General features: G+C 37.4%; 4 protein-coding genes and 21 non-coding genes across 26 annotated transcripts; 23 read left to right on the top strand and 2 right to left on the bottom strand.

Moving 5' to 3' along the window:
* The first annotated feature begins 12,803 nt into the window (after positions 1 to 12,803).
* Positions 12,804 to 17,419, top strand: LOC121775154 (phragmoplastin DRP1E-like). The gene is made up of 15 exons (XM_042172156.1): positions 12,804 to 13,195; positions 13,424 to 13,487; positions 13,616 to 13,723; positions 13,973 to 14,074; positions 14,179 to 14,229; positions 14,316 to 14,377; positions 14,699 to 14,789; positions 14,888 to 14,952; positions 15,426 to 15,620; positions 15,707 to 15,826; positions 15,901 to 15,971; positions 16,080 to 16,305; positions 16,410 to 16,460; positions 16,541 to 16,975; positions 17,066 to 17,419. Exons 1-15 carry the CDS (start codon positions 13,055 to 13,057, stop codon positions 17,192 to 17,194), a joined length of 1,911 nt encoding a protein of 636 aa, XP_042028090.1. The 5' UTR covers positions 12,804 to 13,054; the 3' UTR covers positions 17,195 to 17,419.
* Positions 17,420 to 31,727: 14,308 nt separating this feature from the next.
* On the top strand, positions 31,728 to 31,801 carry TRNAI-AAU. Its single transcript has one exon. It is a non-coding gene; the product is annotated as a tRNA-Ile (tRNA).
* Positions 31,802 to 31,945: 144 nt separating this feature from the next.
* TRNAI-AAU lies at positions 31,946 to 32,019 on the top strand. Its single transcript has one exon. It is a non-coding gene; the product is annotated as a tRNA-Ile (tRNA).
* Positions 32,020 to 32,965: 946 nt separating this feature from the next.
* On the top strand, positions 32,966 to 33,039 carry TRNAI-AAU. The gene has a single exon. It is a non-coding gene; the product is annotated as a tRNA-Ile (tRNA).
* Positions 33,040 to 33,182: 143 nt separating this feature from the next.
* Positions 33,183 to 33,256, top strand: TRNAI-AAU. Its single transcript has one exon. It is a non-coding gene; the product is annotated as a tRNA-Ile (tRNA).
* A 360-nt stretch (positions 33,257 to 33,616) lies between these two features.
* TRNAI-AAU lies at positions 33,617 to 33,690 on the top strand. Its single transcript has one exon. It is a non-coding gene; the product is annotated as a tRNA-Ile (tRNA).
* Positions 33,691 to 34,267: 577 nt separating this feature from the next.
* Positions 34,268 to 34,341, top strand: TRNAI-AAU. Its single transcript has one exon. It is a non-coding gene; the product is annotated as a tRNA-Ile (tRNA).
* Positions 34,342 to 34,853: 512 nt separating this feature from the next.
* TRNAI-AAU lies at positions 34,854 to 34,927 on the top strand. Its single transcript has one exon. It is a non-coding gene; the product is annotated as a tRNA-Ile (tRNA).
* Positions 34,928 to 35,070: 143 nt separating this feature from the next.
* On the top strand, positions 35,071 to 35,144 carry TRNAI-AAU. Its single transcript has one exon. It is a non-coding gene; the product is annotated as a tRNA-Ile (tRNA).
* Positions 35,145 to 36,091: 947 nt separating this feature from the next.
* TRNAI-AAU lies at positions 36,092 to 36,165 on the top strand. Its single transcript has one exon. It is a non-coding gene; the product is annotated as a tRNA-Ile (tRNA).
* A 144-nt stretch (positions 36,166 to 36,309) lies between these two features.
* On the top strand, positions 36,310 to 36,383 carry TRNAI-AAU. Its single transcript has one exon. It is a non-coding gene; the product is annotated as a tRNA-Ile (tRNA).
* Positions 36,384 to 37,110: 727 nt separating this feature from the next.
* TRNAI-AAU lies at positions 37,111 to 37,184 on the top strand. Its single transcript has one exon. It is a non-coding gene; the product is annotated as a tRNA-Ile (tRNA).
* Positions 37,185 to 37,696: 512 nt separating this feature from the next.
* On the top strand, positions 37,697 to 37,770 carry TRNAI-AAU. Its single transcript has one exon. It is a non-coding gene; the product is annotated as a tRNA-Ile (tRNA).
* Positions 37,771 to 37,913: 143 nt separating this feature from the next.
* Positions 37,914 to 37,987, top strand: TRNAI-AAU. The gene has a single exon. It is a non-coding gene; the product is annotated as a tRNA-Ile (tRNA).
* A 143-nt stretch (positions 37,988 to 38,130) lies between these two features.
* TRNAI-AAU lies at positions 38,131 to 38,204 on the top strand. The gene has a single exon. It is a non-coding gene; the product is annotated as a tRNA-Ile (tRNA).
* Positions 38,205 to 38,498: 294 nt separating this feature from the next.
* Positions 38,499 to 38,572, top strand: TRNAI-AAU. Its single transcript has one exon. It is a non-coding gene; the product is annotated as a tRNA-Ile (tRNA).
* Positions 38,573 to 38,715: 143 nt separating this feature from the next.
* On the top strand, positions 38,716 to 38,789 carry TRNAI-AAU. Its single transcript has one exon. It is a non-coding gene; the product is annotated as a tRNA-Ile (tRNA).
* Positions 38,790 to 38,932: 143 nt separating this feature from the next.
* Positions 38,933 to 39,006, top strand: TRNAI-AAU. The gene has a single exon. It is a non-coding gene; the product is annotated as a tRNA-Ile (tRNA).
* A 143-nt stretch (positions 39,007 to 39,149) lies between these two features.
* Positions 39,150 to 39,223, top strand: TRNAI-AAU. Its single transcript has one exon. It is a non-coding gene; the product is annotated as a tRNA-Ile (tRNA).
* A 143-nt stretch (positions 39,224 to 39,366) lies between these two features.
* On the top strand, positions 39,367 to 39,440 carry TRNAI-AAU. The gene has a single exon. It is a non-coding gene; the product is annotated as a tRNA-Ile (tRNA).
* A 728-nt stretch (positions 39,441 to 40,168) lies between these two features.
* Positions 40,169 to 40,242, top strand: TRNAI-AAU. The gene has a single exon. It is a non-coding gene; the product is annotated as a tRNA-Ile (tRNA).
* Positions 40,243 to 40,607: 365 nt separating this feature from the next.
* On the top strand, positions 40,608 to 40,681 carry TRNAI-AAU. Its single transcript has one exon. It is a non-coding gene; the product is annotated as a tRNA-Ile (tRNA).
* Positions 40,682 to 42,266: 1,585 nt separating this feature from the next.
* Positions 42,267 to 46,784, top strand: LOC121774063 (UMP-CMP kinase 3-like). Of its 2 annotated transcripts, none has more exons than XM_042170980.1 (9): positions 42,267 to 42,552; positions 43,454 to 43,511; positions 43,765 to 43,819; positions 44,041 to 44,158; positions 44,527 to 44,683; positions 44,865 to 44,945; positions 45,033 to 45,140; positions 45,230 to 45,297; positions 46,534 to 46,784. In XM_042170980.1, exons 2-9 carry the CDS (start codon positions 43,482 to 43,484, stop codon positions 46,541 to 46,543), a joined length of 627 nt encoding a protein of 208 aa, XP_042026914.1. In that variant the 5' UTR covers positions 42,267 to 42,552; positions 43,454 to 43,481; the 3' UTR covers positions 46,544 to 46,784. The 2 variants fall into 2 exon arrangements, with proteins under 2 accessions (XP_042026914.1, XP_042026913.1); XM_042170979.1 differs by having other exon boundaries at positions 42,268 to 42,465.
* Positions 46,785 to 46,891: 107 nt separating this feature from the next.
* Positions 46,892 to 48,455, bottom strand: LOC121774064 (50S ribosomal protein L18-like). The gene is made up of 2 exons (XM_042170981.1): positions 48,274 to 48,455; positions 46,892 to 47,621 (listed from the first exon to the last, which is right to left on the bottom strand). The coding sequence occupies exons 1-2, from the start codon at positions 48,430 to 48,432 to the stop codon at positions 47,223 to 47,225; spliced, it is 558 nt and encodes a 185-aa protein (XP_042026915.1). The 5' UTR covers positions 48,433 to 48,455; the 3' UTR covers positions 46,892 to 47,222.
* A 1,943-nt stretch (positions 48,456 to 50,398) lies between these two features.
* LOC121774062 (very-long-chain aldehyde decarbonylase CER1-like) lies at positions 50,399 to 53,444 on the bottom strand. The gene is made up of 10 exons (XM_042170978.1): positions 53,330 to 53,444; positions 52,961 to 53,184; positions 52,651 to 52,883; positions 52,332 to 52,551; positions 51,691 to 52,066; positions 51,496 to 51,603; positions 51,212 to 51,412; positions 51,066 to 51,152; positions 50,822 to 50,995; positions 50,399 to 50,676 (listed from the first exon to the last, which is right to left on the bottom strand). The coding sequence occupies exons 1-10, from the start codon at positions 53,387 to 53,389 to the stop codon at positions 50,512 to 50,514; spliced, it is 1,848 nt and encodes a 615-aa protein (XP_042026912.1). The 5' UTR covers positions 53,390 to 53,444; the 3' UTR covers positions 50,399 to 50,511.
* Between the last annotated feature and the right edge of the window lie 16,241 nt (positions 53,445 to 69,685).

Below are 69,685 nucleotides of genomic sequence, written 5' to 3'. Positions count from 1 at the left end.
GTTGTCAAATAGTGTTCGAAGATTTTATCAATTATTAATTCATAAACAAAATACTCCTACGTGGATCAATCCAATATATAGCCATAGGAATCAAAATATGTAAGTTCATTTCTTAGAAAATAAATTTAATATTTTTCAATTCACAATCGTGCCAAAATTTACCGAGTCAAATTACTAAAAATTTAACTTTATAGTAATTGAAAATTTTAATATTTTTCAATTCACAATCGGCTGCTCAATGCCTCAATCGCATGCTATGCGTTGAACAATGATGAAAAGATTTCCTTCTCTGTGATGAATTAATTGCCTGGAAACAGCTGACTGCTGATATATTTGATTCCCTTAAAATGGATAGAATTAAAGAATACTTGGAATATTTGGCCAAATAAATTGAGAAGTTAGACTTGTGTACAAGCTTATAAGCGGACAAGATATATTAAAAAATAATAATAATAATAATAATAATAATAATAATAATAATGGAGAAAAAAGAAAAGTACTTAGTCTGATCTAATAGCATAACCCAAATTTAAGCTATTGGTACATCTCAAGATAAGGTCTACTAAAACGTTTATAATCGATATTCTACCGATAACTCTTTAGTCTTCATTCATTAGGAGTACTAAGCATACCTATTTTGCTACAAATACAAATGTAAAATTATTATCGTGATTTTTTAAATTGAAATTGAGTTAGAATTTGTGAAATTATCGAAACTCAACCCTTAATTTTAACATTATCCATAAACTTTGAACTTAACCACACAATTGAGCGTGACAATCAAGTTTCTTCACATCAAGGGCACCTTAGAAAGCGAAAAGCAAAATTTTCACATGATAAGCATATAATGTCTTGAACTAATACCTTTACATTCAAATTTTAATGTTTCGTTAGAAATATGGATATAATATAATTACGTGCGAAATCGTATGCTCCTCCGATTATTTTAAAGTTTTTACTAATTATGCAAATTAAAATGGGATTATCTAAATGTTTGGAGTCACAAAAACGAGCAAAAAAAATTATATAGTCTAATAAATAATGAATATTGAGTATAAGATTTAAGGAAAAAATAGAAGGTGAAATGTTCAAACTCATTTAATGCTACGGCAATTGGCCAGGTCTGAATTTTGAGCTCCGTCAAACCACCTTGACATTTCAAATTTTAGATCGTTAGATGATAATTAATGTAAAAAAAACTAGCTATTATTCTGTGTTTGGATATTTGGTTTTGGGTCTTTTATTTTCTGATTGGAATTAAATATTTTTTATTTGTCTATAAATTTAGTCTTCTTTGCCGTTAAAACATGGGTACTTGACTCGTACCACACACTTCGGAAGATTTGGAAAATAGTTTAGATTTTTAATTAAATATAATTGACAGCAAATCGATGGAGGATTACAGAAGTTTCTTACAAATCCGAAATTTAATTATTGTTGAGCAGATTTAACTGACATCCAAGGTTATTGAAAAATTATTCCCCATTAGATCTGAGTCCTCTAATCTATCATAGTTATAATCGCATTAATAAAAAAAATTTGTCAGTATTTTCTCCCAAAATTGTGAGTGCATTAGGCCAAAAAAATTAAAAGCGTGGTTTTTATATAATATACTTTACTTTATCAGTTTATTATATATGAAGTCATTTATAATGGCTGGACTAGGAGTTTACTTGCATTAATGATCATTAAATTTCTTAATTCTCTTATAGTAATAATGTAAGAGTGGTCAGACTAATTTGGTGAACTTTCTTAAGACAACCATGATTAATTTAGGCTATACTCTAGCTCTCTCTTATAGTGAAATTAAATTTACTTGCATTAATATCTTCACTATACAGTCGGCAATAATAATCTTGTGTTCGAAATAATTATAAGTAGTACTACTATTATATTTATTTAAATTTATTTTTCATAATTAAAATACGTAGACATGTGTCATTAATACTTTCCAAAAAGTGTCATGCTGCCTCAGGCCATCCGCAATGGGCGGACGATGGCACTCCCGATGGCGCGCATCGTCCGCGCCATTCATCGTCAGCCCCCACTGTGGGTGTGTGGCATAGGCCGCGGACGATAGTCGCGGCCTATGCTTCGGGTGCGACTTAAACCGCGGACGATGGCCATCGTCCGCGACATCGTCCGCCCCATTGTGAAGGCCGCGGACGATGGCACGCGGTTTCGTTTTTTTATAAATAGCGTTCATTTGTAACATTTCATTTCACACGATTTCATCTTCGAAACTTACATTTACATATGTACTACGAAATGGATTCAAGCCCCAATAGCCCTACGTTTAGCGGAGAGGCGCATTGGCCGGGTACAGAACCCGGCGATTATCGTTCGTTCGGCGACAACACCCATTACGATCCCGATTTCAGTACGGAATCGTATGGGTTGTCTGATATAGAACCGTCGCTGCACCGCCCAACCGCATCGGTCGATCCCGCCCCCGCAGCGACCGGTGCTGCCAAGGGGAAGGCGAAGCGGAACCGGCAGTGGGCGCAGAAGTTGCCGCCTCCCGGTGACTGCGATGAGTACGCCCCCGGCCGTACGAACTACACCGACGACGAAACTCTCACTTTGGCCTGGTGTTGGGTAGATATATCGGAAGATCCGATATTCGCCAACAACCAGAGACAGACCGCGTACTGGGAGCGCATCACGGACCTCTACAATTCGGTCAAGCCGTCGACCGCGTACAAGCGCAAGAGTGAGCAACTCCGCAAGCACTGGGATCAAATCAAGAAGCAAGTGAACTTGTACTCGGCGGAGTTCGAGAAGTGCGCGCGGTCACAAGGGAGCGGCGACAGCGTGCACGACGTGTACTCTAAAGCGATGTTGTCGTACCGGTCGATGTTCGGCGAGTTCAAGCACGAGGCCATCTGGGCGCTCTTGAGGGAGAAGCAGAAGTTCCAAGGTGGAATTCTGCACACTGGTGGGCCGAAGAGGACGAAGGTCACCGAAGCTGGTGACTACACGAGCAGCGGCAGCGGCACTAACCCGGTTGACCTCCACCGGACGTACGTGGATGAAGGGAGTTCCGGCACACCGGTGTCCTCCCGGCGTCCTCCCTGCATCAAGGCTGCGAAGGCCAAGGGGAAGGAGACCGCGACATCATCGTCGACCGCTGCAACCCCTGTTCCGGACCCGGATGAGCTCCCGACGCAGACGGCCACCGCGTTTGCGTCGTTAGCTACAGCGTCGATGGCAAGGACGATGTTGCAGACGCACAAGGCCCTCAAGAAGTGCACCGACCCCGAACAAGCCGAGTATCTCCGTGCATTACTCAATGAGTTGCGTAGGAAGTTGGGAATTGGCCCGACTTAGTTTTTTTCTTTTTTTAGTTGAATGGTGTAATTTTTTTTATTATTAAAACTTCACCGCTTGTTATTTAGTCGTTTTTTTTACTCGTTACGTGTTATTTGAAAACAGTTAAATTAATTAAACAAAACAATAAAATGATGATGTGACGCGTCATAGGGCGCGCCTTAGGGCGCCCCACTACAGGTGGAGAAGGAGGAGGATAAAAACACTGCTGATGGTCTCATGCCGATCTAAAAAAAATGAAGAGACGTCATGCTTCAAGTTAGAGGATATGTTACTTGCTAGCCCCAATATTTTCTTCATAAGGAAAAACCATAAAATAAAGTGGTGAAATTCAATATTGTTTGATTATTTATTCAGCATAAAGTAGAAGCAAAAGCCACTTTTGTTTGTTCGATAGTGAAATAAGGCAATAAAATTATACTCGTATAGCATGACTGCCATATTTTATGCTATACATATATATCGATTTTGATGGATTTCATCAAAGATTTGCCATCCACATGTAGGCGCACTCCACATGTAGGCGCACTATTCCAAACTTCGCACAGCCTAATATTAGGAGGAAATTATTCCATATAACAAATATACATATTCTGATGGAATTACGGTCAAATTGTCAAAAATATATTAGAAAATTTGTTCAAATTCTGATACATTCATAACTTTGAAAATTAGTAAAATGGTAAAGTTTAAATTAGTACTCAATAAATATTTTAATTGCCACATATTATATATATTGTTCATATCAACTAAATCATGTCGTTTTCTTTATACATGAATAGAAAACATAATTTAAATAATTGGCAGTGAATGAAAGTTCACATATATTTTTCGGCTATCATATCCAATGCAATTTAACAAAAAGAATTTTCATGAGATAACTAGGAACAAGTTCAAATTTCATTATTTTTCTGGCTGATTTTCAAAGTAGCGGGACAAATTATAATCTGACCAGACTTCATGATTTTTTTTGCAATTATTCCTATTTTTTTATAAAAAAAGTTATGCTTTAGTATGTTACCATAAAATAAAACACCCCAATATAAATTACATACAAATAAACTTTTGTTGCACTACAAGAATTGAGTTTGTGCAAACAACTAACTAATTTTCAAACGCCACAATATAAATGACTTACAATTGAACTTTTGTTGCACTACAAAAATTACGTTTGGTCAAACAAAAGACAACTAATATTCACATGTATGTCACAATGTCTTCAAAAACTTCAACCTACCCAAAAATGACAAAGTAGAGTATAACACCATCAAAAAAAGTACACATACTAATAAAACGGAGGCAAAAAAAAACAACAAAACTAGGTAGAAAGCAAAATATGGACAAAATATCACTAGGTAGAAGGCAAAATATGGATAATCATTTTTTGCAACACTTTGTAATTTTCAAAATGGAGGTACTACCCCACATGATATTGTGATTGATGAAAATATGAAAAGGGTGAGGCATGACTTAGCTAGCTTGTGCTTAAAACCTAGTCTATGTGTTTGCTTCATATTTACAACATCACATATTTTTCAATATGTTGTGTAATGTGCACACTCCATTCATCTTGGGTCTTTGACTGGATACTAAATTCCATGGGACTTGTATTTAAGACAGAGACAACACCATCCACAAATTAAAAAATGAGCCTATGTATAACTTTTGGATATGACTAGAGAAAGTAATTTATTACACCACTAAATAGTTGATGTCTTAAGCTAAAACAATTTGACTGCAAGCATTATAGCTTAGCATTGGTATTTATTCTCTTGAAATAGTAAAAGTCGAGGACAAGGAAGGATTATTAATGCCTAATATATCGGTTATCCCAAATTGAATAAATGAATATTCTTGAAAAAAAGTCAGACATAGAATGATAATAAGAAAGATTATAAAATAACAAAATTTAGTTAAATCCTTATTTGTCCCGCATTTTATAAAATTTGTATCATAAATTATGATGTTTTAAAAATTCTCAATTATCAATGATAATTTTTTTTGGAGGGAAATTCAATGCTAAATTGGTGCACGCCAGCACGAGTGCAAAATTTTGGTGTTATCAATTAATAGTGACGTAAATGTGTGTTAATGAGACGACATGGATAACTAAACTATATAGATTTGAGCTTAATAAACTAAAAATACTAGCACAAATTTGATCAAATGAAGCAATTGAGAATTTTTTTAAACTTAATGATTTGCCATTTAAATTTTAAATTTTGTAAGGGGTGAAATAGCTAAAATTTGATCAAATTTTGTAATTTTATATTCACTTAATCCTAATAAAATAATCATTTGTTCACTTCTCATTTCCTTATGACAACCGACTTTAAATAATTTGAAACTTATACTATATGTGTTTGACGAAAATATAATTATTTATTTTGGCTAATTAATTTACCAAAGGTAGCTAGGATTATGAACTGCACTAGCATGAAGTAAGTCCAGAGGCAGATAAAAGTTTGTTGAGGGAAAAGAATTTGCTTCTACATATTACATGTGTTATCTTATTTATGATTTACAATGAAATAACTTTATTCTATTACTAATTAAAACCCTTTAATCATTTTCTTGCGTAAATGAGCACAATCAAAAGAGCAAGAGTGAAGTTAGAATGATGAAATATATTTACGTGGCTCAACTACAAATGAAACGTGGAATGTGTATCATCTTCTTAGCAATTGGTTGGTACCCATGTCTATCAAATGAAAAAAAATATCCATTACTAATACTTGTATAAAATGAAAATGTATCCTATACTATGTAGTATTTCAATTACATTGATATTGGTGTCCAATGTCGGTGCCATCATAACTTACACAAAGTCTATTCTATATAATAATGATTATATATGTTATATCATGAAATCTATAAAGAAATAATGAGTATTTCAAAATTATAATGAAATTTTAAATAGAGGACCTAATTAAACGATGGTGTCGTGTCATGCATAGGCATAGGTAATTATAAATTGTTTTGTAAAGTTGGTACAATAAAATTATACTCCACATTATGTCGACGTGGTGCAACACCATTTTTTGCTTTTTACTCTTTTCCTAAAGTGAATAGTTGTTACCACATTTCTTTCGTGACAAATCAGCATCCATTTATCTACAGAGGTTAATTAGTTAAAACACAGCTCAATCAAAAAGGCCTATTAGCTCAATTGGTTAGAGCGTCGTGCTAATAACGCGAAGGTCGCAGGTTCGAAACCTGCATGGGCCAATTTGTTTTTTTTATTCTTGCTTTATTTTAACTGGAAGATATTTTGTTTTAAAAGACATACTACTTAGACAATTATAATTGCAAGACCCATATATATTTTCATGTGCACAGTCACATTTTTAAGTGAACCGCCGTTATCGCCTGCCATCGGCCGCCGATCCCTCTTCGTCCATGCAAAACCAGCTTCCGGCACCGTCGCATCTTATGCGCAGAGGTGTTGTATGTTTACATCTGAATGGGCTTTTGTACTGGGCCTTAACATTGGGCTTGCTTGAATTGAAGAAACTAAAATTATTGTCGATCACTAGAACAATGACATTTTTATAAGAGTAATTATTTAATTATCATATATACTGTCTCGTTCGACATGGTCAATTCATGGATCTGCATTGGCCGATAATTTAATTTGTGTGGTGCATTTAGGTAGATACGTGAATGCAGGTGATGCATGAATGAGCAAATTTATTTATTTGCCTATTGGTGTAAAATACTACTAGTTAATAAAGAGTAAATGCCAAAATTAGTCCTGAACATATGCTCATTTTATGATTTTGGTCATTTACTTTATTTTTTGAATTTTTGCATCCTTAACCTTTCAACTCGGATCACAATTGGTCATACACTAACAATTCCGTCAATTTTTAAACGGTTTTAACCCGATTTTCACCGATTTTGATGGTTTTAACAGTCCCATTCGGATTAAAAACCGTTTAAAAACAAATTTGGTAAGCAAGTTGGAGTAAAGTTTAGAGCCTAAATTAATTTGTTGGGTTTAAATTCTATTGGGCCTCTTTCTCATTAATAAAAACAACCCAACCCACTTACCTGAATTCATCCACAACATTGCAAGCTTCATTGTGGACATGTAATTAAATTTATTTTTTTATATAAATGTCCAATATACAGATATAATATATGAATAATAAAGTAATCAAAGAGTCAAACTGTCAAAGGAAGCATATTGAATATAATGGCTTGCTTCTAGAACTTCTAAGTCTTCCACAAGTCATCAACCAACCATCTAGATAATACCAACATTATGTACAAATGTAGTATTACTTATCTTTTGTTAAAGTAATGTCTTAACTCTTAAAGGCTTCAATTTCTAGTGTATCTTTCTCCGGGGAAAAAATATATACAGTAAAATGTAATTCGACGATGAATTCTTTCAAGATCAAATATGAAGATGGGCAATTTATAATTCGTAAATTAATTAATGCAGGTGGGATTGAACATATTTGGTCTAACATAAAATGAAAATCTTGGGAGCCTCCAAATATAAATCTTCATTGAGATCAAATGCAAAATCATTTAAATTTGTGGTAAGATCCAAAATAATATGAATGCAAGACTACATTTTTGTCATCTATTCACACCTTAAAAAACAAGTACTAGGAGTAATATTTACTTACTCCTTCCATCCACCAATACAATGAGAGTTTTGATCCGGCATGGGTTTTAAGGGACATTCAAATTTGAAAATCAAAATCTTGTAACTCAATCTGAATTCCGAAGTCCGAACCAAGTCGAAATATCCATAAAAAAAATCCGAAACTCTGAAACATACTTAATTTTGAATTATCATACTCACTCGGTTAGATATATGTAGATAAAAAATATACTACTGTTTGAATAAAAATATATACTACTATATAAATATAATGTTAATATAGGAGTATTAATTTTAATTTGGATTTCCAGATTTATATTCATAAAAATAATTCCAATCAAATTGAAAACGTGAATTTAAAAAAAAGGAGTAATATGATCCGATCCGAAAATATGAATTGCAATTTGATTGTGATAAGGTTCATTTCATGCATTTATTTTGGATCTAAATTCTGTGTTTTCCATGGTGCTAACGTATAATTGTAAGTCCAGATGCGTGAATTATCTGTCAGACCCAGGAACGAGTATCAATTACCAGGGCAGAGGAAAAAGGAGCAAAAAAAGTGAAGAAAAGGGGCGAAATCCTCAGGGGCACAAACGTCAAATCGCAAAGACCGTTGCCCTAGGGATTGAAGCCATGCCTATAAATACGAAGAAAAATATTGAAGAATGAGCTCTCTTTTTATTTAGAAAATTCCTTAGCCGTTTTCGACTATCTCTTCATCTTCACTCACTTAGCTCACGCATTTGGTTTCATGGGGCGATTCGGGGTAGTGTAGCGTGGTGTGTTTGTTCTGTTGGAAGTGTAACACCGTCCTGATAAGGGCGAAGAAACTATCATTTACTTTTTCCGCACGTACTTTCTCTCGCCGACTTCCTTGCCGGAAGTTCGGCGACTGTTTTGTGACTAACTTCGACGTTTTTATGGTTAATCTAGTTCCATTTCTCGCTTTCACTGTGATTTGTGATGTTCTGTGTTTACTTTACTAATTTGGATGCTTTTCGCAATTGAATGTTCGTTTGAAGTTGAGATCGGAGAGATCTGAGTTGATTTGTGGTTGTTGGCTTGATTCGGAGTTGAATCGGGAGTTGGAAGTTGTAGATCTGGTTTTGTTGGTATTGTATCTGATGGATCTAGTGTAGATTTTCCCTTTAATGTTTAAATCTGAGTACGTACTTTTGGATCTGCATGGAATTTTCTGTTACTGTTGATTTGCTTGACCTGGTAGATTAGATCTAGTGATGTTTGGCTTAATCGTCTCGTTTAATGTTCGATTTGAAGTATGCTCTATTTCTATGCTTTGTTTCATTCTAGTTCATGTTTGTTTGATGAAGAAGATGAAGATAATCAGTAGTTAGAATCAGATCTGCTTTAGTTTGTTAGTTGCAGCTTTTTCTGTCTGTAGTTATTTAGGGAAATCTGTTATGTTACTTTTTATCTTATGCTTTGTTGTCTAGCTGTTTTAGGAAACTTATGTTGCTTGACCCAGGAAATTTGGTGAATGATTTAAAGTTAATTTTCAGTTTCAAATCATGATTGTAATTACATTTGAAGCACCTTCAGTTTGCTGGATCCAGTAGATAGAATAGATTAGTTTTAATTTCCCATGTCTAGTAGTAAAACTCAACCCTCTTGTTGCGTGGCAGCAACCAAACCCTCCCAAGTTCTATTAATGCATTCGAAACCCTCCCGTCCTCGTGGATTCGATCCCGACTTCCCTATACTAGCCAATAGTATAGAGAGTTGAGGTTTTGAAGCGGGATTACTGTGACAACGACTGAATTCTGAGAGTTCATGATCTCCTAGACCATGTGCTCTAGTGAATCCTCTGAACCTAAGAGTTTACTTTTACTTAGCAGCAGCAACAATCAATTTCTCGTGGCTTCCGATTGATTCATTTATTCGGATCATAAAAGAATAGGATATTTAGATGATAATGGCTAGCCTTTTCTTTTTCTTTTTTTTTTTGATAACTCATGTGACGATCTTACCAACGAGCACTTGAAAACTTCCCTTAAAAAACAACATGATTTTAATTAAATACTAATTAGTAATTAAATAGTAGCCGTAATACTATAATTATATTACGAGGTCCCCCTGCTGTCACTGAAACCTAATATACTTATATTAGTCGGACCAAACGACATTAATTCTGTTGTCATTTGGATAGAACTTCACGTACATATAATTATTGATTATATTTAATGATACTTTATTCTTATTTATGCAAATCAACCACTTCTTTTTTTAAGTTATATTTGATTTTTTTTCATCTAATATTTATTCAAAATTTAAAACTAAGAGTCATTGAGTCACCAAAGTAGTATTATTTGTAGGAACTGGCAGCATAGCTAGAAATTAGAAAGCTACTGTATTACTTGGAGCCTTGGAGGTGGGGGCTCTACAAATTAAATTTAGCTGATTCACTTTAAATATAACTAATCCCTCTAAATAATCCGGCTAACCATATTCATTACAAAACAAAAACACATGTGCCACGCAATAAAATATAAGAAAACTAGTAAATTTTACCGAGCATTCTTGTTATTTTGTGTCACATTTAACTGCTTTATTTAGCATCACTTGGCCAAACAAAACCATATACTTAATGTGACAAGACCACCCACATCTTATCTTTTGTGTTTTATGTGTGTGGAAGTGGGATTTGGATTCCTGCAGGCTCCAACCACAGCAGGGGCTGCTGTACACACATAAATATATATTTTATTAATAAAAATAATTAAAAAGAATATATAGTTTAATATTAAAATAATGATGATGGGTCGTGGCAGCGTGAGGGTTGTTTAATCCTCCTTTTACTCCATTTAATAAGAAAGCAGTCAAACTTCTTAATTAATCAGAACTACAAATCTAAGATGGTCAAATATCGTTTGCCCATTTTAATTTTAGTAAAATGATAACAAAATAAACGTTGCTTACTCTTTGTTGATTATGAACTTATAACATGATCAATAATACTATATCCATTGAGAATTGGAATGTATAAGTTCATAGTTGTGAGTCTTCCAACTCAAACACACCTAATTCATTGTTTGAGTTTAGAGCATCTTTAACGCGGAGGGCCGGGCCGCAAATCGCGAGTCCCGGCCCGTCCCACGCGATGGAGGAGGATGCGGCACGGCCCAGGCCTGTCCCGCGGCCCGGCCAGGCGGCGATGGAGCTTCCGGTTTGTTGTGGGCCGAGACGCTACTGTTCACGGATTTTTGAATTTTTGGAAGAGGAAGAAGAGGGAGGGGGAGAGGAAGAAGAAGGAGAAAGAGGAAGCAGATGGAGAAAAGAGGAAGAAGATAGAGAGAGAGAGGGGTGAGATCCAATCATCACTTTTTTTTAATATTTTTATTTTTTTTGCACTTTTTTAATTTTCTAATTTTTTTTAATAATTTTTAGTTTATAATTTATTATTTTGTATTAAAAATGAATTTCTCGTGTTATAATTGCTCAACGTATTCTATTTTACGAGTAAAATAAGTTGGAGTTATGAATAATGTCATTTATTAGTTGAGGTCCGGGTTGGGGCCTGTAGGGTTAGAGCAGTTGTGGGCAGGGACTCAAATTTAGAGGAATGATGATGTGGAGGGACTTGAGGTCGGAAATGAGGACGGGGTTATTTATGCTCTTACAACCTAAACAATTTACATTGTTGCATCTGTTATACATCCATTTTTTTTTTCAAATTAATGAAGTAATATTTCGTCGGTATGCCTTTAACATGTTCCTGAGCCACCCTCAGCTCCGACGGTGAACTTTAATTTTTATTTTTTCTAGAAAAAATGATAGGAGTGCTACATACTATATGCAATCCATAAATATAATATTAATAACGAGTAATCAAATCAAGTGGAAAGTTGCGGGATAATTATATATTTTATATAAAATATTTCACATTTATCTTAATTTAGTACAAAAAGTATTAAGTTTACATATTTCATACAAAAAGTTTACCTAGTATTTTAAAATAATGCATTCCGTCAAGTCCGACTAACACCGTTAATTCTACTTACCTCATACATACAAAATGTTTCACAAATGTTTCAAATTAGTACAAAATGTTTTAATTTTATATGAATCATATCATTAGTGTTTTAAGTTAATACATTTCGTTAAATATTTTAAACATGGTTAGTTAGTTTTGTAATATGTCCAACTTATCAACATAATAGGAATAATAATTATAGATTTAATATAATTAATCACTCCAAAAAAATAACAGTCAATATCATTTCTTCTAGCAATTGCTCATGGTTTAAAAAAGTTTGTCTCTCAATATTCTACTTTTTTATTGTATTCTTTATAGAACATATATAAAATAAGTCTATATTTCATCTTCACAAAATGGTTAATTTGAGCTTCGAACAATCAATAAGTATATAACTTTTATGAAAAAGTGTCAATATTCTTTTGGTTTTATTCTCCATTGTTACGTTAGAAAGCTTCGAACAATAAAATGCAAATCACTAATTTGATGGAAAAGAGTGGTGATTTGTTTTTTCTATGTATTTTTCATTTTTTTAGTAATAAAAGTAATAGTATTTGAAATAATTAATGTATAATTTAAAATTTTTTGTACGAATGTGAAACATTGGTGAAACTTTTTGTATGCATGATGTAATTGAAATTAACGGTGTTAGTAGGAAATTGACGGATTTATAGTTTTGAAACTCTAGGTAAATTTTATGTACGAAATGTGTAAACTTAATACTTTTTGTACTAAATTAAAACAAATGTGAAACATTTTGTATGAAACATGTAATTACCCGGAAAGATGCCGATTTTCCTAAATAAAAGTTACACCAACGGCGTAGGTTAGCACAGACCCCCTCGCAATATTACTATCGCCACACGCCTAAAGTTTGAAAATTCCTCGGTCCATCCTATCGTCTTTCTCTGAATTCCTTTCTCCTTTCTTCCAATTGTTTCTTCATCTTATTTCTGTTTTCTTATGTTCCAAGTTTCGGTGATTATTCAACCTTGAAATTTCCTCTTTGTGTTTGGAGTTATACGGTAATCGCGCCTTGAACTTTGCTGCTGCCGCTGCCGCTGCCGCCTTTCTTTTGGAGGAGGAAGAGTTGAAATTTTAACGTTGTGATGGCGACGATGGAGAGTTTGATTGGGCTGGTGAACAGAATACAGCGGGCCTGCACTTCTCTAGGAGACTACGGCGGCGATCAGCAGGCTTTCTCTTCTCTGTGGGACGCTCTCCCCTCCGTCGCTGTCGTTGGTGGCCAGGTTAGCTAATTATATATGCGTTTTGCTTTTCTGGAGAATATGTTACGTTTTTTAGTTGCAATTCACAACAGAAGAGATGAGAGCTTAGTTTATTGGAGAGATGAGCATATCAACGCTGATCACGAGGGGAATCACACCTTTTGTTTAGCACAGGAAGGAATTTGTTGATTTTATCCCTAGGATTACTGTTTTTCTTTATTTAAATGGAGAATGTTATGAAATTGGCAGAGTTCGGGGAAGTCATCAGTGTTGGAGAGCATCGTCGGACGGGATTTTCTTCCTCGAGGCTCTGGTTGGTTATTCAATTTATGTAATTTCGATTGTTGAGGAAGAATTGAATGTTTTTGTGCTAGTATTGGTGTTGATTCGATTATTAGCCCTCAATATCTGATGCGTCCTTTTCGGATTTGATGAGTTTAGGCATCGTTACGCGGCGACCTCTCGTGTTGCAATTGCAGCATACTGAAGAAGGACAGGAGGAATATGCAGAGTTTGGGCATTTGCCGAAGAAGCGTTTCACTGATTACTGTATGTGCAACATTTCATGCATTATTGTTAAGGAAACTTGATTCTGCATATTTATTTAGTCGGTTGAAGTTACTACTTTTTAGTTTATCGATTTCCATTATAACAAAAGGTAAGTAAATCGATATTTTGGAGGGAAATAACCAATGATTGGTATAGTTAACGTTTTAGGGTTATGTGAAATTGGTAACGGTGGTTTCTGATACATTTCCTCTTTTGCTTCTCATGATTGGCAAACTGTTTATGTTTCAGCCTTGGTTCGCAAGGAGATTCAAGATGAAACTGATAGAGTGACCGGGAAAACAAAACAGATTTCTCCTATTCCTATTCATCTAAGCATCTATTCACCCGATGGTATTGTTTCCTTGAGCTGAAGTAGTGTTAAATCTTTAACTACCGGATTTGCTTCTAGTGTAACTAGTTTCTACCAACTGATGTTTTTTGAGTATTTCTTGCAGTTGTTAACTTAACCCTGATTGATCTTCCTGGTTTGACAAAAGTTGCTGTTGGTAAGTGTATATTTTCCCTCTTCATACTTTTAGTAAAATCTTCCATTCATGGGGACTTTGTCCAATGTAAAACTTTTATCTTGCAGAGGGGCAACCAGACAGTGTGGTCGAGGACATTGAAAATATGGTCCGCTCCTATGTTGAGAAGGTAATGATAATAATATCTTGAATTTTGTACATATTTTCCTAACATTCTTGCTCTGGTACCCTTATAATTCTTATAAATGAACCTGACTGTACTACATGTAGTACTACTTATAGTAAAAATTAAATGGCATTGATGTCTCATAATTAGTCCATAACCACAAAGGCTTGATCAAACATTGTCAACTTCTTCACTGAATATCTGTTTTAGTGTCCATTTTGGTTATATACATATTTTTCCGTTACACTTCTCTACATCTTTTGCTTTTCTTTTCTTTTGTTTTCTCATTCATGATATTTTTCTTCATTTTTTGATTCAATGCAGCCCAACTGCATCATACTGGCAATTTCGCCAGCTAATCAAGATATAGCAACTTCTGATGCTATTAAGCTTTCGAGGGACGTAGATCCTTCGGGTGAGTTTTGCTTCTCATTTGACAAATCAAGAGTGTAAAGGTTCAATAGTTTGTATATATAACTAAGTATGCCTTTCAATTCATGCAATGGTATGCAGGAGAACGGACATTTGGGGTGCTGACAAAGCTGGATCTGATGGACAAAGGAACTAATGCACTAGAGGTAAACTAACCCCACATTCTCTCTCAAGAAAACTCGTTACTCAGAATAACGTTGGGTAACGTTAAAGTATTTGCTCATCTGTTTGAGGCACTATCCTTTTGGAAACGAAGAATAAGAATATGGATCAGCAATGATTTTTTCATTTAGAAATCTGAGATGATGATATTCATTTTCATTAAGGTGAACGAAACTTTAATTAATTTGGGATTGAAAATTCTGTTTCAGTGATAAGGGAATTGTTCCTGTTTTTGACTTCAGTATATATGCCTTCACATTTGTTAGCTTGTGTACATATTATATGGTCATTGGTTAGCTACTTTCTTGTTTCATTCTGCTTTGTTTCATTAGTACATCTGATTATACTTCCTCTTCTTCTCACTGTTCCCTTGTTTTTTTTTGGTTTCGTTACTTACTAATATAAAGAACAAAGGAGTGTTTTAACTAACAATTTTAGTTATGCATTACCTAAATAGGTTCTGGAAGGAAGATCTTATCGCTTACAACTTCCCTGGGTGGGTATAGTCAATCGTTCACAGGCAGATATCAATAAGCAAGTTGATATGATGGCTGCTAGGAGAAACGAGCGTGAGTACTTTGCTACTAGTCCTGATTATTCACACTTGGCGAGTAGAATGGGCTCTGAGTATCTTGCAAAACTTCTATCCGGGGTACAATTTATTTGTGAATTGTAATTTGATGTCCATATTGGCAATGCTTGAGTGGATCTCATATGGTTGGTTTTTTTCTATTTCAGCACTTGGAAAGTGTAATAAGGGCAAGAATTCCAAGTATTACTTCCTTAATAAACAAAAGTATTGATGAGCTCGAATCTGAGCTGGATCACCTTGGAAGGCCTATTGCAGTTGATGCTGGGGTGTGTACTTTTTCGAGTTCTTTCATTCCCACCCTGATTATTGGTTTTAACTTTGAGCAACTGATGCGTTTCAGGCTCAATTGTACACCATCTTAGAACTTTGTCGAGCTTTTGATAAGATATTCAAGGAGCATCTTGACGGAGGGTAAGATTCTCCCTAATTTGGTCTTATACTTCTTATCTGCATAAGCTTCTGAATCAGATGCCTTTGAAGTTGTTGAAGATTCTAATTTGTCGATGTTGATTATTTCAGCCGGCCAGGGGGGGATCGGATTTATGGTGTTTTTGACAATCAACTACCAGCTGCTTTAAAAAAGCTTCCATTTGATCGACATCTCTCTCTGCAGAACGTTAAAAGAATTGTTTCAGAAGCTGATGGTTATCAGCCACACTTGATTGCTCCTGAGCAAGGTTATAGACGACTTATTGAGGGCTCACTGAATTATTTCCGGGGGCCTGCTGAAGCAACTGTTGATGCTGTAAGTACCTTTTAAATTAGATGCAATATTCTTTACCAGGTAGTACTAGCTAGATGTCAATACTCCGTTTCAGCATCAACGATTGACCCGGAAGCCGTTTTCAGGTTCACTTTGTCTTGAAGGAACTCGTGAGGAAGTCGATTGGGGAGTGTCAGGTAACCTTCTGACATGAGTCGATACGTGAAACTGTTGTGTGGTTTATTATGCTGGTGCTAAAACATCCTCAATGGAACAGGAATTGAGACGATTCCCAAGCCTGCAATCAACTATAGCAGCGGCAACCAATGAAGCTCTGGAACGGTTTCGTGCAGAAGGCAAGAAAACAACCATTAGATTGGTTGATATGGAAGCTTCATATCTCACAGTTGAGTTTTTCCGAAGACTTCCACAAGAAATCGAGAGAGCAGCAAACCCGGGTGGGAATCCACGAGAAAAACCAAGGGACGATCCACGGGAAAATCCACGCAACAGCTCAGCTGCTGAAGCAGTGACCATTGATCGTTATGGGGATGGGCATTTCAGGAGGATAGGATCAAATGTATCATCTTACGTGAATATGGTATCTGAGAATCTGAAGAACACGATACCGAAGGCTGTCGTCCATTGTCAAGTGAAGGAAGCAAAACAGAATTTACTCAGCTACTTCTACACACAGATTGGGAAAAGAGAGGTACAACTATTATTCATTTTCCATCTGACATATGTGAACATCTTCCTCCAATTTCGATATTTTATGATGCTGTTTTGGCCCATGTTGCAGGGCAAACAACTTGGTGACTTACTGGATGAAGATCCGACCTTGATGGAGAAGAGGGTGCAGATGGCGAAACGGCTTGAACTTTACAAGAAGGCGAGGGATGAGGTCGATTCTGTATCATGGGCGAGATGAATTCGACAAGATGATTTTGTATGTTAATACTCCACAATAACTATTTTATAGCAGAATATAGATTGTTTATTTAAGATGAGGAAACCTTCGGCTTTGTAATATAGATTGTGCTTAGTTAAAGCTTATGTTTTTGCCTCACCTCTGTAATTTCATTTGTACAGAACCAAGGTGTAAGTTTGGAGTTTTGAATTTAGTGTAATTTAACAACTACAAGAATAAATCGTACAGTATTGTCCAAACTCCAACAAATCATATTGCATTAAAATATAAAAAATGATCGTTTCCTGTTTTTTATCAAAATACCAACCACGGCCGCCAATTGATCGTTCCCTGATTTTCCAAGTGTATACTTGAAAAGCGATGCCCCGCTCTCCTACCAAATCCTTCCTCGCACGCCGACATTGTTATTTCGAACCGATATATTTGATGTATACTCTTCAATCATATCTATACTTGTAGTTTTATTATTTTCAATTGAAGCTATAAACTTTATGATTGTGGAGGCTCTATTATGGTTTATATATAACAAGAAGAAGCATCATCATTATGATCGACAATATATCCATAGATCCAACATTCGTGATCCCAATTCGTATAAGATGAGGATCTGGAGAGTTGCTATGCGCTACGAACTACGAATTGCCAGGCTTCACCCGCAATTCAGGGGTAATCATTTCATACTACCCTATCTTTGGCAATATTATCCATTCTGTTTCAAGTGGGAAGAAATATTATATTTGTAATACTATTTTATACTCCCTCCGTTTCATAATAATGGAAGCGTTTCTTTTCGCCACGGAGATTAAGAAAAATTGTGTTAGGTAGAGAGATGAAACGGAGGGAGAGAGATGAAGAGAGAGATGAAGAGAGAAAAAAGTAAGAGAGAGTAAAGTAGGTGTGGAAAAATGTGTTGACTTTTACTAAAAAGAGAAATGACTCTATTACTATGGAACGGAGGAAGTATTACAATACTATAAAAGATGTGAAAAATTCAAAATACAACGGTATACTGACAAATATTATCATACTCTCTCTGTCCCCAAAAAATAGATAATTTTGTAAATGACACGAGTTTTAATGTACAATTAGCAGTGACTTTGTTGTTGTGTCGCGGTGTCGGAATGATTTCATAAACCTTGCAGGTCGACGAGAATGATAGGGTACAAAAAATAGTGAGCAAGATGAGTGAAGATCGTACCATTACAATATTCATCAATATTCTGGAGGAATTTGACTCACGTTTAGATGAGCTCTAAATTGGAATATCGGCATTGTCAGAGAGTTTTTAGAAGATGGGCTGCGTCAATCATGCTCTATCACATACATCAATAATTTCTCCATTTTTCTTTCATTAAACATTAAGTTGTAATCAACATATGTTTGTGGTTGATCTTTTTGTAGTAGATATCGAAAGGATTCTTATTGATGTGTGTTTTGTGTTCAAATTTCAGTTTCGAAAAAAAAACAATTAGTAATGTAAGAAAGATATGGGAAAAAAAGTAAGAGACATGTGGAAAAGGTAGTAGAAAAAGTGTTAGTGGATTATATGGTCCACATTATAAATGATGTATAAAATTTTTGGGGATGACCCAAAATGGTAAAACTAGTCTGTTTTTAAGGGACGCATGGGGTATATTATTGTGTATATCGAATTTTCATTTCATACCAAATACAATTATAGTTATTATTATTATTATTATTATAGTTATAATTAATATTATTCCCTCCGTTCCAACTAAGTTGAGTCGTATTCCTTTTTTGGACGTCCCAACAAAGTTGAATAATTTCTTTTTTGACAAAAATCAAAACATCTAATTACTCGTACTTTACTCCATCACCTACCATACTCTCTCTTATTCTCTCATACCTTTTTTCTCTCTCTCTTATTTTACTTTATTTTCATATAATCTATTTAACACTATTTTTTAATATGTGGTAACGACATCTAGTACTGCATTCGTTGGGACGTAGGGAGTATCTCATTTCGGTAGAATGGTATTTAACACTTAGCTGGGACGTAGGGAGTATCTCATCTCGGTGGAATGGTATTTTAATATGTGGTAACGATATCTAGTACTGCATTTGTCAGCAATTAGGAGCCTCAGTTTACTATTTTAGTCCGTCATCGATTAAGAGTTTCTGTTCACTTTGATTATATATGGTAGATAGACCTCACAATTCACTAACTCATTCCACACACATTTTATTGTAAAATTAATATATAAAAATGGGTCACAACTGTAACGCCCGACTTTTCCCTATTCCTTTAAGTTGTTTTTGGATTACTGTCGAAATTTTTTTAGCCAACTATCGTTCCGTTTTATTTTGAGAGCCTATGGAATTTATTTTTTTAAGAAGCCGAAATATTAAATAAAGATTCTATAGAGATTTTTCTCCTCCGTGATCTGCAAATAAATATCAAATAAATCCAAATTTATCAAATATATACTCCCTCCGTCCCAAGGTAGTTGAGGCATTTCTTTTGGGCACAGGATTTAAGAAATTGATTTGTTAAAGGTTAAAGTGGATAGAGGAAAGTAAGAGAAGGAATAAAAATTTTACCAAAAAAGGAAATGACTCAACTACCTTGGGACAAACTAAAAAGGAATACGACTCAACTACCTTTGGGACGGAGGGAGTATATAAAAAAATAGAAGAATTCGAAATCCACCCCCTCAGCCCACGTAAAAACCGTTTCTTCCCTCACCCCTAAATCTCTCACATATCTGTAACAACCCTCCCTCTATATTAATCACAACACAATCTCATACATTCAAAATCGGAGGAAAACAATATAGAGAAATCTCCTTGCAATTGCAACTGCTCGATCAAACAAAAGTTGAGAGGAAAACAGAACTGCCGTGATTCCTTTTAAATTTTGCTGCTAGGCAATTTCTTCTCTCCAAAGGTACATCAATTCCCTTAAAGTAGCCTCAATTTTGTGCATCTCATAAATTGTAAGGCCATCCACAACGCTGTCTCTATACCGTCTCTTAACTACTATTTGAGCACTATTTGAGGGCCCCACTGTCCTTTTTTCCTCCATCTCTTAACTAAGAGACGGAGGCTGCAACGCTCCGTCTCTTAACCGTCTCTATACCGTCTCTTAATTACTATTCATTCAATTTAATTTATAATTTTTTTTAAAACCCAATTCAATTTAAACAAACACACTTTATTAAAATTAAAACAATATTACAACTTAACATTAAAAAAGCGAAGACATAATTAAAATTCTAAAAAAATAAAAATGACATAATTTAATATTCTCCGCCAAAGTTTTCCCAAATGTGCTCAATTAGATCCTCTTGGAGTTGGGTGTGGGCGCTAGAGTCGCGTGTCCTTGCCCGAATAGCCAACCGTTCTTGTATAGATGGATGCGCTCCACTTCGCGGCGGACTACTTGCAGTTGAGCTTCCGGGGGATTCGGGGTCGAACCAATTTCCGGCATCGGGTCCTTCGTCTCGGACAATCATGTTGTGCAAGATTATGCACGTATACATGATGTCGACCATGCTCTCCATGAACCACGAACGAGCCGGGGCTTTGATGATGTTGAAGCGCGCTTGGAGAACCCCGAACGCCCTCTCCACATCCTTGCGCGCAGCCTCCTGCTTCTGCGCAAAAAGAGCCTGCTTTGGGTTCGCTGGCCTGCCGCACGTCTTCACGAAGGTCGGCCACTTCGGGTAGATGCCGTCGGCGAGATAGTACCCCATTTTATACCGTCGGTTGTTGGCGACGAAGTTGATGGCCGGCGCTTTACCATCCAAAACTTCGGTAAAGAGGTCGGACTGTTGGAGCACGTTTACGTCGTTGTTCGAGCCAGGGACCCCGAAGTACGCGTGCCAGATCCAAAGTCGGTAGTCGGCAACGGCCTCGAGTACAACGGTTGGGTGGGTGCCTTTGTGGCCGCTCGTGTAGGAACCCCTCCAAGCCACCGGGCAATTCTTCCATTGCCAGTGCATGCAATCGACATTGCCAAGCATCCCGGGGAATCCGTGCACTTGTTCGTGCAGGTTGAGGAGGAACTGACAATCCTCCGTGGTTGGCCTCCGGAGAAATTCGTCACTGAAGGCTGCCCGGACGCCTCTGCAGAAGTTGAGCAAGCACAAGCGCCCAGTGCTGTCTCCGATGTGCAGGTATTCGTCGAATATGTCGGCCGTTTGTCCAGTCGCAAGCTGCCGGATGGCTGCAGTACATTTCTGCAGCGTCGTGTGGCTGGGACGACCGACCGCGTCGAACCCTTCTCGGAAGAACTCCTCCCTGGCCGCCAAAGTATTCGCTATGTGGAGAAATAGCGGTTTCCGCATGCGGAAACGGTGACGGAAATAGGTATCTCCCCAAATCGGGTTATCGCAGAAGTAGTCGCGTACTAACCGTGCGGCGGCTTCCTCCCGGTTCCGATTGATGTACTTGCGGGAGCGTCGTGGGGGTGGTGCGGCTTCCTCCGCCTCTCGTCGTCGATCTTCTTCGAGTGATTGTTCCATTAATTGGCGCATTTGCTCAAAAGGATCCATTTGTTTGAGTTGATTGAAGATGGAAATTGGAGTGATAGAGAGGATTTGAGAGGAATAGATGTGTGTTTGTGTTTGAAATGAGTATGGAATAGAATTATTTATAGAGTAAAAAAATTAAAAATTTAAAAAATGAAAATAAATATTTAACGGTAATATTACCGTTTGAAAATTTTTTTTTTTTTTTATTAAAAATCGATTTAAAAAAAAAAAATGAATTATTGCGTCATCAGTGACGACGCCCACTCGCGGGCCAGCGAGTGGGCGTCACGCACGCATGGGGACGTGCCACGTGTCTCGGGCGCGTGGCGAGACAGCTCGTCTCGTGTCTCTCCGAGACGAGCTACGCGACGAGACGGTCGCGAGCTGGAGACGAGATGGCCGCTGCAATGCGTCTCGCGGGGGTCTCGTCTCTCCGAGACGAGACGCGAGCCCGGCGCGAGACGCGTTGTGGATGGTCTAACCAATCTAACCATTTAGTTACTAAAACAAAACCGAATCAAAGAATCGAACTTTAATTTCATGAAAACAACGTAAGAACTTTACTTGCGGGGTAGTTCAGATTGGTTTCAGGGCTGCTCGAACAGCGAGCGGACCACGGCAGGGGCGAACTGCAGACGGCGGTGGCGCTGCATCTTCTGACGGTGGCTGACCGCAGCCTGCTGTGACCGAACCCGACAGTGACGGCACCGGCGCTGAGCGACGGCGTGGACGCGGCCAGCAGTAGCTCTTCCCGGCGGCGACGGAGCAGCGGCGTCTGACGGAGGCAGGGGCTGGACGATGGTGACGAATCGGCGGCGAAATCGCTGAAATCAGTAGCCATCTCCGGCGAAATTAAGAAGCAGTAGCCAGCTCCGGCGAAATCAAGGGAGAAGCCGACGGGAATCTGAGAGAGTTAGCTTCAATTTGTCGAGAGAGAGAAATTGAGAGATATGGAGAGAGAAATAGAGAGACGTGGGGATGATGGGAGTGTATAGTGGGCCTTTGTTTTTTTAGAAATTGGGCCTCAACAATTAAGTGGGATGTTTTGTTTGGTTTGGGCTCCATTTATTTTGTGTTGGGCTTTAAAATTTAAAGTGGAGAAATAAGGAGGACTAAGTAAATAATTATTTTGGGCCAGATTAATTAAATCCTTGGACGATAATTTGATCGTGGGGAATTATTATTTAATTCTCGAAATAATTCAAAGTACAAAATAAATATAATTGCGAAGGAAAATAGTTGTGATAATTTAATTATACGCTTAAATAAATTTGGGAATTCATTTCGACATCGTGGTGGAAATACGAGGAGCCAACAGAGGAACTTTAGGCGGCCGCCGAATAATCGAAAAACGAGAAACGAGATAAACGATTTTAATTAGGGTGCATGCATCTTATTTATTTACTTGATTCATTGTGTATGATTTATGTGTTATTTAAATGCTAAAGGTGATTCCTTGCAAGCGAGACGTGATAATCAAGGGAAAGGAAATCATTTCAGATTAAGAACTTGAGGTGAGCTTTCTTTTTAAATAAGGGCTATGCCCTAAGTATATTTTTATGTGAAAATGATATGAATATTTGTCATGCCGTGTTTTGTTTTATTCTATGGAAACCTATCTGATGTGGCTTTTGCCATCAATGGATAATCGAATTCGGGTCTGTCTAGGGAGTGAGTCCCTATTCAGGCTAGTGTACACCAATGGGGATCGTGAGCCGTCTTTTGGGTCGGCCGGTCTAGTGACTTGGAATGTGGCCACGTTCCTTGTCATCAATGGATCAGATATGGTAGACATCTATGGGAAAATGACTGCAGTCACGAGTTTTACGATGGAAATGATTTTAGTGTCTTGGGCGATTTCTAAAGTTAAAACCCCAAGGTCACTCAATGGTGGCATGATAAATACTTTTTATAAAATATTTTCGGCATGAGTCCACTGAGTGCATCAAGTACTCAGCCCTGCATTTCATTTTAAAAATTTGCAGGTTGAGCGTGACGGGTGCGGTGGGTGTTGAGCAAGACCATTGAAGAAATTTAAGTGTCTAGAATGTGTCATGTCTTCACACGTGGCATATTCCTTCTCTCAAATGCTTCCGCTAAATATTGTTTCTTTTGAGTTCGTGTATCGTTGAGATATTTTCATTTGGAGTTGTTGATTGTTGAAATGATACTCTGATTTTATTCGAGCTATTCCCATTTGTTTCGAGCTATGGTCGAGTTGTGTTGTTTTTCCCCTTTCTTCCCCGCTTCTTTAATCTTCCCTAGTCGCGATCAACCGTGTTTTCTATCCTTAGAAAATGCGGTCGTGACAAAGCATTCCACTATCTTTTTTCACCCACTTTCCTTTATATATATCTTAAAACTCGTACCAAACTCAAAATGTGACTTCTAATAATTAACAGATGGAGTAATAAAATGTAAAATATATTATAACAAATTTTTGTATAAAATCAATACCAAATAAATATATATTAATATTTTTTTCGTATTAGTATTTTTGGTATGATATACTCCAATCCATCTTAGTTTTGTCCTACTATTCAACAATGTTCTACTCTAGCATATAATTACCAAAAAATGCCCAAATATAATAGGGTGGACATTTTTAAACAATACACTATGACAAATTGATAATTTACCGTCTTACTTATTTTTTAATAGTATTATGTTAATTATTGTCTGTTGGCTAATATAGGTGTATTTAGAAGATTTATAGTACCATTCATGAAAGCATGGAACAAGCCCTAACTGCCCCTCCTACTTTCAGCAACATTACAAAGGTAAACATCATTGAAGTGATTCACCAAGTGATACTGCATGAAAAGAGAAATAATTGGCAATGCCACCATATATACTCCAATTTATAATAACAAAGGCCAGTGGCAGTGGAATGGAAACGAAGAGTTGTAAGATTCCATAGTTGATGATGGGTTGTACGAGCATCGTTAGTGCGAAAAAAGGTAACCAATGACCCAAAACCCTATGAAGTGCTCTACAACTCAATCGTTATGGCTAGCAGCATAGTTAAAATCACCAAAACGACACACAAAGGATATCGAACAAACGTCCCGGCATCACCCGTATGAACTTACTCCCCTTCTTCCACAAGTTGAGTCCGGCTAAAGACACGAACAGTGCCACGCCAACTGCCGCAATCCTAAAATATAACTTAATTAGATATGTTATAAAATAACTATAATAATAGAGTTGGCTATATAAAATAAGAATAGAGTTGAGAACTTACCAATGTGGGGCATCCAAGCCCCTTGGCCTAGTGGTAAAGGGTGCTGGATACTGCGTCCATCCTGGAGGTCTCGAGTTCGAACCCTGGGTGGCGTAATTTGTTTTTCCTCCTTGTTATAGGAGTTGATTTGTAATTTCCTCCTTCATATATATGATATAAATATATGAAGTTAATTTTTTTTAAAAATAACTTACCAATGTGGGGCTCACTTATGTGGGAAGAAGAAGTGGGTTGTGCCCAATGGGAGGAGCTCTGAAAGTGTGAATTCTTTCCACTCCAACTGAAGTATGGCAGTGGCACGACTCTGGTCCACCGGAGGATTGGCCAGCTTCCCAGGAATGGGTCGCTATCCGAAACGGATCGTCGTTGCATTTCTACCTCCGGAGGAGTGGAAATGCTAGATGAATGAAAAGGAAAAGATGAGAGGGAAGAGAGATGCTCATTTGAAAAATTTTCTGAAGCCGTATAGTAGAGCGTGGGTTAGGGGTGAGCATTCGGGTTTCGGTTCGGTTTTTTGCCAAAACCGAACCAAACCCGAAAAACCGAAAACCAAACAAAACCGAAAACACCGAAATTTTCAAAAAAACCAAAAAAATAGTATATATTAATATATATATATATACATATATAATTTATTTTATTTTATACGGAGTATATACTAATAGAATATACATATATATATATAATATAAAATTAATAAAATATATATAATACATATTGTATTAAATATATTAAAAGAATATATATTATATATATGATATAATATATTAAATTAATAGAATAAATATATATAATATTATATTTAAAATATAATTCGGTTTTTCATTTTTTTCGCCCGAACCGAACCGAAACGAAACGAAAACCGAAATTTTTATATTTTTAAAACCGAACCAAATTTTAAAATTTCGGTTTGGTTCTGTTCGGATATTCGGTTTTCGGTTTTCGGTTTTTTTGCTCATCCCCTAGCGTGGGTGCAGGAGACAGACCACTGGAGGAAGAAGGATCAGTATTCATTTTGAAAGTTTAGTAGATGTGGAGAGTGTACCGTGCATCTCTCATTTTATATGAAAGAGTGTACGTGCTAAATACAATAGTGTATTGTACAATGCATACATAGACTATCGTGATCACCTATAATGATTTGCAGCTGTATAGTGTATTGCAAAGTTGAGATTCTTTTTAATATCGCGGTTATTTAGTTTTGCACTTTGAAAAATGTGTTTGTTTTGAGGTATAATTAGAAAGCGATAAATTTCAATTACAACCTTAGGGATGTATTCATTTCATTTTCCCATAATTTCTCCTTTCTCCTTCTAAATCTCATGCGTTTATTTACTCAAATCCTATGGCCTAACTTATTTGCTGAAATCATTAAATTTAATCCATATTAAAACCGTAAAGGGAAATAGAGAGAATCAACAATATGGTTGTTAAGGAAATTTCCATGATTTACTCCCTCAAAAATCTTTGCGGTTTTTTTTTCAATCCCACGCTCCAGAATTCTCTCTCTCCATACTCCTTCTTTTCACGCTTTCGCTCGTTCGTTACCGGCGTTGCTTTTGTCGACGCATGCTCAGTATTATAAACGTCTGCTGTCGGCGTTGTGGCAGTCATCGTTCTCTCGATAATGGAAGAAGGTAATTTTTCTCTTTCCGTTCTTGTTTACGTATCGGAGATGTTAAATTCAATCCACATCAGTTACAGTATTCGTTCGTTGTAGAGCAGGCAATTCGTGTTTTGTGTCGCCGTGTCTTACTATGTTTATTTTGAAACATGATTTCCATGTTTTGATAAGGTGGGGTTTAGGTTTTCTTCGTTCCCCTAGGGTTGCCCCAATTCTGGGGGCTAGGGTTGTAGTATATTGTGTGAAACACAAACTCTACGAAGGACCGCGAGTATGATGCATTCCTTTAGGTATTAGTTTTCGTCGTGGCTAGGTTAGTAATTTAAATCGCTTCAAATAATGCACCAAATATGAATATGTAATGGATGTTATTGCCTATATAATGCATGATATGTAAACAGCAATGATTAGGTTTAATGAGTCGGTCGTCGTATCTCACTATGTTTATATGGAAACATGATTTCCAGGTATTGATATGGTGGGGTTTAGGTCTTCTTCATTCCCCTAGGGTTGCCAATTTCCGGGGGCTAGGGTTGTAGTATATTGGGTGAAACATAATCTGTACGAAGGACCGCGAGTATGACACACGTAATGTACGTATTATATTATGTAATGGTTGTTTTATGATCTATAATGCATGATTTGTTATCTGTAATGTAAATTTTTTCTGACCAGTTTTATTTACATTTGGTTGTGTATGATAGATAGACGCACGTTTCATCTTTTCCCCGAGGGTTTAAGAATCATTGGAGGTAGGGTGTAGTATGTACTAAGTTAAGCAAACCGTCGCCAAAGTACACGAGTATCAGTTATTCATTTAGGGGTTATAAATCATATCCGCTAGGTAGTAGTTTATAACTGATACACATAATGTACATATTATATTATATAATGGTCGTTTTAGGTTATGTAATGCACGATTTGTGATCTATAATGTTCATTTTTACTCACCAGTTTAGTTTAAGTTTTGTCGTGTTTGATTGTTCGGCGCACGTTTCTTGTTTTCCGACAGGGTTTAGCAATCCTTGGGTCTAGGGTGTAGTATGTACTAATTAACAAAATCATTACCAAAGTCCACGAGTTTCAGTTATTAAACGAGGGTTTAGATATCATCGCGGCTAGGGAGTAGTTTTGACTGATGTACATAATGTACATATTATACTAAATAATGGTTGTTTTAGGTTCAGTAATGGTCGAGACATGAGCTATAATGTATATGTTTGCTGAGCCGATTTTATTTTCGTTTTTGTACAGTTGTGGTTGTACCTGATTGTTCTCCTGAGTTGAAGCCTGTCGTCGGTCAAAAATTCCAATCCCTAGAGATTGACGACGTTACAACCTCGTATTATGTTGTATGCAATTGGGAAGACGAGAAGAAGTCGAACGAGGATGACCAATTGAATGCACGAGTTTCACTCATTCATCTAGGGTTCAGATATCATCTCGGCTAGGGAGTAGTTTTTACCGATACACATAATGTACATATATTATTCTGTAATGGCTTTTTTATTTTCTGTAATGGCTTTTTTATTTTCAGTAATGGACGATTTATGATCTGTAACGTAAATGTTAGCTGAACACGTTTCATGTATTCCCCAAGGGTTTAGCAATCCTTAGGGCTAGGGTGTAGTTTGTATTAAGTTACAAAACCGCCGCCAAATTCCACGTGTTTCATTCATTCATCTAGGGTTTATATATCATCTCGGGTAGGGAAGTAGTTTTTATTGATACCCATAATGTACATATATTACTCTATAATGGTTTTTTTTAGTTTCTGTAATGGACCATTTATGATATATAATGTAAATGTTGGATGAGATGTTTTTTTGGTGATTTTATACAGTGGTGATTGTACCCATGTACACAAGCAGTCAATTAATGCATAATACTTGGTAAATAATGTATAATACTTGATAAATAGTGTACAAAAGCAATGAAATAATGCACAAAGAAATATGACTTTCACCCATTCACCTATGTACACAGCGGTCAAATAATGCATAATGTTGATACATAATGTATACTACTCCCTCCGTTCCTTGTTAATAGAGGCATTTCTTTTCGGCACAGAGTTTAAGAATAGTGTGTTAAATGGATGGTGAAAAAAGTAAGAGAGAGTAAAGTAAGAGAGATGAAGAGAGAATAAAGTAAAAAGAAGAATTACTTTTTGCTAAAAATAGAAATGACTCAATTAACTTGGAACTTCCCAAAATAGAAAAATGACTCTATTAACATGGAACGGAGGGAGTACTAGTTTAATAATGTACAGATTCGTCTTCATCCATCTGTTTTCTCAGTATCTATCAGGGATTTTTTTCACTTCATTGTTCCTGAATCTCAGCTGCTTCGCTGTTGTCCAACATACAACATTAGAACATTATTTAAATGGGAAGCTATCAATATTGTGTCACATTTTCATTAAATAATGCATCATTCACCCATTTACACAAGCAGTCAATTAATGCATAATACTTGGTAAATAATGTATAATACTTGACAAATAGTGTACAGAAGCAATGGAATAATGCACAAAGAAATATGACTTTCACTCATTCATCTATGTACACAACAGTCAAATAATGCATAATATTCGATACATAATGTATATTACTAGTTTAATAATGTACAGATTCAATCAAATAATGCACTAAGCAATATTATACAAGCTGATTCGGGAGTTCTGGTTTTCACCCATTCACTCATGTACACAACAATCACATAATGCCTTATACTTGATAAATAATGTATAATACTTGATAATTAGTGTACAGAAGCAATCAAATAATGCACAAAGGAATATGGCTTTCACCATTCACTTATGTACACAAGCAGTCCCATAATGCCTAATAAATGGTAAATAATGTAAACTACTAGCTACATAATGTACAGATTCAATCAAATAATGCACATAGGTATATTGCATTCAACATTTCACCCACATCACTCAGCAAGCATTCAAATAATGCCAAATACTTGACAAATAATGTAAACTACTACATAAATAATGAAAAAAACAAGATATATAATGCATAGAAATAGTAACTTAATGTAAAGATTCAATCAAGTAATGAACATACAAATATTGTATTCACTCTTTCACCTTTGTACAACAGCAGTCACATTATGCAAAAACCAGTAGATATAATGCATAGAAATACTAACATAATGTTCAGATTCAATCAAGTAATGAACATACAAATTCTGTATTCACTCTTTCACCAATGCACTACCAGCAGTCACATGATGCATACAACAGAATATATAATACATAGATATAGCTACGTAGTATACAGATTCAACCAAGTAATGAACATACAAATACTGCATTCACTCTTTGACCAATGTACAACTGCAGTCACATGATGCATAAAACAAATTATATAATGCATATATACAACTACGTAATGTACAGATTCAATCAATTAATGAACATACAAATACTACATTCACCCATTGAATATACAGTTGCAATCACCCGGTAATTCGACATGCTACTGAAATAGAATGCTCACATTCAGATTGCGATTGTTGTGAAGTTGAAGGACGTCCTGTTTTCGTCATTATTAATCTGGGAAACGAACAAAAAAATCAGGCCCCTACGAGATTTTATCCATAAAATGGGTCAACAAACATTTGTAACCCACACAATTAGCGACCCAACCTTAACCACAAAGAAGTAAGATTTTGAAAAGATCCTTTTTTTGGGGGGTAAAATTTGTGAAACGCCAACTGGGTGTTGCGGTAGGCGGCGATAATCGGGGATAAACGTTGGATGGAACCCATAAATTAAACTTCTTTGAACCCTACCTCTTCGTCGGCTTCCGGAAATGCTCGCACAATACGTGGATGAATGATGGACAGGAAACAGACGACGAACGACGTGTGGTGGAGATTGTCCGTGGCGGCTAGGGTTTTGAAAGTGGCTGGAAGTGGAGGAGACGAATTGCGTTGATATTTTGAGGGGAGAGAGATTTGGCGTGAGAAATGAGCAGAGAAGATGGAAGGTCGTGGCTAAATCACGCTTGAATTTCGGACCTGCCATTTTTGGGCTGTTGTAACAATGTACATTTACCAATTTGCCCACATAATGCACGAAATGGCCCTAATAATGCACATACGGAATCATAAGTAGGCTTCTAATCCAGATCGTCTAACCATCAAATCTAACGGTTTCAATTAAAAAGGAACTTAAATCTAAGGGGGGAAAAGGAGAATAACACTACCCTATAACCTTATAAAATATCTTATATGTGAAATAAAAAAGTCTTAGCAACTTATTTTTCATCAGGCAAAGCTTTAATTTGATACTCTCTATCATTCAAAACAACTCTATTTATTAAAATATTATCTCAACTTTAAGTGAAACTTACAACAATATATTATCCCTCTATTTAATTATAAAGAACAAACACGCCCTATTAAAACAAGATATAAAAGTTCTAAATAATTAAGTAGGAGTATAAATTATAACATGAAGAAAATGGCCATCATTGCATTATAAGATTTTCAAACGACAGCCAATTCGCAGTCATCACACGTAGGCAAAATATGTGAAAGGAAGAAGCTAATGATTAATCGATGAAATATCCAATTAATTTGTAATTTAGAAGTTTCAAATCCTCCAAATGTTAATCTCTTGATGCAATTTCACTTTCTCATAAAAATAGCTGGATAATATGTCTGGTTTCGTGGTTTCATTATTTAAGTAATTAGATGTATAAACAAAAAAAAGGGCCTATTAGCTCAGTTGGTTAGAGCGTTGTGCTAATAACGCGAAGGTCGCAGGTTTGAAACCTGCATGGGCCAATTTGTTTTTTTTAATTCTATGCTTTATTTTAACTGGAAGATATTTTAACCTGCATGGGCCAAGTTGTTACCACGTTTCTTTCGTGACAAATCAGCATCCATTTATCTACAGAGGTTAATTAGTTAAAACCAGCTCAATCAAAAAGGCCTATTAGCTCAGTTGGTTAGAGCATCGTGCTAATAACGCGAAGGTCGCAGGTTCGAAACCTGCATGGGCGAATTTGTTTTTTTTAATTCTTGCTTTATTTTAACTGGAAGATATTTTAACCGGCATGGGCCAAGTTGTTACCACGTTTCTTTCGTAACAAATCAGCATCCATTTATCTACAGAGGTTAATTAGTTAAAACCAGCTAAATCAAAAAGGCCTATTAGCTCAGTTGGTTAGAGCGTCGTGCTAATAACGCGAAGGTCGCAGGTTCGAAACCTGCATGGGCCAATTTGTTTTTTTAAATTCTTGTTTTATTTTAACTGGAAGATATTTTAACCTGCATGGGCCAAGTTGATACCACGTTTCTTTCGTGACAAATCAGCATCCATTTATCTACAGAGGTTAATTAGTTAAAACCAGCTCAATCAAAAAGGCCTATTAGCTCAGTTGGTTAGAGCGTCGTGCTAATAACGCGAAGGTCGCAGGTTCGAAACCTGCATGGGCCATTTTGTTTTTTTAATTCTTGCTTTATTTTAACTGGAAGATATTTTAACCTGCATGGGCCAAGTTGTTACCACGTTTCTTTCGTGACAAATCAACATCCATTTATATACAGAGATTAATTAGTTAACACCAGCTCAATCAAAATGGCCTATTAGCTTGGTTGGTTAGAGCGTCGTGCTAATAACGCGAAGGTCGCAGGTTCGAAACCTGCATGGGCCAATTTGTTTTTTTGATTCTTGCTTTATTTTAACTAGAAGAATTTTTAACATGCATGGGTCAAGTTGTTACCACGTTTCTTTCGTGACAAATCAGCATCCATTTATATACAAAGGTTAATTAGTTAAAACCAGCTCAATCAAAATGGCCTATTAGCTAAGTTGGTTAGAGCGTCTTGCTAATAACGCGAAGGTCGCAGGTTCGAAACCTGCATGGGCCAATTTGTTTTTTTAATTCTTGCTTTATTTTAACTGGAAGATATTTTAACCTGCATGGGACAAGTTGTTACCACGTTTCTTTCGTGACAAATCAGCATCCATTTATCTACAGAGGTTAATTAGTTAAAACCAGCTCAATCAAAAAGGCCTAATAGCTCAGTTGGTTAGAGCGTCGTGCTAATAACGCGAAGGTCGCAGGTTCGAAACCTGCATGGGCCAATTTGTTTTTTTTTAATTCTTGATTTATTTTAACTAGAAGATATTTTAACCTTTAGTTAAAAACAGCTCAATCAAAAAGGCCTATTAGCTCAGTTGGTTAGAGCGTCGTGCTAATAACGCGAAGGTCGCAGGTTAGAAACCTGCATGGGCCAATTTATTTTTTTAATTCTTGCTTTATTTTAACTGGAAGATATTTTAACCTGCATGGGCTAAGTTGTTACCACGTTTCTTTCGTGACAAATCAGCATCCATTTATATACAGAGGTTAATTAGTTAAAACCAACTTAATCAAAAAGGCCTATTAGCTCAGTTGGTTAGAGCGTCGTGCTAATAACGCGAAGGTCGCAGGTTCGAAACCTGCATGGGCCAATTTGTTTTTTTAATTCTTGCTTTATTTTAACTGGAAGATATTTTAACCTGCATGGGCCAAGTTGTTACCACGTTTCTTTCGTGACAAATCAACATCCATTTATATACAGAGGTTAATTAGTTAAAACCAGCTCAATCAAAATGGCCTATTAGCTCAGTTGGTTAGAGCGTCGTGCTAATAACGCGAAGGTCGCAGGTTCGAAACCTGCATGGGCCAATTTGTTTTTTTAATTCTTGCTTTATTTTAACTGGAAGATATTTTAACCTGCATGGGCCAAGTTGTTACCACGTTTCTTTCGTGACAAATCAGCATCCATTTATATACAGAGGTTAATTAGTTAAAACCAGCTCAATCAAAATGGCTTATTAGCTTATTTGGTTAGAACGTCGTGCTAATAACGCGAAGGTCGCAGGTTCGAAACCTGCATGGGCCAATTTGTTTTTTTAATTCTTGCTTTATTTTAACTGGAAGAATTTTTAACCTGCATGGGTCAAGTTGTTACCACGTTTCTTTCGTGACAAATCAGCATCCATTTATATACAAAGGTTAATTAGTTAAAACCAGCTCAATCAAAATGGCCTATTAGCTCAGTTGGTTAGAGCGTCGTGCTAATAACGCGAAGGTCGCAGGTTCGAAACCTGCATGGGCCAATTTGTTTTTTTAATTCTTGCTTTATTTTAACTGGAAGATATTTTAACCTGCATGGGACAAGTTGTTACCACGTTTCTTTCGTGACAAATCAGCATCCATTTATCTACAGAGGTTAATTAGTTAAAACCAGCTCAATCAAAAAGGCCTAATAGCTCAGTTGGTTAGAGCGTCGTGCTAATAACGCGAAGGTCGCAGGTTCGAAACCTGCATGGGCCAATTTGTTTTTTTAATTCTTGCTTTATTTTAACTGGAAGATATTTTAACCTGCATGGGCCAAGTTGTTACCACGTTTCTTTCGTGACAAATCAGCATCCATTTATATACAGAGGTTAATTAGTTAAAACCAGCTCAATCAAAATGGCTTATTAGCTTATTTGGTTAGAACGTCGTGCTAATAACGCGAAGGTCGCAGGTTCGAAACCTGCATGGGCCAATTTGTTTTTTTAATTCTTGCTTTATTTTAACTGGAAGAATTTTTAACCTGCATGGGTCAAGTTGTTACCACGTTTCTTTCGTGACAAATCAGCATCCATTTATATACAAAGGTTAATTAGTTAAAACCAGCTCAATCAAAATGGCCTATTAGCTCAGTTGGTTAGAGCGTCGTGCTAATAACGCGAAGGTCGCAGGTTCGAAACCTGCATGGGCCAATTTGTTTTTTTAATTCTTGCTTTATTTTAACTGGAAGATATTTTAACCTGCATGGGACAAGTTGTTACCACGTTTCTTTCGTGACAAATTAGCATCCATTTATCTACAGAGGTTAATTAGTTAAAACCAGCTCAATCAAAAAGGCCTAATAGCTCAGTTGGTTAGAGCGTCGTGCTAATAACGCGAAGGTCGCAGGTTTGAAACCTGCATGGGCCAATTTGTTTTTTTTTAATTCTTGATTTATTTTAACTGGAAGATATTTTAACCTTTTGTTAAAAACAGCTCAATCAAAAAGGCCTATTAGCTCAGTTGGTTAGAGCGTCGTGCTAATAACGCGAAGGTCGCAGGTTAGAAACCTGCATGGGCCAATTTGTTTTTTTAATTCTTGTTTTATTTTAACTGGAAGATATTTTAACCTGCATGGGCCAAGTTGTTACCACGTTTCTTTCCTGACAAATCAGCATCCATTTATATACAGAGTTTAATTAGTTAAAACCAGCTCAATCAAAATGGCCTATTAGCTCAGTTGGTTAGAGCGTCGTGCTAATAACGCGAAGGTCGCAGGTTCGAAACCTGCATGGGCCAATTTGTTTTTTTAATTCTTGCTTTATTTTAACTGGAAGATATTTTAACCTGCATGGGCCAAGTTGTTACCACGTTTCTTTCGTGACAAATTAGGATCCATTTATATACAGAGGTTAATTAGTTAAAACCAGCTCAATCAAAAAGGCCTATTAGCTCAGTTGGTTAGAGCGTCGTGCTAATAACGCGAAGGTCGCAGGTTCGAAACCTGCATGGGCCAATTTGTTTTTTTAATTCTTGCTTTATTTTAACTGGAAGATATTTTAACCTGCATGGGCCAAGTTGTTACCACGTTTCTTTCGTGACAAATCAGCATCCATTTATATACAGAGGTTAATTAGTTAAAACCAGCTCAATCAAAATGGCCTATTAGCTCAGTTGGTTAGAGCGTCGTGCTAATAACGCGAAGTTCGCAGGTTCGAAACCTGCATGGGCCAATTTGTTTTTTTGATTCTTGCTTTATTTTAACTGAAGAATTTTTAACCTGCATGGGTCAAGTTGTTACCACGTTTCTTTCGTGACAAATCATCATCCATTTATATACAAAGGTTAATTAGTTAAAACCAGCTCAATCAAAATGGCCTATTAGCTAAGTTGGTTAGAGCGTCTTGCTAATAACGCGAAGGTCGCAGGTTCGAAACCTGCATGGGCCAATTTGTTTTTTTAATTCTTGCTTTATTTTAACTGGAAGATATTTTAACCTGCATGGGACAAGTTGTTACCACGTTTCTTTCGTGACAAATCAGCATCCATTTATCTACAGAGGTTAATTAGTTAAAACCAGCTCAATCAAAAAGGCCTAATAGCTCAGTTGGTTAGAGCGTCGTGATAATAACGCGAAGGTCGCAGGTTCGAAACCTGCATGGGCCAATTTGTTTTTTTTTTTAATTCTTGATTTATTTTAACTAGAAGATATTTTAACCTTTAGTTAAAAACAGCTCAATCAAAAAGGCCTATTAGCTCAGTTGGTTAGAGCGTCGTGCTAATAACGCGAAGGTCGCAGGTTAGAAACCTGCATGGGCCAATTTATTTTTTTAATTCTTGCTTTATTTTAACAGGAAGATATTTTAACCTGCATGGGCTAAGTTGTTACCACGTTTCTTTCGTGACAAATCAGCATCCATTTATATACAGAGGTTAATTAGTTAAAACCAACTTAATCAAAAAGGCCTATTAGCTCAGTTGGTTAGAGCGTCGTGCTAATAACGCGAAGGTCGCAGGTTCGAAACCTGCATGGGCCAATTTGTTTTTTTAAATTCTTGTTTTATTTTAACTGGAAGATATTTTAACCTGCATGGGCCAAGTTGATACCACGTTTCTTTCGTGACAAATCAGCATCCATTTATCTACAGAGGTTAATTAGTTAAAACCAGCTCAATCAAAAAGGCCTATTAGCTCAGTTGGTTAGAGCGTCGTGCTAATAACGCGAAGGTCGCAGGTTCGAAACCTGCATGGGCCATTTTGTTTTTTTAATTCTTGCTTTATTTTAACTGGAATATATTTTAACCTGCATGGGCCAAGTTGTTACCACGTTTCTTTCGTGACAAATCAGCATCCATTTATATACAGAGATTAATTAGTTAACACCAGCTCAATCAAAATGGCCTATTAGCTTGGTTGGTTAGAGCGTCGTGCTAATAACGCGAAGGTCGCAGGTTCGAAACCTGCATGGGCCAATTTGTTTTTTTGATTCTTGCTTTATTTTAACTAGAAGAATTTTTAACATGCATGGGTCAAGTTGTTACCACGTTTCTTTCGTGACAAATCAGCATCCATTTATATACAAAGGTTAATTAGTTAAAACCAGCTCAATCAAAATGGCCTATTAGCTAAGTTGGTTAGAGCGTCTTGCTAATAACGCGAAGGTCGCAGGTTCGAAACCTGCATGGGCCAATTTGTTTTTTTAATTCTTGCTTTATTTTAACTGGAAGATATTTTAACCTTTAGTTAAAAACAGCTCAATCAAAAAGGCATATTAGCTCAGTTGGTTAGAGCGTCGTGCTAATAACGCGAAGGTCGCAGGTTAGAAACCTGCATGGGCCAATTTGTTTTTTTAATTCTTGTTTTATTTTAACTGGAAGATATTTTAACCTGCATGGGCCAAGTTGTTACCACGTTTCTTTCGTGACAAATCAGCATCCATTTATATACAGAGGTTAATTAGTTAAAACCAGCTCAATCAAAATGGCCTATTAGCTCAGTTGGTTAGAGCGTCGTGCTAATAACGCGAAGGTCGCAGGTTCGAAACCTGCATGGGCCAATTTGTTTTTTTAATTCTTGCTTTATTTTAACTGGAAGATATTTTAACCTGCATGGGACAAGTTGTTACCACGTTTCTTTCGTGACAAATCAGCATCCATTTATCTACAGAGGTTAATTAGTTAAAACCAGCTCAATCAAAAAGGCCTAATAGCTCAGTTGGTTAGAGCGTCGTGCTAATAACGCGAAGGTCGCAGGTTTGAAACCTGCATGGGCCAATTTGTTTTTTTTTAATTCTTGATTTATTTTAACTGGAAGATATTTTAACCTTTAGGTAAAAACAGCTCAATCAAAAAGGCCTATTAGCTCAGTTGGTTAGAGCGTCGTGCTAATAACGCGAAGGTCGCAGGTTAGAAACCTGCATGGGCCAATTTGTTTTTTTAATTCTTGTTTTATTTTAACTGGAAGATATTTTAACCTGCATGGGCCAAGTTGTTACCACGTTTCTTTCCTGACAAATCAGCATCCATTTATATACAGAGGTTAATTAGTTAAAACCAGCTCAATCAAAATGGCCTATTAGCTCAGTTGGTTAGAGCGTCGTGCTAATAACGCGAAGGTCGCAGGTTCGAAACCTGCATGGGCCAATTTGTTTTTTTAATTCTTGCTTTATTTTAACTGGAAGATATTTTAACCTGCATGGGCCAAGTTGTTACCACGTTTCTTTCGTGACAAATTAGGATCCATTTATATACAGAGGTTAATTAGTTAAAACCAGCTCAATCAAAAAGGCCTATTAGCTCAGTTGGTTAGAGCGTCGTGCTAATAACGCGAAGGTCGCAGGTTCGAAACCTGCATGGGCCAATTTGTTTTTTTAATTCTTGCTTTATTTTAACTGGAAGATATTTTAACCTGCATGGGCCAAGTTGTTACCACGTTTCTTTCGTGACAAATCAGCATCCATTTATATACAGAGGTTAATTAGTTAAAACCAGCTCAATCAAAATGGCCTATTAGCTCAGTTGGTTAGAGCGTCGTGCTAATAACGCGAAGGTCGCAGGTTCGAAACCTGCATGGGCCAATTTGTTTTTTTAATTCTTGCTTTATTTTAACTGGAAGATATTTTAACCTGCATGGGACAAGTTGTTACCACGTTTCTTTCGTGACAAATCTGCATCCATTTATCTACAGAGGTTAATTAGTTAAAACCAGCTCAATCAAAAAGGCATATTATCACAGTTGGTTAGAGCGTCGTGCTAATAACGCGAAGGTCGCACATTCGAAACCTGCATGGGCCAATTTGATTTTTTTAATTCTTGCTTTATTTTAACTGGAAGATATTTTAACCTTTAGTTAAAACCAGCTCAATCAAAAAGGCCTATTAGCTCAGTTGGTTAGAGCGTCGTGCTAATAACGCGAAGGTCGCAGGTTCGAAACCTGCATGGGCCAATTTGTTTTTTTAATTCTTGCTTTATTTTAACTGGAAGATATTTTAACCTGCATGGGCCAAGTTGTTACCACGTTTCTTTCGTGACAAATCAGCATCCATTTATATACAGAGGTTAATTAGTTAAAACCAGCTCAATCAAAAAGGCCTATTAGCTCAGTTGGTTAGAGCGTCGTGCTAATAACGCGAAGGTCGCAGGTTCGAAACCTGCATGGGCCAATTTGTTTTTTTAATTCTTGCTTTATTTTAACTGGAAGATATTTTAACCTGCATGGGACAAGTTGTTACCACGTTTCTTTCGTGACAAATCAGCATCCATTTATATACAAAGGTTAATTAGTTAAAACCAGCTCAATCAAAATGGCCTATTAGCTCAGTTGGTTAGAGCGTCGTGCTAATAACGCGAAGGTCGCAGGTTCGAAACCTGCATGGGCCAATTTGTTTTTTTAATTCTTGTTTTATTTTAACTGGAAGATATTTTAACCTGCATGGGCTAAGTTGTTACCACGTTTCTTTCGTGACAAATCAGCATCCATTTATATACAGAGGTTAATTAGTTAAAACCAGCTTAATCAAAAAGGCCTATTAGCTCAGTTGGTTAGAGCGTCGTGCTAATAACGCGAAGGTCGCAGGTTCGAAACCTGCATGGGCCAATTTGTTTTTTTAATTCTTGCTTTATTTTAACTGGAAGATATTTTAACCTGCATGGGCCAAGTTGTTACCACGTTTCTTTCGTGACAAATCAGCATCCATTTATATACATAGGTTAATTAGTTAAAACCAGCTCAATCAAAATGGCCTATTAGCTCAGTTGGTTAGAGCGTCGTGCTAATAACGCGAAGGTCGCAGGTTCGAAACCTGCATGGGCCAATTTGATTTTTTAATTCTTGCTTTATTTTAACTGGAAGATATTTTAACCTGCATGGGACAAGTTGTTACCACGTTTCTTTCGTGACAAATCAGCATCCATTTATATACAGAGTTTAATTAGTTAAAACCAGCTCAATCAAAATGGCCTATTAGCTCAGTTGGTTAGAGCGTCGTGCTAATAACGTGAAGGTCGCAGGTTCGAAACCTGCATGGGCCAATTTGTTTTTTTAATTCTTGCTTTATTTTAACTGGAAGATATTTTAACCTGCATGGGACAAGTTGTTACCACGTTTCTTTCATGACAAATCAGCATCCATTTATCTACAGAGGTTAATTAGTTAAAACCAGCTCAATCAAAAAGGCCTATTAGCTCAGTTGGTTTGAGCGTTGTGCTAATAACGCGAAGGTCGCAGGTTCGAAACCTGCATGGGCCAATTTTATTTTTTTAATTCTTGCTTTATTTTAACTGGAAGATATTTTAACCTTTAGTTAAAAACAGCTCAATCAAAAAGGCCTATTAGCTCAGTTGGTTAGAGCGTCGTGCTAATAACGTGAAGGTCGCAGGTTAGAAACCTGCATGGGCCAATTTGTTTTTTTAATTCTTGCTTTATTTTAACTGGAAGATATTTTAACCTGTATGGGCCAAGTTGTTACCACGTTTCTTTCGTGACAAATCAGCATCCATTTATATACAGAGGTTATTTAGTTAAAACCAACTCAATCAAAATGGCCTATTAGCTCAGTTGGTTAGAGCGTCGTGCTAATAACGCGAAGGTCGCAGGTTCGAAACCTGCATGGGCCAATATGTTTTTTTTTATTCTTGATTTATTTTAACTGGAAGATATTTTAACCTGCATGGGCCAAGTTGTTATCACGTTTCTTTCGTGACAAATCAGCATCCATTTATCTACAGAGGTTAATTAGTTAAAACACAACTCAATCAAAAAGGCCTATTAGCTTAGTTGGTTAGAGCGTCGTGCTAATAACGCGAAGGTCGCAGGTTCTAAACCTTCATGGGCCAATTTATTTTTTTTTAAATTCTTGCTTTATTTTAACTGGAAGATATTTTAACCGGCATGGGCCAAGTTGTTACCACGTTTCTTTCGTGACCAATCAGCATCCATTTATCTACAGAGGTTAATTAGTTAAAACCAGCTCAATCAAAAAGGCCTATTAGCTCAGTTGGTTAGAGCGTCGTGCTAATAACGCGAAGGTCGCAGGTTCGAAACCTGCATGGGCCAATTTCTGTTTTGCTTTTCAAAATTTTTATATTCTTTATTTATCTTTTTCACATTTTTTGGTTGTCTTTTCTGTTCAAGCATAAATATTGAAATGGTCATGTACAAGTTATTGTTTTCAATTCCATATGACATTGTACATATTAAGTACATCGATACTTAAATCAATTAAATTATATCTTCCCTTAATAATACTTGAAACTGAATTAATTATCTATTAACTGGTACTTATACTTAAAAAATTACAGAGTTGGATTTACTTTGTATTGGGCCTCTTTCTCATTAATATACACATTCATTAATCCAAATGCTCCCATTTTATTCATTAGACTTATATCATGCCGTATAATTTTTTTTGTCGCTTCTATTACATTAGCTCATTTTCTTTACCAAAACTCAATATTCTTAATTTCTCTTACTTTATCCTCTTCTATATTATTCATTTTTATAATACTTATTATTTTATTATCATTCCCGTGACTCATTAAATATATTTCATTAATCTACATGCCAAAAAATACCTATGGGACAATAGGAGTACTAGAATACAAGGCGTATAATATTTCTTTGAATATGAATATTTCTAGAACATCTCCTTCCTATTTTTGTTTCCCAAGTTTTCCTTTCTTATTTCTCATTTTTTCTAAACCCCAAATATTTTTTGTGCTTGCTTTTCCTATTTTCCTATTCTGAACTCCCCACTTTTCCTCTTCCAATTTTTATTTCCGCAATTTTCCTTTTTTCCCCATCTGTTCCTAATTAGTAGTACTACAACTTTACAAGCAATAGAGTGTGGTGACTTCAAATTAGTCAAAAACAACTTTTTCTTTTTTTTTCTTCCACTCATTTTATTTTTTCATTCATCTTTTTCCCGTTCTTCCATTTCTTCCTATTTTTATTTTTTTCGATGTTCCTTTTAGTCATTTTTCCTAATTTCCATTTTTTAATGTTTTATCATACATGTACAATCAATCAAGAAAATGCATAACCAATCTAATGTTTTATCATTAACATGCCTCAATATGTCCTGCAGATTAAAACTCTAGAGAAAAGAACAGCACGATTTACAATTCCAAAGGTATTTCATAAGCCCTAAAATCAATCATTCATAATAGTGGTATCCATGAATTTCCACCAGAGCAAAGCAAATTACATTTCCCACCATTTAGAGATAAATTAGGAACGATAAGCACAAATGGAGAATGGAAGTATCTATAGTAGTGACAGCAACAGAGTGAAGGAACAGATGAATCGGACCTGTAAAAACAACGGTGGCGATGGATCCGACGAAGCCATAAACCTCATAGAGTTTGGGGCCGCCTAAGGATGCGTCGGAGAAGGAGACGTTGGCCGCCCGGGTCTTGGAGAAGCTCAGAATCCATCGTTGGCTATTAGCAAAAAACGCTCTTCCATCGTAATCCTAGATTACAGGTGTAATTCAATTTTGTCATTTTCGTTGAGACATTACGTCGAACAGCTACAGCAAACGATTGCATGGAATAAAATCAAATAGAAATTGATTGGTGTAAAGTGTAGTAGAAAAACGTGACATCGTTGACGACTCCATCCCAACTTCAGAATCACGCAAAGTAAAGTAAAAATTTCATTACTCTCATAGAATCAGGAAAAGAAACAATTAAAAACGATAAAACGCAACAATACGCTTCAAAAAGGTTTCTGTTGTTTCTCTGTAACTCTATTTATAATATACAAACGCTCTTCAAATCCGACGCGCTTCTAGATCTCCATTAATTTCCCTCTCTTTTCCATTTCCACACAACAATTTGGTGAGTTCCAGATCTTCTTTTCTGCCTCCACGATTCTTCGTTGCTCACGAACTGCGTTAATTTTATGATATTGCTGCTTTGATTAGAGTACGTAGAGATTTGAATTAGTTCCTCTTGTTTCAAATTTTTTGCTCGACATTCCTGTTGCTTAATTTTGAGCTATTTTCTCATTTTTTCTTTGGTTTGGCGAACAATTGAAGCAATGGCTGATTTGATCTCACGATCTATGATACGATTGGTGAAATTCCAGATCACGGGAAAATTGATAGTCCGCATTGCATGTCTTTTTCAGTTGCTTGACCGGTTTTGGTGAATTTAAAGTTGATTGAAAGATTGAATCTTTTGTTCTTCTTCTCTGTTAAATGTATTGGTGGAACGATTTTCTGTTTCGGTAATTTATTTTCTGGAGATTATGTGCTGCGAGATCTTTTGATCTGCTTTCATAATTTTATGTGCTATTCGTAAAATTTTGGCCTTTTTCTATGTGGATCTGATTTCTACAGAATGTACTTTGACATGACTGTTTTGAGGTTCCGAATTCTATGCATTCAAGTTCATTCTTTTGCTTTCTGTCTTTGTTTTTTCTATAGATCTATGCTGCTGTTTGGATCCCATTCATATCTTTAAGATCTTCATATATTATGTGGGATACATGCTGATATGTTTTCTGAACGGCCTACATATACTATTAAGTTTTGTGATGCCTAATGCTAAGTTGTGACTGGGAATAAATTTGCTTGATCTCCATTCTGTGTAAAGTTTTTTGTTTGCCATGCTTACACTCAAATTTATGGAGAGATTTCAACAAAAATAGAAAATTTTATGCAAGAAAGGGTGTTGCTTTTATGTGAGCTTTATATTATTAATCTAACCACTTTCAATTTTTCGGCAATCTAATATTCTCTCTCTCTCTCTCTTTTGGGTTCTGCCATGCAATCCAATAAGAGCATGCATCTAACTACCATTGACATATTTGCTTCTCTTTCAGATAATTTACCAGAATTTCTGCGGCTGCTATGGGGACTGTTGTGGATGCTGCAAACAAGGTATTTATTTTAAAATCTGATTGATTACTATTGTTGATTTTTTTTTTCAAATTTAGATAAACAAATAAATATAGCTAATGACTTCACTCTGTAGATGCTTATTTCATGCTTAATGGAAGAATATAAAATGGGTTCCCAAAATCATGTTAATTCTCCTTGGAATTTCGAGTCACAACTGAATTACTTTTTAAGAGGAGCAGTTATGATAGACATTTGGATCTCTTATCTTGCCAGAAACTAACACTTTGTTCAGGAAGCAAACGGAAGTGCACCTATCAACAAGAAGGTCACTGTTGTGTTCGTTCTGGGTGAGTACTTTTCTTTCCAAAAAATATGTTCACTTGTTGGTTGTATAAGTTGTCTTTTCCCATTCAAGCTTGTCAAAAGATCATTAAAAATGCATTATCTATTATTCTCTCTTGAAGTCTGAATGGCTCTCGTCTATGTATGTGAAAATCTGTTTTTTCAGCGAGTAGTCTATCGATGATATTCTGATACATACATGCTTTTGCTCTTTAAACTTGAGCAGGTGGCCCAGGTAGTGGTAAGGGCACACAGTGTGCAAATATCGTCGAACATTTTGGTTATACTCACCTGAGTGCAGGTGATCTTCTCCGAGCTGAGATAAAATCTGGTTCTGAGAATGGGTAAATTACTTTTCTAGTTCAAACTCTATTTATTATTTGGATTGTCTTTTATACAGGGAGAAAGAAAAAGCCTTTTATATGAAGAAGAGTTGCTTCAACTTTCGTCATTGTTCTTTAAATTATTTTAATATTAAATGGAGTCCTATTTGCATGTTTCTTGTACAGTTTACTCACGATCTTGATCTAAGATTCTGGTTGGCTTATAACCACTTTAATGAGCTAATAATACAGTCATAGTCACTTTCTCCAAATCGTATTGCTTTTGGGTTTTTTTTCACAATTAACTGGCTCAGTGTCCAGGATTGGTTTAAAGGTGCAAGTTACTTTCTTTGTTTTCATCTTGTTACAATTTCTCTGATTACCTGTAGGACTATGATTCAAAACATGATCAAGGAGGGAAAAATTGTACCTTCAGAGGTCACAATCAAGCTTCTTAAACGAGCAATTGAGGAAAATGAAAACGACAAGTTTCTTATTGACGGTTTCCCGCGTAATGAGGAAAATCGTGCGGCATTTGAGTCTGTAGTAAGTTTATGTTTACCATATATATTCATATTGAGGTTTTATATATGCTTGTTTTCCTGGAATTAGGAATTGGCATATGCTAACATGAGATGGTTTATGATATTCCAAAAGCATGCAATACATCTTATGATCGCTAATTGGCTGTTGAATCATTGTTCAAAATTTGCATTTATATCCGCAGACTGGTATTCAGCCAGAGTTTGTACTTTTCTTCAACTGTTCAGAGGAGGAAATGCAGAAGCGCTTGTTGGGTAGAAACCAGGTTACATATTTGATCAGATACCTACTCAATATTCTTCTTCTAGTGGTGTCCATATTCATCTTCACTCTTTCTTTTCTTCCTGCATAGGGTAGGGAAGATGATAATATTGAGACAATAAGGAAGAGATTTAATGTCTACATGGAATCTAGTCTCCCAGTTATTGAATATTACAGTGCAAAAGGCAAGGTTAAGAAGGTAATTTAATCACCATTTCATTTGTACCTTTAATTGTGTATTCAGAAGAAGTCAAATACTCATAATACTTAATGTTTCCTTGGATTTAGATTGATGCTGCAAGACCTATTGGAGAAGTTTTTGAGGCGGTCAAAGCTATTTTCACCCCCCACCTAAGGTAAAGCAATATTATTCTTCTTTCAGGAATTGATGCATAAAAGTGCTTCTTGATGAGGATTGAGGCCATATAGTGTAGTGTAAAGTAGAATGCTCTGATAACAGTGCTCTAATGAATTGGGTTTTATTTTACAAAAAACTTCTAATATAACCTGCCACTTCCAGTCATGACCACAAACTGACTACACTGGTATAACAAATATGCATTGTAAATCTTAATTGTTAATAGGTTCGTAAAAATTGCAAATGTGAGAAAATTTAGTAGTGGTGTGCACAGAATTCAAATTCCAGTAATTGATAATTGACAGGATAATTTAGTTTGTACTGTTTCTGGGTTGGGAGATCAGCTGAATTTAGCTTTTACTTTCTAGTAATATGATGCACATCCTTGCAGCCATATGTAGTTATAGTTTTTCTTTAGCTTGACACAGGTTGATGCTTAAATTTGAACAGAGTCAGCAGACACTGCTCTGATAGTTTGATTGTGTCACGACCGCACTTCCTAAGGATAGAAAGCACGGTGGATCGCGACTAGTGGGGGAATTAAGAAGCGGGGAAGAAGGGGGTAGCAATCAAGGAAGTACGACATATAGATCAAAAGACGAAATTCCATTATCAAATCAAAATTTCAAATCACGAAGCAACATAGTTCGAATAGAAAAAAAAAATAGTCCAACGGATTAAAGAAAAAAACGTAGGAGTTCGTAAAACTTAGAGTAGCGGAAGCAATTGAGAGTTAGCAACTACTATGTATGAAGACACAATAGCAACCGGAACATTTATTGAATATGGTCTCGATCCAATGCTCAACATCCTCCGCCTCCCGTCCACGCTCAACCTGCACATAGGGAAAACATATGCAGGGGCTGAGTACTTGATGCACTCAGTGAACTCATGCCCAAAATACATTTATCAATAAAATTATGTCAAGCCATCATTGAGTGAAACTCGGGTTTTACTTTAAAAGGCCGATAAACACTAAAAATCATTCCTTAAGTAAAATAGTGTCCGCGCGGACAATCGTCACATAAATACCATACTACTTCCCGAAGCACATTTAATGAGAGGCATAGCATAATAATAAAAAAAATTATTAATTATTTCATGACATATATTAATTTAGTACTTAAAAAGTACGGGTGTTACAGATTGTGTAATATTATAGCTATATTTCTTGTATTTTATTGCAACTATTGATCACCCTTGCTCAAAGTTTTTATCGATTCTTCATGTGCAGGCAGTTCTGAAATGGCTTGAGGAGGTTTATGTGTTTTTAGTGAATTTTCTTCCCCTGAGGTGGAGGGGTTATTACATTTATACTTTTATGAATTGTAATGTTATAAAGTTAGTTGTCTCTATATTGTCTTACCCCAGTGTCTCAACGAGGTTATTGCCTATATATGCTCATAAATATCTAGTATACAACGACTGAATTCTCCCATGTTTTCATATTTCTTAGTACTAATAAGATTACTACATGTTCATTTATCCTGTATTTTTTGCTTCGAAATTGGAAATGCTAGCTGCATTCCTCTCTCATTCATTTAGCAGAGCAATGGAGAAAAATATGTTCAAATAAGCAACCAAATACAGTGTTAAAGAACAGAAAAGTTAATAATCACTGTGAATTGTCTGATGAAAGAATCAAGCATTTTACAGATTACCATTTACCTGAGAAATAAAACACAAATGCACAACTTGAAACTCGTCTCCATCGTAATGCACTCCAAAACAACACCAACCATCAACATCGTGTCCTATGCTAACATTCGTACGTATGATGAATTTCTCATGAGATGCTTCAAGATTTTGACATTTGGTGAGAACCGAGGAATGAGAATCCTATTCCTTCTACTCTTGTTTCCTTAGAATGCTTGCAGCCATCAGACACCAAAGAAGCATTAGGAGCCAAGCCATGTTGAAGTCCTAGTCAACAAATATGATACCATTTGCTTGTATTGTGTCAAGAATGAGGGCAAGTCTGCCCTCGATTCGTTCGTTTTTCTTTGGCTCAAATGCAACTGCATATACATCAGCTTCCTTGGATCTCTCAGCGATCAGATTTCCTATAACTCTGCATGCATTGTTGTCGGTGAGGGATGGCAGCGTGTTCCTCAGATCCTTGGAGTTTGTAGTGGCAACAGACACTACTTTACTGGTTCCTCGATGCATCACTTTTGCGTGGATAAATCGTTTTGAAAAGAACACATTCAGCAGAAATGGTCTCAAATACATATCTGTCCTCTGTTTCCATGACTTCCTGTTAGGCCTCTTAGCAGCTTCACTACGAGATCTCCGTGTCCAAGCAGCTTGAACAATGAAACCCTTCAAACATTCACAAAAGATCAGACTACATGCGATAGAAAGAATGCAGCAAGAAGATGGACTAACAAAGACAACGAACAATGCAGTATGCTGTTCAGTCGTTCGCATACGTTTCGTATGGATTAAATTCGCCTATGTAAGATGTAATTATGATTCTATGCACCCCTAGCACTTGCAGTCTATAGATCTTAACATGGAATATATGCATTTCCTATCAAAGAATGACAAAATTTATGTGAATGTCCCAACAGAAAATTTTAGTGTGTTTAAACAATCTTCTAATGGAAACCTCTACATTGTTTATAGTGTAAATACTAATACCCCAACCCTAATTTACCGAACTATGATTCTTTTTCAGCTGGAAAAAATAATCTTTTCCTCAGAAAACTGCAATTGCACTTCCAATTAAACTAGGGAAAATTCCATGTTTTACCTAATTATCTTTTCGAATCGAAAAAACATAACACTGATCTAACTTCAATAATATTCCTACTGATAGTGGATTATTCAGAGCTACAACGAAGTTATAATAAAATTTGCATAATCTACATGTTTGTAACTATTCAATATTAATGATCCTGAATAAATAAAAAGTGGATAATGGAGTAAATTGTAAAGGCAATTCAGTGAGAAATGAGAGAGAGAAAAAAACCTGTGTCGGTGTGCGAGATGAAGAGGAGAGAATTGAGGTAGGTGTGGCAAGTTTGATGTTAGGGAAAGAAGATGACCATGAGAGAGAGGCGCGGGCATCTATTTTGGAGAAGGGGAGAGAAAGAGATAAAGGCGGAATTGGTGATATGCAGGAAGCCATTTCTTCTTCTTTTCGATTTTAGAATTATGAGTGCCTGCAATTTCTAGATATTTTATTTTTAGAATTAATTAGAGAATGGGCCTGCACCATGGCCCATTTTTATTTTTTTTATATTCTAATGATTAATCATTTACTTAGAATTTTTTTTTATAAAGTGGTGCTTGATTGTCATGTTTACTAAAGACTATATTTAATCTTATTTTCTATTTGGTTACTTTTTTCTTGAAAATGTATTTTTTGTCCGTCTTTTGATGTAGACATGATTGAAAATGAATTTAACTTTGCTTCTATAAATTAGAATTTTGTAAATCGCTAACTAGTTTTGATGTCTATTTATTCTCCTTAGTTAATATAAGACTAAAGGCTATTTGTGGTCCTAAACATATGGCGATTTTACGATTTTGATCCAAAACATTATCTTTTGAATTATTGCATCCTGAACAAATGAAAACGGTCCGAATTTAGTCCATTTCAGATGGAACCGTCAAATTTCTAACGGTCAACAACAATTAAGTGAATTTTGATTGGATTAACAACTTTTAATTTGAATATGAAGTAGGAGACTCCTCAATTTTCTTTAAATACTATAACCTAACATTTGTTATTGTTTTGTTATAAAAAGACTAAAGGCCATTTGTGGTCCTAATATTCAAATTAAAAGATGTTAATCTAGTCAAAATTCACTTAATTGTCGTTGACTGTTAAAAATTTGACGACTCCATCCAAAATGGACTAAATCCGAACCGTTTTCATTTGTTCAGGATGCAATAATTCAAAAGATAATGTTTTGGATCAAAATCGTAAAATCGCCATATGTTTAGGACCACAAATGGCCTTTAGTCTTAATATAATAAGTCAAGTAATATTATGATACTTTTATTAGAAATCGCTCACTCACCCTTTAAAAATCCATTCTTATATAGATGAGATATAATCAACACATCATTTAAGAGTTTTAACAATGATATAAAATCCATAATCAGCTTGGGTCCGCTCTGATACCATATTAGAAATGAGTCACTCACCTCTTAAAAGGGGTTATAAGAGGGAGGATTATCCATCCTTATATAAGATCATCAATAAATCGATGTGTGACAAGATTTAAGAGTTTTAACAACTTTCTTCTAGTTGTATCAAGACTCTAATCTTTTAATTTACAATAAATTACTGATGAATTAGTCTTATCAAGAAAAACATGCAAACTAATTAGTCTTCAATCAAAACTCCTTAAGGTGTTGCTAATAATATCAGAGCGAATTAGAAGAGAAGAGTAAAATATAAGGAAAAGGTCAATTAAATTAAAACAGTTAGTGACTCTGTGCCCACGACGGCCCTCTGTTTAACTCTCACATCCCAAAGAAAAATCAGTCCTGTTTGAATTTGACTAAACACTTGACTTCTATTTGGTCATCTCCCATGCACAAAATCAATTTTTTTCTAAATAATTTATCACTTATCTATGACTTTAGTTTCACCTTTGAATTAATTCTTGTCTGTCACAATCTCAATCCAATTCCCTCACCATAACTATATAAAGCAATCACAATTAAGCTCCATTTCAACACCAAAAAAAACAGAGCTTTTTACTAACAAACATGGAGTCACTCCTCAAGAAATTTTCCGGCAAAGAAGAGCGGATGCCGGCGGCTTCCGTATACGACGAGAGCTCAGAGACTGAGAACTACTGTTCCATATGTCTCAACGACATACGCGGCGGAGACTGCTACCGGAAGCTGCCGGATTGCGGCCACAGCTTCCACTCGAGGTGCATTGATGTATGGCTCCGTTCGCACTCGACCTGCCCTCTTTGCAGAGCTCAGCTTCCTCAGATTATTTCACTCAGTCAGAATCAATACGAGTGGAATGATTTCATCTCTGCATTTTTGTTGCTGTTTAATGATTTTCTGCACAAAATGTGCAATCCTCTCAACGAGGAGCTCTCAACCATGCTTTGCGCTAATGTTTCTTAGATGAATTTTGTTATCTTATTAGAAACAAGAAATGTATGGATTTATTACATAGCAATGCCATCTTGTGTACACATTGTTGATGAGACTAGCACAAATCCAAACTGATGGATTATTTGGAAATGGTTGTAGAGCGGAATCCATGTTTAATAGCAGCCTCCCATATTTTGTCGACGTCGAAAATGGATTCACCACACTCGTGCACATCCCACCCTTCGACTGCGTGTAGTATTCCGGCGACGCGGGCAGCACTCATGACTCTTCTCGGCAGCCAATTCTGTCAAAAGTTAAAAACAATAATTACAAAATGTGGAAAACAGAGGACCTAAAAGATGATTGAGACTTATGCATAGTGGTTTCAGTTCTCTCGTTATACTGATGCGAGATATGTATTTGTTTGTTTCATTCGCCAACGTACTTACTTCACAGGAATGCAGGTTATGGAGGGAGGGAGGGGCGATCATGGAAGGCGTGTGGCAGTAGAAGGCGTCTCCACGCGCCTTCTTGGGAGGGAAGTGGGAGAAAGGAATGAAGAGAGTGCCCTTTGGTGCCATGAGTTGTTCATCTTTGGATAATCTATCTCCAACTATCCATACCTACAATTATTGTCTAATACTCTCAATTTCTCTTCTTTCTTCACAAAAAACATTATGAAATACTACTCACCTTCTGAGTGTAACTTTTGGAGATTACAACTTCAGCCTCAGTTGTTGAAGATAGCTTAAGCTTCTCAGATTCATACAATGTTGCAATCTGAAACAAAATCAAATTCAATTTCTTGAATTGGTTGATTTGAAGAGAGGGAGAGAGACCTGAATGGCGCGGTGGGACAAAGCGGATACAATAGCAAAAGCAAGCTTGGAGAGAGCTCCTCTGAATAGGACTTGAGTTGTTCCTTTGGGAATGTTGTTTAGGACAATGGCTACTGCTAGACTGCTTCCATCAACTATTTTAGTCTTCAGTTTAGGGTGCCTTTCTATAAATAGCTGTCCACTTCTGTTCAGTTCCTCACTCTGATAATTCATCATATCAATTAATATAACAGAATGATTAATGACAAATTAATTAGTGAAGATTGGTTGTTAAGAGGACTTGCCTGATTGAGCAATCCTAAGGTTACAACTTTGCAACCTCGTACATCAGCTTCGAGTATGGCTTCTTCGATTAAGGTATTGATAGCTTGTGTTCGCCATTTTAGGCCATACTACATGTAAAGAACAAACAGTGAATGAGGTGATGATCCTTTTCAAATGGAGACATAGAAAAGTGTGGAAAATGGTGTTGTTACTACCTGCACACTGTAACGTGGCACGGTCCACGTCTGCAGCTTGCGTTTCCCTAACAGATTTGTCTCCACGAGAAACGTGCTGCTGCCATAGATGAAGAAGCCGAGCGACGACACCGGCCACATCATCCGCCACGTGCTCCATCTCGAGTCATGAGGCCTCGAAGCAAACGACGCGAATCCCACCCGGAGATGGAAGATGGACTCGGGCGTGGTGAGGTGCGTCAGGTGGACCACGTCAGGAGACTCCGGCCGCCTCCTCTCAAGGGCGCTCGCGTGCAGGGCGTCAGACGACCTGTCAGTAGTCCCGTGGATGCAGTCATACAGCGGCATGAATAGCGAGTAGTTGGTTCGGAACTGAGTATGGTGGAGCGAGTGGTACCTAATAGGAATTCTCGTCATCATCTAATGACACATAACAAAAGTCACATAGCAAACACGATTATGATCTAGAGAATTTACTCACCAGTGAAACTAATTCATGTTGTCATCTAATGACACAGAACAAAAATCACATAGTAGACACGAATATCAAATTTACTCACAATTTAAGAATTCATGTCGTTATCTAATGATACATAACGAAAATAACATAATGGACACGAAGAATATGATCTAGATTCGTAACAGATATCGGATTTACTTACGAGGGGGTATACATGAAGTATTTAAGAGGAGGGAATATAGAAAACAGGCATTTAGGGATGAATTCAAAGTTGCAATGCCCCATGTTATTCATGAAATCAATGTAGGTTATGTATCCGAACTGCGACGACAGCGACGCCGTTCCGGTAATCACCGTTCCAAGCAGCGGAATCGCAAACAGAAGAAAATAAGCTATGTGCTCTGCAAATGGATGTATCACAGCTGCATCACAAAACTCCGTTAGTCAATTTCAATTTCAATTTCTTCCCAAAACAAACACATTAGTAGTAGTAGTAGTAATAAACCAATTTTTATGGTTACATGTGATTGGCTCAGTGACCATGGAGGAATGGTGGTGGGAATGATATCTCGAGTAGAGATAATGATGGTGCAGGGCTCTGTGGAGCCAGTAGTAGAGGTACTCAACCGGGCCGGCGTGGAGCAGCGCCGTTATAACGACGCCGTCAGCCCTCCACGCTGGCAAGGAAGAGGCGATTGGGAGAATGGAGCAGAAAATGTAGAAGAGGAGTCCATTTAGCAGAATCTGATCATCCCTGTAACAAATCATTTGAATTAAATGTTTCAATTTGTTGAGGCTAATGAAGGGGTGGAAATAGAATTAAAACAAAACCAGTTGCTTTCTCTGTCAACTTGTTCGAATTCAATTGCTCTATCGACGATTTTATTGTTGCCTATAGCATTTCGGTGACGAGAGATGGAAATCCATATCTGGTTGTGGAGAGCTCTTGAGAGGAGAAATGGGAGAATGAGGAGATAAGTGTAGTCCAGCTCATTTTTTCCTTTTGTGGCAAGGGAGTAGAGGCTGTGCAGCACCCATGGAGCCAACACTATATACTACAATAGGGAAGTTTCATTAAATATGTTACTATCACACTGAAAATTTGAAAATTGGTGAACTTGAAAGTGTAATAAGATTAAAAGTTGAAACTGAAACAAAATACAGAAAGAAGAATGTGTGGTGAGGAAGAGAACAGAATACCTTAAAGCTTCCAAGAGGCTTCCATGGCCAGTCAGTAAGGAGCCCTGGTTTTGTAGCCATTTTCTCTCTCTCTTTTTTCTATCACCATTCACCAGCACCTTATATAGGAAAAAATGCAACGCTGATATTAAATGCATATTTGAGTAGTAGGAGTATTTTTTTTTTAAAAAAAAGAGGAAATTACCAATAAACCACCAATAATGGCCAAATTTTGGTCAGTTGTACACTTTTTAATTACATAAATCACCAAGGATTGTAAACTTTGTGAGTATGCCATCCGTACCTTTTTGACGGTGGAATAATTAATGTTTATGATATGGTAATTGCAAGATTTGTAAACTTGATGATTTATAATTTCATTTTTTAGAATCAGTTAGAATTTTACCATTATTCATTATTTATTTGTTAAATTGTCCGTAGTGTAATTTGCAGGCTTGAATTGATAGTAAAGAATGAAGTATATGCATTTATTCAAAATATAATTGTACATTGTGAGAATTAAAATATAGGAGTACTTATTATTAGAGTGTATTCCCGTGCAAATAATTCACATGTCAAATGCAAATATTATAGAAATACGAATTGTTTATGGTGGAATGAGGGTATATATGTTACGTGTATGTGGCCATAGTAATGTCAAAATACCTAGTGCATAGTAACTAACATAGCTTATAGGATTAATTTAGTTTCACTTGTATGCGTATATTGTTTATCTATTTCAACTTATTGATGGATACAAATGCGTATATTAATATATTAGTCAAATTAAGTTCAATAAATCATTAATTTACAAGGTATTATTCTTTTATTTTAGTGCATGTAGAATCGAATTTGAAGGAAATTTATCACAATATTAATCAGATATCATCATACATGTTTATTGTATGTATTGGCTTCATTTTTTTTAGTACGCCTGATTTAATTTACCGAGGAATGATAAGTTATAATATATTTTATGTAAGCATCACTTTATACTTCATTTGATTGTAATATATTAAAATATGTTATTGAAACTTTTAATATCAAAAATTCATAAAAATCAAAGCTTGATTTGTTATTTTATTAATTTATTAAAAATTATATAGAAAAACGAGCAAATCGAGCTTTGATTTTTAGAAATTTTTTAAAATTAAAAATTTCAATAACATTTTTAATGTATTAGTATCAAACTAAATGTAAAAATTAGAACGAACAACACTAAACATGCGTCAAACGAGAGTGGTACTCATATAAAAAACTCACGTAATGCATTTAATATTTCATTAGTCTTAATTTACCAAAATATTTACCGATAATTTTATATTCTGAATCTCGAAGGATTGATCTGCTGTGCGCTCATTTTGAGCGCCAGCATGAACGACTCCTTTCTTCTCAGTTTTTTCCCTTTTTATTTCTGTTTTTTCAGTTTTATAAAATTAATAATACTCTTTGCTAGTTTTCTATATTTTCGGTTTTATAAAATTAATAATACTCCTTGACTAGTTCAGATTCTGCAATAAAGTAAAAAATTCATTTACTCAATTCCGTCGTCGTTTTCCATTCAAATTGAGATTCCAACATGTTTTTTCTCCAAGTTCAAATTCCAGAACACACATCTCCTAAAATTTAAAAAATCACAAAATTGGATAGAGATGTAAAATCCACACAGGGAAATCAGAAGTCAACAGAGGTGAACGCTTTTCTTACTCACTTCCACCATTGATATTGCTTCAATTCATAAATCACACACCAAAACCGATAACCATGATACGAGATTAAGAAAATATTTTAGCAAACAAGCAATGAAATATGAGAAATTACAGAGTATGAAATCTGAGAAATTTGTTATGAAAAATCCAACCGGAATATCGAAATCAGAATTGGGAAATATAATTTTCATAAATTGGAGAATCAAATAATGTGAATTAAATCTGATAGTCAATATCGGCATTCCAAGTTATGCGTCAATGTAATTGTAAGAAGCATCAATGAGAGAAAATTAGAATTGGGCAAGACGTAGGCGTTGAATTGATAGAGAGATTGTAGAGTGGAAAAATACAAATAGAAGAAAGGAGAAAATGGATGAATTTGTAAAAAAAATAATACTCCTTATTAAAATTGGGTCGCTTGCGCCCAGCAGATCAATCCTCCTGAATCTCGTACCTTTATTTACTTTATGAAAGTATCTATCGACAAAAGCATATTTGTGAAGATTTATAACATTTTATATATTCACGCGTTATTATCATTAGTGTTAAAATAATATTTTAAAAGTGATAAAGAAAAGTTAAAAGCCATTTAAAATTGGAAATTAGGATCAAGTGCATGGGTGTTAAGGACCTAAATCCTTAACGTCGATTTCCACACAAAATCAAGAAACGAGATGTCGTCGTTGTCGAGCGCCCAACGTTGGGTCGTGACTTGGACGGCAAAAAGGGGCGGTTGAGCGCGAGATCAGCCTCGTCGGCAACCTTAGGAGATGTTTCTTGTTTGATACTCAATTGAACCAAAAGAATGATAATTTCATATATTGATTGAATAAAATGATAACAAGCTCTCCTATTTATAATACTAGAATACTACTAACCTAACTTATTGAATAAGAAAACAAAGATATGGAAAAGATATGGTGAAATAAAAGATAACTAAATAATTGTGATTTCCTAAGATATGGGATCGTATCAACTCCCCCACGGTTGAAATCCACCTTGTCCTCAAGGTGGGAACCACGAAGCTACGAAGAGTTGAAAGAAGAAGCTTTGGCGATTTATCTCCTCCGGGATCAAATGTAAATATGCACGGTCGCTGTATTCGAGCCAATGCAGATCCATTTCGTACCCCACCCTTTATCTCGAACTCCCATTGTGTTGGATCAAGACAATCACCACTCTTGTCATCAAACACCGAATCAAATGTAAATTTCCTTTCATCAACAGCCAGTGAATCTTTGGAAAGTTTTCTCAACATCGCACCTTCATTTTCACCCCAAGAATTCCCAACATCATTTTTGGATGGCCCTCGAACAACATTGGATGAGTCGACGACATTCTTCCCTTCGTCAGTAGAATCGCCCCCCTCATCTTTGTCTAACGATTCATCTTCCTCCTTTTTCCTTACTCGTTTCTCACTAGGCAATCTAATGACAACGTTTGATACAGATCCCATATCCGAACTGACAGCAACACGATCCCTGGTCTTCTTTGCTGCTGTATCTAATATGGAGTCCTCGAAATCACCAAGCTCCTCTTCTTCTCCAATCTTCTCATCATATGCCCCGACAAGCACTTGCAGCGGCGTATTGTCAGTCTTGACGATCTCTTCCATGGCCTCGTCGTTTGGAACATCAAGAGTAGCGCCCCCATTGTTAGCGGCATTGTTGGGAACATCCTCAACTAGATTATTGTCATCAATATTCTCCTCAAACAATGCATTCACGCGGGCGAGAAGGGCTGCTTGCTCCATTCTATAAATCCGTAATTTCTCGTTGTAATCATCTAAGGCCGCTTGTTGGACAGGCGTGAGTGATCGAACCATGAGTTCGGGATTATTGGAGAGACCACGTTGTTGCCTCGAATCCCTAAACTGTCTGGACTTTTGAGGCAGGTTCACAGAGCCGGATCGGGTCCGGGCAGCTGCAGGCAACATCGTTGTGTGGTGACTCGGAGATTGGTCGAACTGTTGTGGCTCTCCAGACGGGTGGTAGCTACGGTGGGGTTGGTTCGGCTGTTGCCAATCCAGGGGGTCGGTAGGTTGATTGGGTGGTGGCTGGTATGATGGCAGATGGTGGCGCCGTGGCTGGCGGCTCACGTACGGGTTTCTATCAGACTGATAGGGATGTGACTTGTCCGGTTCCAAACAGGATGGCTGTTCCCCGCAGGTAGAACGACGCACGGGCAGTGGAGGACAACGGTGATTGGTTCGATGTCTGGGCGGATCCCAGCAACTAGGTGGACGCGACGGTGGCTGATCATAATCCGAGTATCCTTGCGATGCCCGGTGAGGCGGTGGTTCCCAACAAGAGGGCTGCCGCGTTGGGGGGGGGGTCATAGGGATCGAAATCCTGGAGTGATCGGTTACCGGGAGGATCCCAACAGGTAGGGTGGCGGATATGGACCGACTCCATTTGGTGAGGCGGTTGCGTATCCCGGTGGTATTTTGCACGGCGCCCAACTTCGGTGTAGCTGCGTGACATATGGTGGTGGTCGGCATATGCATATGACATGTTGATGGATTGAGGCGTGGCTGTGGTGGATGATATCGTCTGACTTCACTGCGGCACGCGGGAATCCTTTCCGTCGGGCGTTGCAGAAGTAGAGTTGTCCGGCGGACAAGCAGTTGCTGTGCGCGGAATGGTTTCCGTCGGGCAGCGGTGTAGCTTCGGTTTGAGGTGGTGGGAGGGTCAGCTCTCAATGAAAGCACCAGTTGTTAAGGGCGTAATTCCTTAACGGTGATCGGCGGCGTGTTGCTCGGCGATCATAACAAACTTCCGGCGTCCTGAGATAGGATCGGCGGTGATTCTAGTTTCGTGCTGTGCGCGGAACTCCTCCGTCGGGCAGCGGCAATACTAGGGTTGAGAATACTCCGGCGTCCAATTAGGATCGGCGGAGGGAATCCAAAATTAGGATTGGAAAACACACGTTATCTTTGGGAGAGAAAATATTTCATTAATTGATTGAATAAAATGATAACAAGCTCTCCTATTTATAATACTAGAATACTACTAACCTAACTTATTGAATAAGAAAACAAAGATATGGAAAAGATATGGTGAAATAAAAGATAACTAAATAATTGTGATTTCCTAAGATATGGGATCGTATCAATGGGCAATAATGACAAGCTTCTTTTCTTGCTTACCAAATCGGAGCGACAATTATAGTAATAACGACAAATTAGAAAATAAATCACGAATTCGGTATATTTTTAAAAATAAAATTATAAATCACTAAATCTACAAATTTCACCAATTATTTCATCTGTAGACCTCAGCGGTATACGTGAATAATGGCGGATCCAGAATACGTATCGGAGGGGGCGGAATAATATATTACTAGCTTGGTTTAGGACCGACATGACTATTTTTTTTTCGGTCGCACCGAAGGCAAAAGGAGGGGCGGACATAACAATTTTCCGTTCAGATAAAGGGAAAATAGTCACACGGAGGGCACTACAAAAAATTCACTGATTAGCAGCAGATGAAAGTCTGTTACTAATAGTGACAGAATAGTAACAGAATGTCCGTTGGAAAATATAGTAATGGAGTTTGCAGTGGATATTCATTATATTTTGGGGCAGGGGTGGAGCTAGAAATTTGTAGGAAAGGGGGCAAATTTACATAAGAAGGAATTTTAAAATCTTGAGGAGGGGCATTTAGTAGAAGATTAAAAGAAATTAATTTAAAACAGGTATATAAATACATGAGATGGAAAATATGAGGTGGGGCAATTGCCCCTCTTTTGTCCCATGTAAATCCGCCCCTGTTTTGGGGGTATAATAGCGCGCCATAATTAGTGGCGGAGTTAGCAACAGATTTGTACCCGCTACCTTTTAGCAACGGAAACATCCGCTACTACTAATTATTCCTTTATTAAAAAATTCAAAATTGGAGAAATTAATGCCTTAGCAACGGATTCTTTGTCGTTACTAAATAGCAGCTGAGAATGGCCGTTGCAAAACCCGCGTAGGACCGAATCGCTGCTAAACTGTGACTAGGACTTAATTAGGTTTTAAATTTATTCAAATTTCACCACGCCTCACGTTTACACACTTAATTAAACACAACCCCTACCACTCCTCTCCACGCCTCACGTTTACACTTAATTAAACACAACCCCAACCACCCCTCTCCACGTCTCACGCCGCCGATCTGCAACCAACCACCGCCGTTGCTGCTCTGCAGTCCACCGACACCGCCGCTGCTCTCCTCCAAACGCCGCTGTTGTTATTTATTTGTTGAGATGTTGGTTTGTTGTAAATAGGTTGTCGTTACTGGGTAAGCACTAAGCAATAAAAAAATTTATTCGTAAAATAAATTTATAATTAGCAACGGAATAGCAACATAATAGCAATATATAAAAGAAAAATAAAAAATTCCAGTAGCAGAATATATCCGCTGCTATTCTACTAGTAATAAACTTTTGCTACTAATCCACTAGTATTAGCAACGGATATATTTGTTGCTAAATTTGATTCATTTACGTTTCCAATCTGATTTCAGATTTAGTAGCGTATACAGTCTGTTGGAAATCCGTTGCTAATTATTAGTAGCGGATTATGTTCGTTACAGACAATTTGGCAGCGAGGTATTTAACAATGGAGACTGTCCGATACTAATCCGATGTTAATCGTATTTAGCAACAGAATGAAGTCATTTAGCAACAGACAAACACGAAATTTTTGTAGTGGGGGGTGGTCGCCCCCTCCCACCCCCAAGATCCGCCACTGTGCGTGAATTAATGTTTATGTACATTTAAGTGTAAGTGTGTACTTATGACATCCCGATATAGACGTCGTTTTGTCCACAATATAAGTCGATTGCCACATTTATGTGTATTTGTTACGGACGTTCTCCGTAACGAGGCCGGATGGCTAACTTCTCGGAGAGATAAGGTGATCGAACCTTCGACGTGCTCGAAGGAAAGCTCACGAATTGCTGATTTTCGGACGTTCTCCGATGAACAACAATTTGGAAACGAAATATGATATTCTTGTTACTCAGGACAAGTTTGTGGAAAATAATATATATTCATTGAATTCTTAAAGTAATAACAATACTCCTATTTATAATGCTACTAACTTAATGAACAAGAAACAAATATCTAAACAAATATGGAAAAGATATGGTAAATCAAATATGCAACTAAATAATTGGGATATGGATATGATCGTATCAACTCCCCCACGGTTGAAATACACCTTGTCCTCAAGGTGGGAACCACGAACCACTTATGAGAGTTGAAAGCCAAAGCTTTGGCGAGGCGTCTCCTCCTGGATCAAACACATATCGAACAACTGAATATCTCCATTTATCACCTTTGTCAAAAATCAACAAAGGAGACCCGATTTTTTTGGAAAAACTCCTTGCCAAATCGAAAAGGTTGTTCACGCCTCCAAGAATGTTCGAATCCAACATGTCATTGCGCGGAGGGATCAACCTTGCATCGGTATCGGGCGATGTTGATCGATGATTCATACTTGTAACATCACTAATACTCAAATCCACATAGACACCAACAGTTATGCACAAACCGGCGTAAGCATTATCTCCTTTCTTGCCCCAACAATTCTCAACAATAGATTTGGATTGCACTTGAACAACAGGGAATGAGGAGATGACCTTCAGCACTTCCTCTATGGAATCGTCCTCCTCTACATATGCCTCTTCCTCATTCTTTTTACTTGAATCATGAAGACCATCATCGTCATCAATTTTATCCACCTCTATAGCTCGTACTTCATCATCTACTAATTTCTTTTCATTGAGCCGCAAGTCAACTTGATTCAACACTTTTGCATCACTCTCCAAGTATTTCTCTTCACAAGAAACAAGCTTCGTAGCGGAGTGGAGGCTCGGGGAACGCAGGCAGGAGGGCGGGCGTTGGAGCAGGGGCTGCTTCACAGTAGTGGGCAATTCGAGGTAGGCCGCAGCTTGACGGAGGTGAGTCGTAGGATGGCCGCAGGATGACGATCGTTGCTGATCCATGTGCAGCGGCGGGGGCGGTGCAGCGCGGTGGCGACTTGGCCGTGGTTGTTGGTCGAGCACGTGCTGCAGCGGTGGCTTCTGGTCGAGAACGAGCTGTGGATGTGCGGGGGTACGAGGGCTTGGGAATGTGGGGTGCAGGTGCCGGTTCCAGGTTTGGGGCTGCTCTCGCTGCTGTCCAGTATACGAGCTAGGTGGGAATCGCGACGGCACGTCTGAATCAGCGTGAAGAAAGCCCCGGGGGCCGAAAGAGGGGCGCGTCGTGTATTTTGACGCGGGAGTGTCAGATGCTCCACGATGCGTCGGGCCATAGAACAGTTCTGGTTCTGGTACAGGCTGTGGCGGTGGTTCTGACAGCGGAGGAGCGCGAATCTCTTCCACACGTCCACCGGATGTGCGGGAGGGCGGATCCCAGCAAGTCCGGCGACGCCTCGATCCGGAATAGAAGTCCACATAGTGTTGTTGTTCGGACTCGTCCATCCCCAGGTACCGGTCCTGCGGCCTGTCCCAGCACGTGCGGTGCCGAGGCTCGGGGCGATCGCGGTACGACGCCCGATGAACGTTCTGCTGCGGAAAACGGCCGTCGCGCCAATGTAATGCGCGGGCAGCGCCTCGTCGACGATGGATATCCCCACCACGGTCTCGTTGTCCGTGGATGAAAGGCCGGTGGACATCGTCTTCTGCCGCCCAAGCGTCGCGCGGGGAGTGATACCCTTCGTCATCAAGTTCGTCCGAGAAATAGGGGGGATCAGGTTCGGGCGCTTCCAACTTCTCCAGCCTGAGTTCCATTCTGTCAAATCGCGCCAAGATCTTCTCCAACCCGGTGGAGAAAATCGCGGTTGTTCCTGCCACATCGTGCGGCGCCTCGGAGGCCGCCTGGAAATCGCGCCGCGGATATCGCGACTGATCGTCGCCGCGTGAAGCGCTTGTGGACGCGCGGCGCGAAGAGTCTCTGATTGTGACTTGCGCATTGCCTCCGGTGAGGAACCCCGTCGGCGGTATACGTTCATCCGATCCAGCGCTGGACGTCCTCATGTTAGGAGGCCCTCGAGGAGATTGCCATTGAGCTACTTCTATTAAGGATATTGGTGGTGAATAGGTTATTGATGAAGAAGGTGGAGGATTAGGCGTGGCTGTGATGGTGGTGCTGCGACTGTTTTTTTTTTTTTTTTTTTTTTTGATATGGAGGATGAGTACGGGATGAACGAAGACGGAGGATGAGCACGAGATGAAAGCACCAGTTGTTACGGACGTTCTCCGTAACGAGGCCGGATGGCTAACTTCTCGGAGAGATAAGGTGATCGAACCTTCGACGTGCTCGAAGGAAAGCTCACGAATTGCTGATTTTCGGACGTTCTCCGATGAACAACAATTTGGAAACGAAATATGATATTCTTGTTACTCAGGACAAGTTTGTGGAAAATAATATATATTCATTGAATTCTTAAAGTAATAACAATACTCCTATTTATAATGCTACTAACTTAATGAACAAGAAACAAATATCTAAACAAATATGGAAAAGATATGGTAAATCAAATATGCAACTAAATAATTGGGATATGGATATGATCGTATCAGTATTTCATTGGAGAGGTAACATATATGATAATTGCGAAATTTGTAAAATTGATAATTTAAAATTTCTAAAAAGCAAGCGAAATGGTGTGAATATGCAATGCTCATGGCAAAATTGGTGTCTAGTGCATAAGCATAAATAAGAAACGGAAAAATTAGGGTGGACAAGATTTTTTGTGGCTGTGGACAAATTTTTGTGGCCGTAGACAAAAAATTTGTGGCTTTTGGAGTTGGCCAAACTATTGTGGACACTCTTAGTGCATATATGACAAAAGGTAGGAGCAGCTCCTCCTTGTAGAAGTGGAAAAAGACATGAATGTACCGAAACAAGAGCCGCATATTATAGGAGATCTTAGGGCACCCACAACACAGCCCAAAACAGGCTCGATCTCATCCCGGCGGGACGAGTCAACGGCCAGCCGGCATTGCAGGTGTCCTGTCTCGCCGGTTGGCTCACGAGGGAGGGGAGGCTGGTGGGCGTCATATTTTTTTTATTTTTAAAAATTCAAAAAATACGAAAATAATTTTAAAAAAATAGGCCAGATGTTGAACACAGTTTATTCTTACTTAACACAATTTTTCTTAATCTCCATGCCAGAAAAAAATGTCTTCACTACTATGGAACAGAGGGAATAACAAACTTATATAGATAGATTTTTAAATAAATTTATATAACATTATATGCTCGTAAGAATTCTTTGTTTACTTCTCTTTGTTAGTAAGTGGTTTGTCAGTGCATTTGGCCTTTGGTTACTTTCTAGTTTTGTTAGGTTTTAGTAGTGTTGAACTATACTTCACCACTTCCAAGTGGTTTGAGATTTTTTGACTAATCGGAAAAAAAAAACGATGTATAAACTACGAGTATCATACAAGATTAGTGTCTCATGGATATGAGTCTTACTTTTATATACATTTTCATTTTAAACTAGTATGAGTTATAAAAATAAGACTTATATCCACTAACATCTTCAAATTATTTTTCTTCGCATTTCTTAAGTACATGCCAACAAAAAAAAAGGTAAGATCGCTGTTATGAAACGATATATACAGTAGTACATAAGTACATTTAGATCGATCTAGGTTGTTAAGAATATTTTCATACCTAAATAATTGGTGGGTTTTAATTACTACACATGATTATTAATAGTACATCGTATTTAACATGTACATGTGATGAATCATTAATTTTGATTCACTTAACATTTATAATTTTAGTTAATTTAGATTATCTTCAGAAATATGTTATTTAGTACTCAAGAAATCTTTCATTATTTATGTTCAAAGATATGTATAGAATTCTATTAGTTTCTTACATATAAAGGATGTACGATACGATCCAAAAAACTTCGTCCTACACATAGTATTTTAAGTAAGTACTATTATTTACTTTTCTTAGTAAAGTGGTTAAAATAAGGAAGACAAGAAATTAAATGTATATCAACAACAGCAACGGGGATCCCATAAAAAAAACATAAGTAAAAAAATGGCATAAAAGAGAATAAATTAAAATATAATACTACTATTAATTCGGACTATGTTAAGCTTAAGCAATCGGTTCTCCAGGTAGAGCACAGAAACAAGAAATCCGTTGATTAATCTAGCGCCCAAGTGCTTGTGTCGGTGGTGATCTTCGGAAGAAGAGCTGAACGCGAGATTCGATCTCGTCGGCAGTGATAAATAATTAGAGTTTCGTAATACTCAAGCCAATGGGCTAAACATATGATTTCATTGATTAATTATATAATATGATAACACTCTATCCTATTTATAATACTAAAATACTAGCTTATGGAACAAGAAAACAGTAGGTATGGTGAATCCCTAATATATCTAAACTAAATGAAGGCTCGTATCAACTCCTGTAGGAAACACGTGTGAAATGCCAAAAGGCTAGGCCTTTGGCCTTTCTCCTCCAAATGCATTATGAGGTGTCTTAAAACCAAGACTCTTCATGTAGGCTTTCATATCCTATAAATAGGTAGGATTTGGAAGAAGAGAACACACAATCAACAAACATTCTCTCTTCATCACTCAAGCATTCTAGTGGGCATTCTAGGAGCATTGTCTAGCTCGGTTCTCGCCTCCAATTCAAGTTCGCCGGAGCCTACGAGTTTGAGGTGCTTCAACTCGATAGGAGGAAAGTCGTTTCATCTTTGGGGACATTACGCCAATCCGTGAGCACTAGCCGGGGCGTATTTCGTCTTGCGGAGAGAGGGATACCTCGACTCGACTTGAAGAATATTATAGTTTGCATCTCTTTACTTTCGTTGTAATTTATTTGTTACATTTACCTTACAGCTTTGTGTTCTTTGTAATAGCAAGGGTTGCCAGTGTAAAGGCTACAATATTTCCAACAATCGCAAGACGAAATATTGTACTCTTGCTGAAATCATGCCGACCGAAGTTGGAATGAAGAAACAAACCGTCGCAATGTTCATGGGCTACGAAATGGTTAATTCCTTGAGATCCATTCTCTTGAGAATTGTGTTTATCGTTTGTCATTTGACAAGCAAGACCAATTTAGATTTGGTAGTAGTAATTGGGATGCATGAATTGATGAATATATCAATGCACATTTGGTTCAATATAATTGTGTACTTATTGTTGGAAACAATATTGTGCAAATTATTTGAACGTGTTGTTATAAACAACAAAGATCATGAGGTGATCGCAATGGTCTCCGACGTGGACCATGGTAATAATCCAAACGAATGGTTTGTTGATACTGGTGCCACATGTCATGTGTGCTCCGAGAGAAACGTTTTTCTACTTACAAATCTGTTGGAGGTAGAAAAGTACGTATGGGAAACCGAGCCTCTTCTAAAGTGGTTGGTGTGGGTAATGTGTTCCTAAAATTAGGATCTGGAAAGGTTCTTACCCTTAAGGACGTGTTGCATGTCCCCAACATCCGAAATAATTTGGTGTCAGGCTCACGTCTAGTAAATAATGGATTTTCACTAGAATTTGAGTGTGAAAATGTTATACTGACCAAGTATGAAAAGTTCATAGGTGAAGGTCACCTAGTGAATGGGCTTTTTGAGCTGAATGTTACGGTCATTCACCGTGGAAAAGGAATAAGCAATAAGGAAGATGACACATCCTCTTATTTGCTTGAAAGCTCTGATTTATGGCATAATAGATTGGGACATGTAAATATAAATGCTATAAAAAGATTAGTAAATCTTAATTTACTAAAAATAGATAAGTTTAACTCACAAGAAAAATGTGAAGTGTGTGTTGAAGCCAAAATGACCAAGCTACCGTTTCGCTCGGTAGAACGGAGCACAAAACCTCTAGAGTTAATCCATACAGACGTATGTGATTTAAAATTTGTGCAAACTAGAGGTGGTAAAAAGTACTTCATCACATTTATAGATGATTGCACAAGGTATTGTTACCTTTACTTATTAAGAAGTAAAGATGAGGCAATTGAAGCGTTTAAAGACTTCAAAAATGAAGCCGAAAATCAACTTAATTGTCGAATTAAGTGTGTTCGAAGTGATAGAGGCAGTGAGTATGTAGCCCCGTTTGCAGAATTATGTCATGCAAGTGGTATAATTCACCAAACAACGGCTCCATATTCTCCCCAGTCAAATGGAGTTGCTGAACGAAAAAATCGAACACTTAAAGAGATGATGAATGCTCTGTTGATTAATTCTGGTTTATCCCAGAACATGTGGGGGGAGGCTGTGTTAACAGCGAATCATATCCTGAACAAAATTCCACTAAAAAATAGGGATGTGACTCCTTATGAGTTGTGGAAAGGGAAGAAACCTTCGTATTCATACCTCAAAGTGTGGGGGTGTTTAGCGAAGGTAGAAGTGCCACCTCCGAAACAAGTTGCAATAGGCCCTAAAACAATCGATTGCATCTTTATTGGCCATGCACTTAATAGTAGTGCATATCGTTTCATAGTCCATAGGTCAGCTGTGCCTGGCGTGGCTGAAGGAACAACGATTGAGTCAAGGAATGCTATATTCTTTGAGAATGTTTACCCTTGCAAGAAGCAAGAGGATCGTTCTAGTGAAAGAATGATGGATGAATCCACTAGTTCTAATCCTCCAAAAAGGACGAGGTCAAGTCTTGAGGATGTTGAACCAAGACGTGGTAAAAGAGTTAAAGTTGCTAAAACATTTGGTCCCGACTTCATAACTTTTATGTTGGATGACGAACCAAAGTCAGTGGCGGAAGCTTTGTCTGGCACAGACGCAGCGTGGTGGCAAGAAGCTATCAACAGTGAGATTGAATCCATCATGAGAAATAACACTTGGTTGTTAGTAGACTTGCCTGAAGGCTGTAAGCCTTTAGGGTGCAAGTGGATTCTGAAAAGGAAATATAAGCCCGATGGTACTATAGATAAGTACAAAGCTCGCCTTGTTGTCCAAGGCTTTAAGCAGAAAGAAGGGCATGACTTTTTTGATACCTATTCACCTGTTACGAGAATCACTTCCATTCGGGTGCTTCTTGCGATTGCTGCTTTGCACAATCTTGAGATTCACCAAATGGATGTGAAAACTGCGTTTCTGAATGGTGATCTGGAAGAAGAAATATATATGGAACAACCCGAAGGGTTTGTTGTGCCTGGGCAAGAGCGTAAAGTATGCAAACTGGTAAAGTCATTATATGGGTTGAAGCAAGCACCATTACAATGGCATTTGAAATTTGACAACGTGATGTTGGCAAATGGATTCACTATCAATGAGTGCGATAAGTGTGTTTACATTAAGAACACAGATAACGGTTTTGTTATTGTGTGTCTGTATGTTGATGATATGTTGATAATGGGCAGCAATAGTGCCATTATTAACGAGACAAAAAACATGTTGAAAAGAAATTTCGATATGAAAGATATGGGTCTAGCTGATGTGATTCTTGGAATCAAAATATTGATGACTAATGAGGGAATCGCCTTAACGCAATCTCATTATGTTGAGAAAATGCTTAAGAAATTCAACTCGTCTGATTGTAAGCCAGCAAAGACTCCTTTGGAGCTCAATGTCCATCTGAGCAAGAATATGGGTGATTCTGTTGCTCAAGAAGAGTATGCAAAGGTCATAGGAAGTTTGATGTTTATCACAAACTGTACTCGACCTGATCTTGCTTGTCCTGTAAATAAGTTGAGCCGATTTACGAGCAACCCAAGTAAGGAACATTGGAAAGCTCTGTGTAGAGTTTGAGATACTTGAAGTATACTCTTAACTTTGGGTTGCATTACACAAGATATCCCCAAGTACTTGAAGGGTACTGTGATGCAAATTGGATCTCTGATTCAAAAGACTCATTTTCTACAAGTGGGTATGTGTTCACTGTGGGGGGTGGTGCTGTCTCGTGGAAATCAACGAAACAGACGTGTATTGCTCGTTCCACCATGGAATCTGAGTTTATCGCTTTGGATAAAGCAGGGGAAGAAGCCGAGTGGCTTAGAAACTTCCTAGAAGATATTCCATGTTGGAAGAAGCCAGTGCCGACAGTAGTGATACACTGTGATAGCCAAGCAGCTATAGGTAGAGCACACAGTGGCTTATACAATGGTAAGTCTCGACATATTCGTCGGCGACATAATACCGTCAGACAATTGATCACAAGTGGTGTTATCACAGTTGACTATGTAAGATCAGTGGATAACTTAGCGGATCCGTTAACAAAAGGTTTAAACCGTGATCAAATGCATAAATTGCTAAAAGGAATGGGACTGAAAACCACATCTTAAAAGATGAGTATAGTGGTAACCCAACCATACGATTGGAGATCCCATGGGATTGGTTCAATGGGAAAACGAAGCTATACAAATCTAGCTGTAACACTTAGAAGATTTTTAATCTTCGCCCATTCTTTAGAAAGCTTTGAGTGTTGTAACCTGCAGGTGGTAAGAGGTTAAGTCTTTTGACTTTTAATGATTCTTGAAATCTCAAGGAGATGCAGTATGGCAGGATACTCATGAAAGAATCACCTATATAAGTGAGAAGTGAGGCCGCTTCGTGTGTGTGAGTCACTTATGAATTCCAAAGAGGTGTTCCACGGCCGAAACGGACACAAACGTGAGAACTGATGGAGTTGAGACAATATTGTGTTGATGCTATTGACTAGGCATACACCAAGGAGGAATAGTTTAAGGCATCGCGTCCACTAGTCCGCCGGTATGTCCGATAGTGTTGACTATGGAAGGTTCAAAACCACAAGTTACCTCTCCAAATACAGTATCGTTTCCTGAGAACTGAGCAAAAGAGTCTGCATACATGGATTTGTGTCTGGTGTTGGTTTGAGCTTGCAGCGCTCTAACCAATGTGGGGGATTGTAGGAAACACGTGTGAAATGCCAAAAGGCTAGGCCTTTGGCCTTTCTCCTCCAAATGCATTATGAGGTGTCTTAAAATCAAGACTCTTCATGTAGGCTTTCATATCCTATAAATAGGTAGGATTTGGAAGAAGAGAACACACAATCAACAAACATTCTCTCTTCATCACTCAAGCATTCTAGTGGGCATTCTAGGAGCATTGTCTAGCTCGGTTCTCGCCTCCAATTCAAGTTCGCCGGAGCCTACGAGTTTGAGGTGCTTCAACTCGATAGGAGGAAAGTCGTTTCATCTTTGGGGACATTACGCCAATCCGTGAGCACTAGCCGGGGCGTATTTCGTCTTGCGGAGAGAGGGATACCTCGACTCGACTTGAAGAATACTATAGTTTGCATCTCTTTACTTTCGTTGTAATTTATTTGTTACATTTACCTTCCAGCTTTGTGTTCTTTGTAATAGCAAGGGTTGCCAGTGTAAAGGCCATTATATTTCCAACAACTCCCTCACGGTTAAAATTTGCCTTGTCCTCAAGGTGGAAACCACAAAGCAATGGCGAGAGTTGAAAGCAAAAGCTTTGGCGAGGCGTCTCCTCCTGGATCAAACACACACCAAAGAGTTGAGCATCTCCCTTCATCACTTCCACCCATAATCACCAATAGAAAACCGTGTTGGATAAAAGAAATGGCGGACACCCCCGCCACATTGTTGTCATGACAATTCAACGCTAAAATGAAAAGCTCTGCCACACATCCATGAATGCTCAAACACGGCGTGTCATTTCCCGGAGGAATCAACCTTGCATCCTCGT

The sequence above is a fragment of the Salvia splendens genome, chromosome 17, assembly GCF_004379255.2.
Source record: "Salvia splendens isolate huo1 chromosome 17, SspV2, whole genome shotgun sequence".
In the NCBI taxonomy this organism is placed as follows: Eukaryota; Viridiplantae; Streptophyta; class Magnoliopsida; order Lamiales; family Lamiaceae; genus Salvia; species Salvia splendens.
This window is presented reverse-complemented; position numbering and strand designations above follow the sequence as displayed.

Bases quoted from the DNA above. Each gene is read 5' to 3' on its own strand.
- LOC121775154 (XM_042172156.1), top strand. From the start codon at position 13,055: ATGGCGACGATGGAGAGTTTGATTGGGCTGGTGAACAGAATACAGCGG. The intron at 14,075-14,178 runs GTATTGTTTCCT...TATTTCTTGCAG, and splicing joins AAGCATCTATTCACCCGATG to TTGTTAACTTAACCCTGATT. The intron at 14,953-15,425 runs GTAAACTAACCC...TTACCTAAATAG, and splicing joins AAGGAACTAATGCACTAGAG to GTTCTGGAAGGAAGATCTTA.
- LOC121774063 (XM_042170980.1), top strand. From the start codon at position 43,482: ATGGGGACTGTTGTGGATGCTGCAAACAAG. The intron at 44,159-44,526 runs GTAAATTACTTT...GATTACCTGTAG, and splicing joins AAATCTGGTTCTGAGAATGG to GACTATGATTCAAAACATGA. The intron at 44,684-44,864 runs GTAAGTTTATGT...TTATATCCGCAG, and splicing joins GTGCGGCATTTGAGTCTGTA to ACTGGTATTCAGCCAGAGTT.
- LOC121774064 (XM_042170981.1), bottom strand. From the start codon at position 48,432: ATGGCTTCCTGCATATCACCAATTCCGCCTTTATCTCTTTCTCTCCCC. The intron at 47,622-48,273 runs GTTTTTTTCTCT...GAATGTTTGAAG, and splicing joins CATCTCGCACACCGACACAG to GGTTTCATTGTTCAAGCTGC.
- LOC121774062 (XM_042170978.1), bottom strand. From the start codon at position 53,389: ATGGCTACAAAACCAGGGCTCCTTACTGACTGGCCATGGAAGCCTCTT. The intron at 53,185-53,329 runs GTATTCTGTTCT...TCCCTATTGTAG, and splicing joins AGCCTCTTGGAAGCTTTAAG to TATATAGTGTTGGCTCCATG. The intron at 50,677-50,821 runs GTAAGTACGTTG...AACTTTTGACAG, and splicing joins ATAACCTGCATTCCTGTGAA to AATTGGCTGCCGAGAAGAGT.